The 71,259-nt window shown below is 41.8% G+C and overlaps 4 protein-coding genes across 4 annotated transcripts; 1 reads left to right on the plus strand and 3 right to left on the minus strand.

Annotated features, from left to right (window-relative positions):
• Positions 1–216: 216 nt before the first annotated feature.
• On the minus strand, positions 217–29,361 carry med30 (mediator complex subunit 30). Its single transcript, XM_028398315.1, has 5 exons — positions 29,260–29,361; positions 28,456–28,761; positions 26,464–26,622; positions 21,974–22,081; positions 217–327 (listed from the first exon to the last, which is right to left on the minus strand). The coding sequence occupies exons 2-5, from the start codon at positions 28,669–28,671 to the stop codon at positions 232–234; spliced, it is 579 nt and encodes a 192-aa protein (XP_028254116.1). The 5' UTR covers positions 28,672–28,761; positions 29,260–29,361; the 3' UTR covers positions 217–231.
• Positions 29,362–32,023: 2,662 nt separating this feature from the next.
• Positions 32,024–37,544, minus strand: slc30a8 (solute carrier family 30 member 8). The gene is made up of 9 exons (XM_028398379.1): positions 37,158–37,544; positions 34,365–34,531; positions 34,076–34,222; positions 33,774–33,927; positions 33,436–33,590; positions 33,232–33,344; positions 32,807–32,912; positions 32,582–32,716; positions 32,024–32,480 (listed from the first exon to the last, which is right to left on the minus strand). Exons 1-9 carry the CDS (start codon positions 37,229–37,231, stop codon positions 32,335–32,337), a joined length of 1,197 nt encoding a protein of 398 aa, XP_028254180.1. The 5' UTR covers positions 37,232–37,544; the 3' UTR covers positions 32,024–32,334.
• Positions 37,545–42,766: 5,222 nt separating this feature from the next.
• Positions 42,767–52,004, minus strand: dgat1a (diacylglycerol O-acyltransferase 1a). Its single transcript, XM_028400078.1, has 17 exons — positions 51,560–52,004; positions 50,447–50,534; positions 47,762–47,802; positions 47,581–47,666; positions 47,064–47,116; positions 46,732–46,837; positions 46,436–46,564; positions 46,157–46,231; positions 45,879–45,982; positions 45,755–45,793; positions 45,608–45,649; positions 45,387–45,431; positions 45,133–45,245; positions 44,898–44,963; positions 44,723–44,810; positions 44,560–44,622; positions 42,767–44,481 (listed from the first exon to the last, which is right to left on the minus strand). Exons 1-17 carry the CDS (start codon positions 51,808–51,810, stop codon positions 44,335–44,337), a joined length of 1,536 nt encoding a protein of 511 aa, XP_028255879.1. The 5' UTR covers positions 51,811–52,004; the 3' UTR covers positions 42,767–44,334.
• Positions 52,005–52,836: 832 nt separating this feature from the next.
• LOC114432166 (TBC1 domain family member 20) lies at positions 52,837–62,061 on the plus strand. Its single transcript, XM_028400004.1, has 10 exons — positions 52,837–53,057; positions 53,583–53,637; positions 54,372–54,502; positions 54,577–54,657; positions 54,755–54,941; positions 55,045–55,146; positions 56,089–56,230; positions 56,710–56,894; positions 57,690–57,799; positions 58,750–62,061. Exons 1-10 carry the CDS (start codon positions 52,988–52,990, stop codon positions 58,929–58,931), a joined length of 1,245 nt encoding a protein of 414 aa, XP_028255805.1. The 5' UTR covers positions 52,837–52,987; the 3' UTR covers positions 58,932–62,061.
• The last annotated feature ends 9,198 nt before the right edge of the window (positions 62,062–71,259 follow it).

The following is a 71,259-nucleotide window of genomic DNA, read 5'->3' on the forward strand; positions in this document are numbered from 1 at the left end:
ACAGCCCTTTATCTTCATTTGTCTCCTCTGCTTTTCCTGCTGTTGTTTCACGTCTTCTTCTAAAAGTGGGTTAATATTGCTAAAGTCCCCGCTTCTTCTGTAAAGTGCAGCCTGAGCCAGTCTGTAGTACCCTGTAGTCACACGTCCATTCAACAACCCTGCCTCTTTTTTTCTGTCCATTACTTGTAGTAGAAATGTGTGTGGATGTGTGTTTGTATGCGTGTGTGTGGCTCAGCTCCTGACAGCCAGCATGGAGTTGATTTCCCAGATAAGGTTGCGGAGTTGGTCCATGATCTGCTTCAGCTGCTGGTTCTTCTGCTTGAGCTTCTGCGGGAAATAAAACACACAAAGAGGAGAAAAAAGTCTGAGATTGCTTATTAATAACAGCAGCACATCATTCTAGCATCACAGCATAACATTCACACTTTCTAAACACTGTAAATCCTCATAAAATATAATTTACTTAACTATGTGAGTGAAAAAACAGATTCCAGATGTGATCATGTTCTCAATCACTGAGCTGCCATGAGAAAATAAACATGAGGGGCTTGCCAAGTGGATTCTGTTCCCTTTCCTCAAACATATGATTCAATTATTCTGAAATCAAACAATAAGTTTAAATAATCATAATTAAAAACAGATTTTTTTTATTGTGACATCACTGCTGGAAAGTGATTGGCACTGACTTGAAACTGAGGCTGTATGTACTTGGGTTGGTATCAGAGTCACTGCCGAGCTTGGGTGTGGTTTAGAGACGCCTTGAAGGAAAAGGCTGGTGATCACAGAGCATATTTCTTTGAGCATTGAACAGAGCTCCACTGTTACTACAAAAAATGACTAAAAAGTGAGTCACACACAGCAGCAATGAGTGGCAATGAGTGGCACGTTCCTTCATCCGGATTAACAAAGGGCACTGCAGCTAGCCCTGCAGGGTCATGGCCACTGATCTCATTTAACTTACTATTTTAAAAGTATTTTTCTGGTTCAGTCTGCTTCTGTAGTCTCACATGGTAATATAAATATACATTTTACATCTACAATATTTGAATCATTTTCAAACTAAATAAAACCACTGTGCTGTGTTGGGTTTCCTTAAACTGTAAAGTACGGTGGCTAAGAAGGACAATGCAAATGCAAAAGGGTTGCATCGATTATTCGAGTACTCAAGTAATATTCGAGGGCAAAATGCATCGACAACTAATTTAGTATTCGATGACTCATTAGTGACGTCATCAAGAATGGTTCTCTGGCTCGTGGCGCAGCGGGATGATAAGCGCAAGAGGCCCTGGGCCTGAAGCAATGACAAAGCAGTGGTCCAAAGCAGGCACCCACTAGCGAAGTTTTCCCATATTTATGGGAAAACTATGACATTTACGCATGATCTGATTACTCGAATAATCAAATACTCGTTTGTTGCAGCCCTAAAATGCAAAACTACTCAAACAAATTCAAAGCCCACAACACAAAGGCACAGAGCTGCAACACTAATTCATTCAAAAGCCTGACAACCAAAGTTAGTCACAATGGAAGACATTAAAGTAACTGGTGTGAGCATGAAGTACTGTCTTTCCATACTTATGTTAGCGAATGCTATCGTTGCTATGAAGTTAGCTTAACAGTAGGCCAACATTAGACATGACATTGCGAAGTGCATAGTTTGTGGGTTCTGCATTGCGTGGCCCTTCTCAGCCACCGTATGAAAGGCCTTTTCTGACATCATATGACCATCATATGATGGATCCACCAAGAGAGTACAGCGTGATGATGGCAGAGCCCTTCGGGTTGAGCTCCAGTGATTTTTAGCAAATGGCATTTTGTTGTATATCTCCAAAATAAGAAATGCAGCAGCAATTAGCATAAATTAGAATGCGTATCTCAGGTTGACGGGGATGCCAGATGAAAAAGCTGCCAAAGTACTCAAGGAGAGATAAACTCAAATAGCATGAGACTGATCTGGAGTCATGCCTACTTTTTCCTTTACTGGTAAATTCAGGGTTCTGTAGGAGGAGGAAAAGTTTTTAAAAAGCCTCATTTAGCTCCGGGTATTCCTCCTACAGCCGTAGCCTTCCCACCTGCCTGTTGACATCTCTCCAAGATACTGACTACTTGAGTTGACTTCATCAATCCTCGCCCACGCTAATCGCTAAACTAACACACACATCTGGCCTTCTTCTGGAGGGTACAGGTACATCAGAGAGGAGCAAACAGCCCAATCACCCAGTCAGTCACTCAGGGCTTTGTCCGCTGATTGCCTCTGAATGTGGTACCAAGATCTCTAAGTCAACAGCTGCCACAGCCTGAAATACCTCTTTGCCCAAGCGTTATACATAAACAAATAATGACTCCTGAGCTGCTGCTGCTGCTGCTGCTGCCAGAAAGTGGGAAGAATAAAAGTAAGGGCAGCTGCCAAACGTGTGCCTCCTTTGAAAAAAAATAACTTGGACAAAACATCTACTTTTGAAGGTTCGGGGGGAAATTTTGCAACAGCAGTGCATCACAGCGACTTGCTCAGCTGCTTTTATTCTGATAGATAGCCAGAGAGTGAGTGAGCGAGAAAGAAAGAAAGAAAGAGAGAGAGAGAGAGAGAGAGCTCCTCCACTCAGGAGCTACTGTATCTGCAGTGCAGTGAAATCTATTAAGATTAAATCCATCTCACTCTCTCGGTAACACTCCTTTAGCCATGACTAATTACCAGCCATTTTTGCAGCGCAGATAACACCTTGAGCAATCGATTTCACACAGCTCTCTTAATATCAACTGTTTAGCTGATTGTCCTTGAAGATATTCCAGAGTGGAAAATTTGGAAGCCTTCTAGTCTCTCCCTGCCTCTCTAGGGGGCTCTAAATGCCTCTCAAGCTCTCTCATCCTTTTCTTTTCCCCCTTTCTATCTCCTCGACTTTGATTCTGAGATTGTTCGTGTGTGTGTGTGTGGATGGCGGTTAATGTGTGTTACATGGGCTATGCCTCATTACTTTGACAAGCCAGTCTTTTAATAACTCTGTCATTTACCACTGTATTAATGAGATGATGCCCTGAATCTTTGTGATTTCAGTCAATGCATTGTAAACTAAGAATAAACCACTTGCTCTTTAAATAAAGTTTTCATCCTGGCTCGTCCATGTAGAACAGGCAGCTCCAGTTTCAAAGATAACTTCTTTTTTTAACTTCTGAATAAAGATTCTTCCACAAAAAAAATGTACTTTCTTTGAAGCCTGACGTAAAATCGCACATTTTTCACAGTGGAACTCAAACTATGGTGGCAGCAAAGCCCTTACAGCACATTCATTATAAAAGCTGTATCTTGATATATATAAATAACAACACAGCTATTATCACACAAATGATTCTGCTACCTCAGGGAGATATAATTCCATTCATAACCTCATAATTAGCGTAACTCTAATCCTTCACACCTATAATATGATATTTGGAAAAAGGCTGCACTGCAGGGAACAAAGCAGTGGAGCTCTAAATTGTGTAGCTTTTACACTCACACACACCTACACACACAAAAAAACACCTCCACAATCATGTTTTGATGCCTTTTTTCGATCCACAGTAGGCCTCTCCTGACATGCACCGACACCGCATCAGGCCGCGGCAGGGTGGCCAGTCAACAACTCATGAAAGTAAACAAGAAGCCGCTGTCTGAGCTCCTGTCTCTGAAGGCCTCCTGCAGACTGGCAGACTGCCTAACCTGCTCCACATAACCTGGAAATGCTGGCAGAGGATGGGAGATTGGAAGAGGAGAGAGTGGAAAAAGCAAAGTCACCCAAGATGGAAAGGGAGCGGTGATTGACACGCACCGAGGAGATGCCGAGAGAGAGAGAATGTGTGTATGTGAGCTCATGCAGGAGTGTTTATGTGCTTGTGTTGACTTGTAGGTGTGTGTGTGTGTGTATGAGAAGAAAGGCCTAGCTGCACTTAAGAAGTGTGTTGCAGAACTTTTGAGTGCACTTGGCTAAAATGAGCAAACATTACTGAAGCTTGGAGACCATCTGGATGATTTGGTAGGTGATTGGACAAAGTGCGTGTCGATTTATCACAAATAAACTTCAACTATTCACATCAGCGTCTCGCTGTCCTCACTGAACCACAAACACGCCTTTAACTGCCAGCAGTAAAGGAGATGAATACAAAACCATGCAGAAACACCGCCTCGAGCCAGCCCCGACGTCCTACAGCCTAAACACACATTTACCATTACCAAACAGTGATGTCTTTCACTTTATCTGCTGTGTGGACAAACAAGCCACTGCAGCTCAGTTTATCACATCAGCTCAGTGCTGTTTGCAAGTTCAGTATTTGAGCACAATAACCCTACAGCTCAAGCCGTGTACCCATCATGTCGCCTTACACACAGGGGACTGGCAGAGAGATTATAAATTTGGAAAAAGAGCACTGGTATTGGATCAGCGCTCAGTATGTGCCAAATAAATAGGATTTTTATAGAGAGGATAAAGTCAGATCACTGCATCTCTAGTCTGTGTATTCAACTGAGTAAGCCGGTGAGTAAGTGTGTGTACCTAATGTGTATGTGCAGGAAGCTCTCAGGTGCACTTACAGAACATCTGGACAGAGGACAAGTCAGGGATGAGACCAGTTTTTTTTTTCTTACAGCACACCAGACCTTGTAAACAAGTCACATGGAGGAGTTGTTTATTGGAACCTGTCATCTCAAGAGATTAAGCATTTTGGCAGCAGTGGGAGTGAAAAAGAAATCCGGTTCCTGTCCCTGTGGCTTCAGCTAAGCATGACTGACATGTCAGAGTACCTTCCTTTGCTGCAATTTACCTCTGACTTTACCACAGTCACAGATGATTTTTTGCAACGATTTTCAGACGGACAAAACCATTAGATTTACGTTTGAAAAACGTTGGAAAAAAATCCAGAAATTTGCCAATTTTTGTCAATATGTTTCTGTGTTGCAATTGCCATCATCACAAAGAATGCACAGCAAGGCATCAGCTGGGCTCTACATGTGTATGATGTTATACTCTCATATAGAACTGGCACTGTTAAAGTCACACTTGTGCCTTTGCTCCTATACATCCTCTGAATCACAGATCCATTACAGGACTACTCATTAGTATCTGCGACTTTTATCTTGACTGATCTGCCATCTTTAAAACTACCTTATCAGACTGGATCTCAGAGATAAAACAGCTATAGTTTAAACAGAGGTGGGCTGAGTGCATCTGAGAAATAATTAGCTGTTTAATTAAAGGCTGAGGCTCCGTCATTATCTGAAGCATTTTTGAAGAAAGAACGACTGAAAAATGGACGGAGAGCTCTTTGTAGCCAGATGACAGTTTGTTTAAATGACATGGATGAAGGGCTGTTCCTCTGTGTTTTCCAACCCTCTCCTCTTCCTTTTTTCCTTTCTTCCTTTCTGCTTTTTTTTCTGATTTCCTTCATCCCGCTCCCTTTCTCCACTACTCGTCCAAATCAGATCAAAGGAGGCTGTCCTCGACAGAAGGGTGGAAGACAGAAGTAAAAGGGGGAAAAAAAGCTGAATTTTTCATCGAAATCGCTGCATTAAAATTCAGCTCCTCTTAAACTATGCCACAAGAGAAGCTCTAACTTGCTGTCATGTCAAGACAGATTGTGGCTCGGGCCACCAAAAGACATTCCCTGACCTGAAATCCATTAGCCACAAATATATTAATGCATTTGCATCTTTGATTTCTGCAAAATTGCTCCACAAAAATATGTGAACACTTGGGATAAAAAAAGTGCATCTCTAGCTTTATCAAGATTGATAATTGCCATCCCTATATTAAATAATTCCACTGCATTAACTGCATGTTAACGCTGATTGAGGAGGGGTTTTGATCCATTACACATTATAGAAAAATCACGCTAATCTTGTAATTATATTACTATATGAACAAGATGAAGTATTCATCTCCTTTTTAGCTATTTAACCCGTTTTATCTAAAACATGAACAGCACGCCACCCAAGCACCCCAGTGTTGCTTTTTGATGAGGAGCTTTGAGATAATGGCAGAGAAGAAACGAATTAGATTCAAATATTCACACACACACACTGAAGAGGAGGGAGGGGGAGAATATAGCAAGTGGAGCGAGAACGTGCCTTCACTCAGGATTCCTCTGCTAATCCGCCCTGTCGCTGGCGACTCAAATCGCAGCTTTGACTCCGACGGATCTGGCTGGGAATTACAAGTGTAAGTGTCTGTGAGTGAGGAGAAGGGATTAGGGAGAGGAGAGGAGAGGAGAGGAGAGGAGAGGAGAGGAGAGGAGAGGAGAGGAGAGGAGAGGAGAGGAGAGGAGAGGAGAGGAGAGGGACAAGGATGAAGAAGAGGGGGACAGAGGTGAGGCAGAGGAGTAGAGATAGAATTGGACAGAGACGACGGGGCAGAGGAAGAGAAGATGATAATGGAATGGAGTGATGAGATGGATAAGACAAGGAGGAAAAGAAGGAGGTGGATGAGAGAAGTGAATCACTGAGAGAAGAGGAGGAGGAAGGTGAGGCAGTGGGTGAGAAGAGGGAAGGAGGCAAAGAAAGCAAGACCATGTCACCCTGCTGCTTGGCATGAGGCAATGGTGAGTCAAACGCTGTCACAAGTATGGCTACATTTTTCAAAAGTTTTCTAAAAAGCTCGGCGCAATAGTTGAAATGCAAAATGCAAAGTTCAATGTGAACTCATGACTGCTTCTAGTCACACATGAACCTCCATTCACAGCTATCAGCATCCACACACACATCCAGTCCCACATCACCACGGACACAAACTGCTTTTGTCGTTTCCACATGGTTCAGGAACAATAGAGCAAAACCCTCGGCTGTCCTCAGACAGAAAGATCAACTGTCTCTTCACAAACTTAATTAAAATCTCTTTTATTACCACAAAAACTCACAGAGGAGGCTCAGCTACAGTATGCAGAAAGGTGTTTCTTTCCAGAAACCAGCGATTCCCTAAATTATTCAGAAATGACAAATGTCCTCAAGGAAATGTAACTCCCTATTTAGGAGGAAGAATTAGGACAAACCAAACTCAAGGGGCCAACAGTTTTAGCATCGAGTGTGGCTACAGTAAAAGCTGGCAGACTCAATTTTTTAATAGAGTACTATAATCTCTGCTCATGTAGTCATTATGTTGATGTTGTTGGATCCTGTGACCGAACTACAAGCAAAATAATTATTAAAAACTGTGTGATTTAATGTCATATATATGTAGGTTAAAATTCATTGTGTTTTAACACAAGTTACTCAACAACAGGATACATTATCAGATTTATAGGACTATAACATATACATATACATAACATATACATGCTCTTTCTGAGCAAATAATAACTTATTTGTGCATCTGAGGATCCTCCTAGTGATTAAAAAAAGATTCAAAGGACAATTTTGTTTAAAATTAGCCCCAGAATCTGTATAACTTTGCAGTGAGTGCACCTCCTACTCCTAAGGACTACTCCAGAAAGTTGGCAGTGTATTCATGATGCACCCCCGCAGGGACAGACAAAACTTTACCGTAAAACAATGAGAATATCTTAAATCAACCAGACACATAAACCTGTGGCCTGAAAGGAGTCTAAATGTTGTCATGGACTGCGCTGAATCTGAGTGTAATCACTGAAATATTTAAATTTCTACTTTAGGCTACAAATTTATCAATCACTGTTTGAATTGCCATACTGAACACATGCGGCCAACAGGGCAGGAAATTAAACAACTCATTGTGCTTTAAAAAGTCTGCTGCAGTGAATTCATCTGCATTGATTAATGTATATGATTTTCATTGAACTATTTAATAATGAATGCTCCCAGACTGTGCTTGATAATGTGAGTGCATGCATGATAAACATGTTTCACCAAAGTGAAATGTCACTGGAAGAGAAAAACAAACTGGCACTCTGAGGAAACTTGTAAAAAGCAGGAGTGAGCTGGGGGTGAGTAAGCCGCTTACTGCTCTCTGCCCTGCCTGGGGAACCCTGCGACGCTAAATGGACCCTGGTTTACCATCTGACAGTATATCCACAGGGAGCTGGGCCAGGCAGCTTTAATTTGCCTGACATCAGTTAAAAAAGCCCTAATTGACTTTATAAACTTTATGGCTTTTTTCTCTCTCAATAGGAAGGTTTAAGTGCCAGTGTGTTCTGTGTTTGGTGTGGGCTATCCCAGGGGAATGAGGCCCTTTAAAGGGATTTTGAAGGCAGATAAAAGCCTTCTCTTCCAGCAGTGGCAGAAATACAATAGCCATGTTGTCATCCTTGCATACCCCTACCAACTGGGCTCTTTTCAATACATCCTCGGCACTGAGGTGGAAAGCCTGCAGTGTCAGCCGACTGTTGCAGAATGGTTGCAATCGATTTAGTATCTGAGGCTAGTCGCCCCCTCGCTCTCTCCTAAGCACTTGAGTCTCTGCCAGGTAGCCCCATTGATTGGGCTTTCCTCTGTGATTTGGTTCCCAGTGATAATAAATGAGGACCAGGAAGGTTGGACCATTGTTGCTTTAAAACCAGTGATGGGCAGCCATGCACGCAGTGTAGCCATCAGCAAAACTGCACAGCAGAGCAAAAATCTAATGCACAAAGATATGTTTAAAGGGCAAGGGGCTAAGTGACACGTTAAACTAAGATGGAATCCATTTCACTGTAAAAGTCACATAATTACTATTTTATTAATTTTTTTTTGCAAACATGCGATAAGCTGAGTACATGCCTAAGTTCATACTTAGTTCATGTGAGCTGGGGGTTAATCTGTACACAGCAGCAGATTAGCTACAGCAGGACAGCAAACTGATAAGGAAATTGAAATTCAAATCACAACCCTGTGGGTTTAAAAATATATTGACTGCACTGGCAACATCCCCCAACATCCTGGAAGAATGCAGAAGCAGTGACTCACAGGTAAACAGTACCAACAATTACTGTACAGGAAAATAGCAGTACATGATTTATTTTTAAACATGATGCCAAGATTTTGCAGCGACCTTGCTAATTCGGCGTTATTATTTGATCACCGAGTATACTGAGTCAATACAGACAAACAATAAACACTACCAAAAAAGATTATGCAAAACTGAAATATACAAAAAGAAAATCTTTAAGGATATTATAAATAAAACACAACTGATGAGAAGAGAAAACTAAATGTTAATAATTTAAAATAGATTAAATTTCATGACACACAATAGATACAGAGAGAGATTTGTTTATGAGACATTTACCTTTTAAGTATGTCATAAGAGCTGATACTTGAGCAGCAGGTCAGTTCCAAATTTCCGATAAAAGTGTTGCCACTTGTTTAGTTTGTATTCTAAGTTCACCAGAACTGACCAGAGCTTCAATATAACACAGAAGACGGAGGTGGAAAAGCTAACATAACAACATGTGGAATGGCATGTGAAGCTACAGGTCCACTGTGGGGAAGAAAACACTGCAAAAATTATGAAACAGATGATATGATGGACAGCAAGATACCCAGCTACTACCAGGTTTGTTGTTTATTGTCTTATAAATTCCCACAAAAATCCTAAAATGTAGCCAAACCATGGGTTTAGTTTGCAGTGGTTACAATAACCAAAGGTACTGTTATAGCAGTATGATCAATAATCCCAGCCTCAGGTTTCACCAGTGAGTGTGACACGCAGGTGAAGCTTCCTGCTCCCTCTGGTAATTAGGTCCTTTCTTTCTGACATCTGTGCCACTAACTAGCTCGCTTATGGCAGGGGCTGAAGAGGAGAGTGGAGTTCAGTGTGGAAGTAACTGCAGTTAGCTGAAGGCTGAGCAGCACCATGTTTACTTGTTGTTTATGTGTTCTGTTAGCTGAATGTAAATGTGTGTGAACACACACACAAACACATACACACACACGTGAGCACTGAGGGCTTGAAGCCAGCATTTCCAGAGTGATATCCTGCCGCCTCAATCACAGAGCAGACAGGGGCGTCCTTCTTTCATCTCTCTCAGATGTCTGTCAGGAGCTCATCTGAGGCCGAGCTGAACACCTCCTCTTACTCTCTGAGTAAACAAGGTACTTCAAGACTTTTTTAATGGGTAGTGGAGAGCTCCTATGAGGCTGAAAAAAACTTTGATTTGAATGTTTTTTAGGTGTCAACAGCAGTTCTTCAGACGAAGAAGAAACGTCTTGTGACTCAGTGATGTGTTAAATTGGTACAATCACTCACACACACTTAAGATCAGCTCTCCTGCAGGCTTGTCTCCATTGAAGTTATATTGGTTCTAATTACCTCTATCGTTTTCAAGAGTGAAGGCAGCATTGGGAGGGGGAGAGGGAAAGAGCCAGGCAGGCAGATTTCTAGAAAGATAAAGAGAAGTAATTCCAATTTAAAGCCTCCAATCCGCTCGCAGGATTGTGTTTTGTTGAGCGCAGGGAAGAGCTGAGGTTAAAAGGAGAACGAGCCTGTTACCAGTGCTTCACCCTCATCAAAAGTCTTAATAGACCCTTCACATTTACACAAAGCGACTTCTCAAGTTCAAATGTAAACATTTCTGCCAGCACCTGAGCAAGCAGCTTTCCCTTTGCTTAATAAAAAAAAGTAGAATGGAAAGTGATGACAGGGTTTGAAGCAAAGCAAAACAGAGCAGCCTTTCAGGTGATGTAACATGCCCTTTGGCAGTCACAGCGCAGATCCTCAATCAGCTCTCGACAACAAACTCTGACTACAGCTAAATCTGGAAACAAATGCAACGTATCGGGCCATTCACATCCCTTACACAGCACTCCAGAGAGGCTGTGCAGGTGTTTGTGGTTCATTGTTTTCATGGTTCCAATATTAGCTGCTATATTTTTTGCTGAACGCTGGATCATAATCCCACATGATCTGAACTGGGAACTGTGTTCACCAGTTCTGCTAAACATAAAGCCCAAAAACATTCTGTAGTCAAACTGTCCTAAACGTTTGCACTCCTGAAAGTGTTCTTTCACACTAATAAGAAACTAAGAAAATCTTCTTCCCTCTGGCCATCAGGCTGTTGCACTCTGTCCTTGAACATCTGTATATCATCAACCTTGTCCGGTATCCTTGCCTTTAGCGACTGCTTTGCACCGTGTGCTGCATATCTGCAGTCCTGACATATGTGTGTTTTACCTTCTAGACATATTTCTTATTTTGAGGTTTATTAATACACGATCAGATTAACACTACAGTTCAATACACATATAATTTACAAAATGACATAAATCTTTAGATTCTTGGGCATTTCGGGCACATTATTAAGCATACAGTGTCTACTGTAAATGACCTAAAGGCTGGGGACACACAGACTGTCTTCAGCAGATTTATGTATGAAGATGGGGGTCATACACCTAACAACGGCGCCTGATCAGGGATCACAGACTACATGATTTGTCAAACCAACTAAAGCCAAATTAAAAAATCGTGTAGTGTGTAGCGCTTATGCAAAATAGTGATCTTGCATCTGAATGTTTGCAATTTCGACACACAAAGGGAGAGGTTGACAGTAAGACTACATTACACAGGTAAGTGCCTACATGTAATGGGAACAAGGTCATTGAAAAAAATGATAGAATTTCTTTACAAATGTGTGAGGTGACGTGTAATTTAGTCTGATTAGCAGTGAAAAGGTGTATGAGACGTGTTGCTTTTGTGAAATGATGCCAAATAAAGTGCTATATACTGTCTATACACCAGAGACTAGGTGTCATTCTACATTCTATAGTTACAAGAGTTAATGTGCAATGAGATGTTTTTCTACAGTATTTTCTGAAGAAAGGTTATGCTCAAGATATGGCCAATGGCTGAAAACCAATGAAGATCAATGAACATCAGTACGCCTCGCTATTGTATGGATAGGATTTGCTACATCTATAAATCTATATAAAAATCGACAGCAATATATAGACAGTCACCTTGCCTTCCATCCATCCATCATCCATTAACCCGCTTTGTCCTGCAGTGCAGGGTCACGGGGGGCCTGGAGAGGGGGGGTACACCCTGGACAGGTCAGCAGTCCATCGCAGGGCCACCTTTCCTTCCTTGTCATTTAAATTGCCTGATGACCTGAAAGTGCCCCAGACCTGGACGCCTTAAAAACTAAATTAAAAACATCTCTCTTTACTGGAACCTTTGGTCTTTCACACAAACTAACCTGTTTGATGTCTGAAAACTTCAAAGCAGTCTCAAAAAGCAGCAGAAAAATATAAAAGCGTACCTTAAATGTACCTCTTACTTTGTTACAGGAGCTTTGCAGTATGTGCACAATGCTGCCTGAACAAATAGGCTCTCCAAATATCACATCTTTTTTCTATGTATACAATAGTTTTCAAAGCTGTAGCACAGTCAGACGATTGTTTAAAAAAAAAAAACTCTGTACTACTAATTGCTTACACAGCCCTTAAACCCTGCAACACAAAGCAGAAATAATTGGGGTTGCACTTGACACTAAAGGCAACAAAATGCTAGGAAAACAAGTATTCTCCCCCTCACCCAAAAAAAAAAAACAGCTCTAATGCCTCCCCCGCAAGAGCTTTGCGGCTACACTGCCCCTCTGACCCTAGCAAAACAATTAAAAAGCTCTTGGCATACGAAGAGCCTCTAATGGGCCACATATGAGGCTGCTAATAAGACAGAGGTACGGGCACATGCTGTGCACAGCCTACTAATTCTGGACACTGAACATAGTGGTGGAAGATGGGAATGGACTGACACAGGGCAGGAGAGGAAGAAAGGTATGGGGTGAACGAGAGAGGGAGCGGAGAAGTCTCAGCAGGGGGGGGAGACAGGAAGGACAGAGAACCAAACCAGAGAGCAAAGCGTTAGGGAGATGGAAAAAAACATCTGCCAACCAAGCAGCATCCCTCTCTCCTGGTCTTATTACAGTTAGAAGGTTGCGTTTGTTTATCATCAGGCCTCAGTGGACTTCCTGCCTGCTCTTCAGATAAAACTAACCGCCAGCACCACTGGAATTCATTATACATGCCGAGCCAGCAGCCAGCTCGCACAGGTTTGGAGAGGAGAGAAGGAGAGCAGCAAAGCCAGACAGTGGATGGCTGTTCGATTTGAAATTACAAACATCCCCTTGCTTTTAATTTCTCCTTTTCTCATTTGAATAAAGAGGACAGACACGGTAATTAACGGGGTATTAAAAAAGCAAGCCAGTGTGCAATGGGAGAGGGGGAGGAAGAGGAGGCGGCGGTGGAGGAGGAGGAGGAGGGGGATAAGGAGGGTGGGGGTGGGGGGCATGAAAGACAGAAGTAGCAACAGCAGCAGCAAAGTGGGAGAGATAGTAACTAAAAGAGGGGAGAGAAAGGAGAGAGGAGCTGTGGAGAATTAATAACAGGCCAGATCTCTCCAAGGCCTCCTTAATGGGCTGTGACAGGAATTTATTCACACTTAGGCTGGTATTAAATCAAACGCCAGGCGAGTGGCAGTGGCAGGCTGCAGCAGAGGGGTGGGGCATGGAAAAGAGGTTGGGGGGGAGGGCAGGTGGAGCAGGAAAAAAAACGCCGGGGTTCTGCCATGTCGTGCAGGTCCGACATTACAACCCTCCCTCAAGGGGTGGAGGGTCATCTCCAAGGCCCCCCGAGACAGATAGAAGGATGGAGAAATGGAGCAGAGCGAGGGTCGTATGAAGAGAACAAACGATGAGTGATGTGCCAGTGACAAGACAGCCTGTCCCACGCCCCAGATGGAATGATTATCAAGTAGTCCAGAGAGGCGCTATGAATCATCCTTCCTCCATCCTGCAAAATGCACAGTCACTCAGCCAGACAGCCAGCCAGCCAGCCAGCCAGCCAGTCAATCAGTCAGTCAGGCAGGCAGGCAGGCAGGCAGGCAGAAAGGAGGCCGATTCCCACAGACTTGGACGGCACTTGCTATAGACAGCTGGCAGAAATGGAAGCTGCTCAAAACACAAAGCTCCGTCCAATTTAGCACTCTGTGAAAAATCCTGCCAGCTAATTTATTTGTCATATTCTTAGTTTTGCTTCATTAACTGGCGTGTGACCAGTAATGTAGGGCTGTAATTTGTGGTCACTTGGGTACCCCAGAATTTGGTATTTTCTTTATTGGAGCAGAAACATGTGGGGGAGTGGGGACCCTGAATTGATATGCACAATCACATTCTACGGCACCAAAGGTCTGCAGCACAGAGAGTGAGCAATCACAACCCATTAGGCACCAATGAATTATGGGTAAGGCATCTTAAACATTTATGCAAACAGTGTTGACTGGCTCAAACAAACGTCACCTCTTCATACACACGCTCAAATTTGCATTAACGACATTAAACATGTGTAAAAGACATGACATGCCATATATTATGGCTGCATGCAACCAATGTGGACAAAGAGGCACACAATCACATCCACAGGGGAATAAACACATTCAAACTTAATTAAAATACATACTGTCACACTGTGTGCTTCCTGGTAAAGACCAGTGTGGAGAGTAATGAGTGCGATGCCTCCTGCCTCCTCCCTTTCCAACTCTGGGCAGATTGCATCACCATCCGTCAGCCAGACTCCGACAAACAGCAATTACCCCAATCGACAGATAACGAGAGTGAGGCTATCACTCACAGCCAGGACGCCCCATAAAGCAGCCAGACATTACCATGGAGGAGTCATTTATCTGCCTCTCCTCTAGCCATCCTCCTTTCTGCTAATACTACTCCACCATATACTCTGATCTACTACCTGTTCACACCGAGTGCTGGAGAGGTGGGCTTCAGGTGTCACATAAAAAGACACAGGAAGTACGCTTTAGGTTACTGGGATTGGTAAGAGATTGGGCAGTTTGAAACTTGAAAATGAACTGGGATGTGAGCTCATAAATTTCATGACAATCCAGATGTCTCGGACAGTCCAATTTTTTGAGGCATCTGTTATGAGGAAATTGTTTCTGTCTCACAGATGATTAAACGACCAAAACCAGAACATTTTGACAGACTTGTTTCTATTTTCTAGCGACCAGACACTCACCTGAGTCCCAACTAGCCTGGACAACCATTCACCCATTCTCTCAATGAAAGTGAAATTGGTCTGGATTCCCTAGTTCCACTCTGTAGAAACCTTATTACACCAATCATATGCATTTATCTGAAATGTGGTGATGATTTGCTGCTTGCCTCACTCATATTCACAGAATTGCTAATAACACTGTCAGACTTTCACATTTTTAAAGACAAAAATGACAAAAATCCTTTACCTGCTCCACTGAACGCCATTTTGGATGTATTATGTCCACGCTAGGCTGGTTGTTGCTCTGCTTATGTCTCATGACCTCTCTGATTGGTTGTATGTCTATTCAAATGTGTCTATAGGTAGTTTATTCTGTGCATTAAGGGATGCACTGAAATGAAAATTCTTGGTCGAAACCGAAAATGAGGAATCCAAGGCCGAAAGCTGAAAGCCGAAACACCAAAAAAAAAAAGTACATTGCATTTATGGCTATAACTGTGTACTAACCTCACAAAAATCAAGGCACTGCAAATGCACAACTTAATATTAATGTTTCAAAGAATAAAGTAATTACAATTATGAACATATTTATTTAGGACATTCCAACAATATAAAACAAAATAACTTAGCTTGACCCCACTCATGTGTACACTATGTGTACATTTTATTTAAATAGGGCCCGTGCATAAATAAATATTTTGTCAAATTAAAAAAATGTCCAAATAAATCTGATAGTCACACATATAGTGCTGCAGGATCTGACTGAACACATCAGTGCGCTTCTCTGACTCCAAGCGGGTTCTATGCACCCAAGCGGCCTGGATCATTTCTCGTGCGCGCTGCTTCATTCCCACATCCAAGTATGATCTTTATAATGCGGTCAATACCGTCGCAATGAAGTGCAGAGAATCCGGGTAGATCTCTGACGGACTACGAGTGTACTTTTCAATGTCTTCACTCCATGGTCCGTCTCAACCTCTTTGCTTAGAAGATGCTCTAGTGCTGCGTTTAAAGGAATTACTGCTGTAGATGCATCAGAGGAGCTGATCTCTTTAGTTAGCTGCTCAAATGTAGCAAGAAAAGACACCTCAGACATGCCGGAGCTTCCGGACAAGCCCGTGCTGGTTGCATCATCACAATATCCTGTTTTTAGGGTCGGCCGAAAACCGAAAATCCATTTTTGGATGGCCGAAAATTCGGTGCATCCTAGAAATTCTGCTTGAATCTGTAAAAACCAGACTACTTCTTTGTATAGTATATAAAAATAGATTAGGATGGCCAGGATTAGGAGGTCGGGCCTGATCTATCTATGTATTATTGCAGAGGGTGCTACGTTATGCATTTGTAGCACGTGCCGCATGCAGGTAGACTTGACAACAAAAACACACAGCAGCCACAAGGAAGCCAACAAGTTTGATGGTTACTTGCAACAACTCTGCCAAGGAACTGCTATTGTGATAGTGACTGCAATGCCAGTCAGTGCCTCCTTTTATTAAGAGAATACTAATGCTGAAAGACGAGAATGTTTTCAGTCATATTTGCATAAACTGTCATGTCTCTCAGGATATCAGCAGCAGTTGTTGCTTGTTCTGCATTCAATAAGTGAAAAACTTGGTAACAAGCTTTTAAACCTCACATGAATCTCCAGCACATCCCCTGGGGTAATGCTCCAGATGCCCTGTCAATATTTTTCCGCTGTCTAAAGCAGAAGCTGGACTTCCAGGACAGAACTGTTGCGCAGACAAGGATTAGGTAGGGATTGGACAAAATCTCGGGCTGGGCATAAATTACCACTTTACATTACTCCCTCTTGTGAGAGCACACACTTCAATGGCTCGTTTCTGATCCTTCACTTCTGTCAAATGGTAACAAGGGTAGTGTGTGTTCCAAGGTTATTTCACTGAGAACACAGCGTGCAAAAATGCCCCAGCCGTGGATCCAGAATCCTATTATGCTGCCTTCCTATCACTCTGTATATCATCCTTTCCCATGAAGGTGCATCATCATTGTTCATTATTTATAGCAGTAGGTGAATTTAAATTTTGATAGAAGTCATCTTTTATAAAATATATGTATACTTTTGGTATTTCTAGGAAGAAATATGAAGCTAAACCAGTGTGACATATCAGCTGGAGAGTTTGCAGCACGCTTGGACTTATCTTTTCACTTATGCATCAATCTTCTCTTCTCTGTCAGCATCCTGTTACAGAAGGCATCCTATTTTCAATGCTGCTGCTGAATTTCATCAGTTTTCTGTTATTCCATTTGAAGGCGCTATCTGAACTGGAACGGCTTAGCTCTGACAATCCACAGCTGTCTACACATCTATCAATCCATTCTTTCATCAATCTTTTACCTGTCTCTTCTCTCCTGTACATCAAGAGGGCCCTGATTCTCTGCCACTGCTGTATGCCGTTTCATTCACTGCAAATGCACCACACTGATGTTGTTTTTTAACTTTTATTACGTATTTTATTACGTATTTTTCTACATGTTTTGTTTTTTCTTCGTCCTTTACCCTCGACTTCACACATCTACCCTCTCTCTCTCTCTCTCTCAACACAGCTATCCGTCTGGTCATCCATCCATCTTCCCCACCCCAACGGTCCGTTTCTGTCTCTTCAAATACTGTTTTTTTATTCCATCCCTCTATAACAAACCTTCAACCTTTTCATCGTAACATCTCTTTGCCGTTTAGCTGTCCCCTTGTTTTCCTCTCTTTCTGTGGCCACCTCACCCTCCTCCCAGTAGAATCTGGCTGCAGTGACTGCAGCAGATGTAGCAGGGCCACAAACATCTGCTTCCCCTGTCCCGCTGTATCTCTACTCTGCTGATCACACTAACCGCTTTAACTCCCTAAAGCTTGCTGTCCTTACTGCTGCCTTAATGTGCAGCTGGGCAGCCCAGGCAAAATCACAGCTAAATATGTTGTAAACACATGAGGCGTACCACTGGAAATCTGAGAGCCAGACTGGACATGTGCTTCTAATAAGTTCGACTTTTCACTTCTAAGCAAACGACATGAACACTAATCAAGATATAAAGTGTACTGACTTAGAAATCCATGCAGATTGGAAAGAAAACTGCAGCTCTTTGGCCACAGAGATGTTGCTTTTAGTTGGAGTAAGAAAGTATAAATCGTATAACACAAAGAACATGGATGAAGAACTTGGATCTTGTCCAAACTATGTCTTGGTTATCATTTTCTCTTCTTACATGATTAATGAACCAAAGCATACGTCTCTTCTAGTAAAAACCTACGTCAGGGAGAGCAAAGTAAATGTTACGGACTGGTCTACACAAAGTCCTGATGTTTCTAAAGACCAGGGTCCATGCCAGGAAACTGTCTCATCTGGAGGAGCTTGAGAGATTCACCAAAGAAGAATGACCTAGGATTCCTCAGGAGATGTGCCTCAAACTTCATATTATCATTTTCTGTGTACAAGGGAAAATAATGTATACTTCCAAAATAAAACCAGTAAAAATGTGTTAACATTTCTTTGCTCCCTTAAACAGAACATACATTTTCATAGGGCAGCTAATCATAATCAACTGTATGTTGCAAGAACATTTGATTATTCTGGTGCACAGTCACATGCATGAAGATAAGATCATATTCAACTAAACAGCAGGCAGGAGGATGGGGGAGATAATAAACCTGCATGTAAATGATGTAAGATTCAATCATTGGAGAAAATCAACACAAACATTAAAGGACAATGTGAGTGCAGTCAACAAGCCTGTAATGGCTGAAGGTTACTCACAATGTGACTTAGTGAGAACGAAAAAAGTAAACAAAACTTGTGTTTGTTTACAAGAACACTCCGCAACTCACTTTTTTAGAGAACATTGACTAGAGTCAAAACCTGAAAATCAATATCAATGTGCCCTTTATTTTTCATGCATCTTTCCATGATGTCTTTAAAAAAGTTCTGCTGTATTTATATTTTACTACATAATGCGCTGGTATTACTGATATTTCATAATAAAGCTTGTAGTTAGAGTTGCAGATCGAGGGAAGAGCTTGCCCTCGGTGTATTTCTGTTGTCTTCTCAATCACTATATACTTGGATCATTTGACAGAAATCAATTTGCATGCTAATGCATTGCATAGGGGGAAGGTCACATGACAAACAAGGTTATTTATCACTGCGATACAAAGGTCTCTAATAGGGTGAAATCACTCTCCCTTTCTGCTCTAGTATTTCATGTGCTGTCATGTGCTGCTGAAACTCGCCCTGAAACAAATGTCTGTATTTCAGCCCATACTGCAGTGAGCACTTTGTTATTAATCTACCACAGTTCTCTCTGCAGGTGCGGCAGCTTTGTGTGAAAAGGAGAAGCCGTTTGTTTGAGTGCGGCTGAGTGCAGGGTTCACTGCAATGTTTCACTGTAGTGTTAACATTTAAAAGCGGCCAGGGGAGCTGTGCTGAGCTCTTAAAAATAACCAATTCCCATCTCTACTGCTGACACTCTTGACCTTGGACCATTATCATTGCAGCACACACAGGCGGCTTGGCATGCGCAATCTGTACACAGCCCAGCACAAGGCACACACAAAGGGAAGGAGCCGACATGGGTTTCAGCCAATACACACATACACTGATGACATGTGTGAAGACAAACACAAAATGAAAAGAACAAAAGCTTATTGTCTCACTCGCTTAATATATACACACTCACATAGAATATACTGTACACAAACGAAAGAAAATCCATGACAGGCAAGGAGAACCAAAAAGTCCTCCTAAATAATGCATGATGTGGTTTTCCTGCCACGCTCCGATGTTCATGACTACAGTACACAGGTGAGATATAGAAACTGCTGCTGCTGCTGGGAGGTATTTTGTGCAGCTACTGGCTGTTTACTACACCTGAATTTATGCAGGATCGAGGCTTCCACCGACCCAAAGCTGATATTTGCACACAGCGCTTTAATGTCATCTTGATGGGACCGTTTCCCAGAGAGAGATTAAACCTAATCCTGGAATCAGAAATAATCTATCACGACAAATGCCAAAACATCAAGGGGCAGGGTCTGTCAGTGTTAGCAGAGCCTGTGTCATGTCCCAGCGGCTAGTTCAGCAGCACTATGGGCCAATTTTATTTCTTCAAATCAAGAAGTCATCTATCCTGCCTGGAGTGGGTTTTTTTTCCTTTCTTTCTGCTTAAAAAATGTGAAAATAATTTTCACAGAAAAATGTTCAACCTTATCGTAAACACATTTTAGAAAGCAGCCCTTCAGCTGCTCAGTAATTTTCTGACCTTGAAGTTTTTATGCATGTGTGCAGTATTGTCATACAAAGAAGAGCTGCAAGTTGGAGGAAAGGTTGATACCTAGGCTCGTTCAAAAGATACAGCAGTGGTAGCTGAGAATAGATTTAAATTCATGTCAACAAAAGCAAAACAAAAATAGTAGAAATGTTCTAATTAGCATAAAAACGAATGTTTATTATGTTCTAATGTCTGTAATTGAGACCACATAAGTGATTCTTACAGCAACTGTTGTCCACAGCTGCTCTTAACAAAGCTCCAAATCGCTACAGCCACTGAAGTCAGCAGCAGCAGCAGCAATATGTTGATGTGTCTGCAGCCTCTAATTTGAAAAATGTCACACGAAAGCACCATTATGCACTAATATGACACCAGGCTGCTACCAAATTAACCCCACTCTGGACTACACATGCTTTATTTGTTAGTGTTAGAGTTGTTCAGACATGATTAACACATCTAACAGTCTTAAGAAAAAGCTTCCTGCTCTGCACAGAGTGATATAAAAACTGGTCTGAGCAAAAACATATCTGACAGCGACTGAATTTGAAAAAAGCTCTTTGCTGCGTTTGATGTCCAACACTCAAAATCACTCCAAAAGTGAGCACCTCACTCACAAGATAGAGACAGAAAAAGAAGCCATCTCTTCTCTCTTTGTGTTATTATTTAAAACATCACCAGGCGGGTTTTATCCTCAACTCTTTGTAGCAGATGGTCATCTCATCTTTCTTTGAATTTTAAAATATATTTATTCAGTACAGATGATACAAATACGACCAGAGACAGAATAACTGACAACACAAACATCTGTAGCTAATTAGCCTGCATCTGCAGTGCATAGTTCAACAACTGCAAAACATAGTATTCCTGTTCCTCAGGGTGACTGAGCAGCAAACCCCTTAACAGCAGCTCATCCTCTAACCATCCAAATATGAACATCTCCTAGTCACAGACAGGTACATGTTCAAATATACCCCTCACATGATGGTAGAATCAAAAATTTGTGCTTAAAATGTACCAGGCATTTGCATGGTTTACCAGAATCCAGGTCAAGAATTTTCACTTGAAACCACAACACAATAAGCAGCAGCTAACCGCCAACCAGCAGGTACATTCTAAATGTGAGAGGAAATAACTTTCTGGGATCCAACTAGTGCCAACAACGTGAGACGCACCTCAAAAACAAAGGCCTTGGGCTTGTGGAAAGCCAACAACAAGGAGAGCACACCTCATTGTTCCTCCATGCAGCTACACAGAAAGACTGAGGCAGCACCAGAGATGCCCCCACTGACACAGAACAGAGTAGGCATCAGTGTCAGCAGATAACAGATTAATAGGTGAACCACTGCTGTGATCACTTAGAAAGTGACAGAGTAGTTAAAAGTGCTCGACTAAAAGAAAATGTTTTGGTACGCATTAGTGTTTAACAGCCTTTTCCAGCAGCATCACGACCTCCTTCAAACACACAAACTCTATCAGCAGACAATAAACTTTATCAAGTGTAGCCTCTTTAAAATTGTTTTGTGCAAACCTGGATGGTGTTAACCAAATAAAAGAAGGTCAGCAATTAAAACATTTTAATGATAATGAGAAAAATTAATTGCTTCATGCCTAATTATTATATCTTATCGTACAGATGATAAATTGCAATAAAACCTCAAACCATGAATGAGCGGATTTATTATTTTTCTTTCTTTCTGCCCCTCCCTTCCCCATGTTTTTGCCTCTGGCTGGGAATCAAACCCTGACAGCGTTATGCTATTGAGAAACAGAACTCAATACCTTGTTGACCTCCAGGATTTCTCTCCTCTCTTCACTGGCGGGGCGGCTCTGCCCGCCTGAGCGGTCCTCGTGTTTGGAGCCGTCATCCTCCACAAAGGGTATCAGTTGCTGGAAGGGAGAGCAAAACAAAAAAATCTGGCTATATTACTTACTGTAAGCAAGACAAGTGTAAGAGGATCACTCCCAAAATGCTGACTTGTTCGAGTGAACTGAACTGTGTTATCGCTTACAGTAGTACAGTAAAGTATACACTGTGAAAGTATCGTGCTGCTTTACTTTTGTGACTCAGCTGGATTAAAACTCTCTCTTCCCTTTGTGATTTTATGTACATATTTTTATTTATTTAATCTCAGTGATTCCAGTTATAGGTCAGATTTACATGAACTCTAAGCTATAAGATATGTGCTGTCTGATACTCTTGTTCCCATGAAGTGGTGAAAAGGGGCATTCTGTGTAAGCTCTCCTTAACACAGCCTGACTCTTCAGTGAAGAGAGAGACAGGACAGTGAGAGAGTGGGAGAGAAAGCGAGTGGGAGATTAATTCATTTTTAAACGCTCTGTGTGCTTGACCTTGTCTGCCTGACAGGCGAGAAGGCAGCATTCCGGTGAACCACAGGGTCACTGCCTGCTGCTTTACATCGTCACACTGCCCCCTAGTGGCTGCATCAAGTGATGAGAACAGGAGGGCTGCTGCAGTCACACACATCAAGTAATCTATGAATGTCTAGAGAACACACTGTTCCTCATATAACACACAGCGAGGATATAAAGCACCTATAGTGAGGATGTGTGATTGATGTCGTGCTAGATAATCTTTGCAGCGCCGGCGCACAGAATTGAATTTTGAGAGCATAAAGCACACATGGTGTTAAAGTAGTCAAATATAGTCCTGTAGACCACAGGGTTTCAATAAAGGCTGCGAGGACACTGCAGTCGTTTTTGAAACAAGAAGTTTCCTTTCCAAAACAAAAACCGTCATACCAGACAAGATCACAAACACAGATTAGGCAGGAGGAGAGTCTCCAAACAAGTTACAAGCCAATAAAAAAGGCCTAAAAAAGACTAAAAAAAAAAACACACCTTGGACCAATAATGACTTGGCATGATTCTAATCTAAATTGTGCAAAGTTCTTCAGAATATTATGACTAAATAGAGCATTTTTGGCTTGAGGTTGTGCAGCTGCATCCGAGGCCCTGCAAGACACGAGACAATGATTTACCAGATTCGTCTGGAAGCAATGATTCACCGAGTGCCGAGGCGGTCAACATAAAGACTAACACAAAGGAAGTTAGACAGCAATGTATACAGTATGAGCAGATGAAACGAGAGGCGGCTGCGAGAAAGTCAGATTGAGGAAAACAAATGAAGAGGACAGGGAGAGAAAAGAAAAGAAAAACAGAAAAAGGGCAGAAATGATTCAAGAAATGCAAATAAATAACAAAGACACAGAGAGGAGGGGAAGAAAAAAGTGACACAAAGACATAAAAATCTCTCAAACATTTGTTCCTCCTGTCAGTTTTCAGGCTGAGCTCCATGCCAAACTGTACAGTCTGACTCTTGGAGGGAGAACAGACAGCAGTGGACATGTGCAGGATATTATTCCAGACAAACTATGAGCTTGCCTCCAACTTTAAGTAGGAAAAGATGAAAGTTTTTTCATTAAATAATTTCAAGCTGGAGCCAATGACATATTGAATTTTAAAGGTAGCGGGCTGATTTTGGCAGCTTGTGTAGGGAAAAATGAAATGTGCTGAGTAGGGTGGGAAAGATGGATGGAGAGTGGATTGTGTGTGTGTGTGTGTGTGTGTGTAGCTGTGCGGCATGTGTGTGAATGTGCCTGTATGAGTCATAACCCCTGCCTCGTCCACAGGAAGATGGATGTGGTTTCCAGCCTGACAGAGAGGAATAGGCAAATGAAGTTCTCCAAGTTGCCTCACGGTGACGAAAAGGAAAAAGGACCGTAAAAAAGACACAACCAGACAAGAATCACAAAACAATAAGAAAATAGCATGTAAAAGGAGAGGGAAGTGAAAGAGCATGGTCGCTCACTGCAGGTAATGACAAGGAAGAAGGGACGTAAAGTAGAAGAGAGTGAAATAAAGCAAAGAGATCGACTGAGAGAGAAAAGGAAATGGAGCGGGAGCCAATATCGAGCAAAAAGGCGATAAAAGGTGGAAAAAACGAGTGAAAAGAGTGTGTGAAGGAGCAAAAAGCTGCAACCAACCGACAGCTGGACAGAAAATGGGGGAGGAAAGCGCTGACGTGTGCACTTGGTCCAGCTGTTCATTAAACGGGTCTGTTGCTAATTAGGCTGCGATGAGGTCACGCTGCCCAAGTCATTGATTCCACTTCCTGTTTCAGGCAGCCAATAGTGAGCAGCTGTCAGGCAGGCACCTGAATTCTCCGAGATGATAAATGGCATGGACACCGGGGCCAAAATCAACAACCCCTCAGCCCCAGACAAACGTGGTGAGCTGAGCTATTGGCTGGTCAGCAGTGGACTGGGTCTCAAACCTCAAGGGGAAAATGAATAAACATTTAAATAAGAAAGTGGAAAGAGCAGGGAGGGAGGGAGACCGAGATGGCGTAATGACTCAATAACGGCAAAGGAAAATGTCAAAGAAAGACCGTCATAGATTTTGATTTAGGGTTTGTGCATAGATCATTTGAAACGCTTCAGTGCGACTGTATTATTCAATGTAGAAAATGTACACGGTGGCAGCCATCACAAATTTGTTCCAATTTAAGACTGGTCTCCTCCCACACCCTCCTTTATCCTCTGTAGGAGTCTGGAGAGAGAGATTAGCTTCAAGCCAATCTGTAGAAATTGGGAAGGGACTGTCGCAGTCATAAATCCAATCAAACAGTGGCGGATAGCCCGGCTGTAGCCCCGCATGGTGCCTCGCACAGTGCATACCCAGCTTCCTCTATGTGTGTGTCCGTGTATGTGGCACCATGCCTTTGTGCCACGCTACACTGCACCGCACTGTATATATAGTTGTGTGTATGTGTGAAGGAGCAAGGCTGAGCTAAAGTGTTGTTCCTGAAGGTGGATGGTGACGGTAACCAGCAGTAAAGAGACTCTAGAGACTCCCCTGAAGCGACCAATGAATCTGCTGCAAGAAGAGAAAAGACAGACCTAGGGGGAGTAGGTGAGATAAGAGTCCCCCAGGGTAAAGATGTGTGCAGCTTTGTGACTGTGTGTGTGTGTGCGTGAGGAAGTGAAGATGTGGCAGTAAAATGGCCTACTTCCTTTAAACTAACAGCTCCCTAATTTAGCAGACAGTTTGTGTGTGAAAAGCTGGGCTATATAAGGCAGCAGCTGAAAGCACAAAAAAAAAATCTTGACAAGAAGATAAAGCATGGGTTGATGTTTGAATATAAGGTATCAATCAGTCATATTAAATTAAAACTTTAGCACTACAACATGCTGTAAAATATAACTGTAGCAGTAGGTGTCACAGTAGAACTCATGCAACTCTAAAGTTCTGCATAAATATGACCCAAAACATTATTTTATTTTCAAGTCCTGAAAGTAGAAAAGGAGAGCTGAAAATAAACTGAAATATCACACTTAGTCATTTATGTATTATCATCATTATTTATTAAAAATTATAGAAAAACCATAGACAGAAAAATGTTGCACAAATGGAGGTAAGTTCACTGATACTCTGCCTAGGAGTGGTCTATCAACAAGTCATGTAACAGGCTGCAAGGTCACAAAGGTACCCAAGGTGACCTCTAAGCAGCTGAAGGTATCTCTCACATCATCAGTCACTGCTCGCCGTAAAGAATACCACTGCTGTTTGCTACAGCTCACGTGGACAAACCACAGGGCCACAGAGACAGGTGAGACAGAACCTGAATAATATAGCTTAAATGAGAAGCCTAACGTTGGGAGACAGAATCAGGGTGCCGCATCTCAGTATGTGAGCCTATCCCATCTGTAAAACATGGTGGTGGTAGTATCATGGTTTTGCTGCACCTAAACCAGGATGACTTTCCAGCAATTGATGGAACTAGGAATTCTAAATTATACCAGTGAATATGGGTCTGGGAGCTCAAGCAGACAACGTGGGTCATGCAGCAAGACAACAACAACCGCAACCACACAAGTCTCTTTTTTTAACAAAAGGATGCTCAAATCTTTGAATTTTCTGAATTACATTTTTTTCAAGTCAAAATTAGGATTATTTTGATTTGAGATTATTCCAACTACAATGTTGTTAAAGAACCTGAAATAAGCAGTTAATGTGAGTTAACCCCCTGATGTTTTAGGTCATATTTATGCAGAAATGCAGAAAAGAGTTCACAAACATTTGAGAAGCACTGTATATGTAATAGACAGGGATGATGATCCTTCTTTGTGTTTGAACAGCCAACATTTGTTTGCCCTAATAGGACCATATATTGATTTTAACCTTCAGCCATGCACGTACTTTCCCTTAAATTAATATGACAAAAATCAGTTAGTGTTGTCGTGCCTCACCTCTGGTGGTATGGGGTCCAGCCCGGCACAGTTTTCGATGCATTTATCGTAGACGAGGCGCAGCTTTCGGAAGAGCACAGAAAGCATCCGAAGGTGCTCCTGGAGTTTCCCCAACCTGTCCTGATGGGTGTTGGGGTGGTAAGTGACTCCATTAGGCAGCTGAGGGGAACCACAGAGGAAACATTGTGTTAAGCAAAGAACAAGTCTAGAATTTTGTTAGTGCTAATAAAAAGCAACAGCCATTGATCTCCGCTGACTGCCAAAAGCACTTCAAAGCCTCTGCTGTTCCCTAACTGGTAAGAGACTGGTAGAAACCTTCCACTAATGCACAGATGATGTGATTGTATTTATACTTAAGAAAAACGTGATCTTATCTACTTAAGAACATGAGAAATTGGATTATACAAACACTTGAAAAAGTATCTAGCATCTTTAACAAAGTTCCTCAGTCGTTCATACATCTAATAGTACAGAAGGTGATGATATCATTTGATCATGCAACAATATGACAGCTGGTCCTGACAATATGATGAAAAAAAATCACATTTAAACTCAACAAACTGAGTGAGTTCAAAGGATCAACAACTTCAACTTGCTGCACTTTGAATGTTGTCTTATTCTGAGGCATTACTGCCTTTTAACTACAATGAGTGTTAAAGAGTAACAACACATGTTTTTATTGAGAGGATCGACAAGCCTCTGGGGCCACACTGTCTGATTATAAACATCCTACATAGCATGAAACAAGTCTGCCTTCGGGGCAAGCAAAGTCAGACACACACACAGAGAAACAGAGCAGAGACAGACAGAAAGAAAGGAAAGGAAAGGGAAGCTCCACGAAGAATTTTTATGATATTAAAGGCAGCCTGTGATCTGAAAAAACAAGTCACAACAATGCTGTTTGTGCATTCTGAGGCTGAGGCGTGCTTGTTGAGCCCATCTCTGGCAGTGATTTTAATAAGGTGTAGAAGGAGCATCTCAGAGGAGGAGGCAGACATCCATGATAAACTTGTGTTGACCTCGTCTTCAGGACACAACCAAAGCTGAACTACACACGAACTGCAGAGCAAACCATGTCCAAATGAACTAAGGAATCCACAAGCTTATTTTTAATCTATCTAAAACCATTTTATACAAATACAGGATGAATTTGAGGTATTAGTATAAACTGGTAAACCTGATTTATGACAGTAAGTGTGACTATATAAGCTGAGACAAGGCCTGAGAAGACCCAAGACTCACTGCAAGGACTATATCTCAAAGTCAGATAGAGACGCAGGGATGACTGTATGCTTCTTCCCCCTCTTTCAACCACATCCCCAAGGGACTAAGGCAGCCGTTACATGCAAAAGTGTTACACTACCTCTGCAGTGACACCACATATCCACCAATTTGCTTTGACTACCTGGGCAATGCACAGGTTCCAAACTGGCGAGGAGAAGAAAGTGCTTGTCACCGGGGAATATACTATCTTGTAGATACCTCCTCCAAGCAGACTTGAAAGCAACAGAACATCCTCTGCCAGTATGTCCTGACACAAATCGTCCCATGTTTGCTGAACTCTGGGATCAAAATAGAATGTAAATGTGTAATTTTTTGCCAGCTCACATGACTAGATTTTAAACTCTCCTCTGTCTCTGCTGGATTCTAATATCTGCCGGTTTGGTCCTTTTAGCTTTGCCAGAAATTAAGTTAAAATTTAAGCGCTGCTTATAATTATTTCTGCCAGCTGCATTCAGCGTGCCTATTGGCATCAGTTCTCCTGGCATCAAACCCATTCATGTCCTGACTGACACTGATTTTGTTATTTGCATAACAGCTCTCTGTCATCAGACCTATTATTACCATTTTTACCTAATAACAGACTCTCTTGTGGTGATGTGTTTGGTGTCAGCGCAGTTTTTATCTGTCTAGTCTAGTGACGTTATTCTTCGAGCATTAATGGTCTGAGACAGACATGTGATGACAGGAAATCAGCGGAGAGACACAAACCTGCATGTTTCTGAGGAGCTGGAAGATCTCCATGGTCCTGAGGACAATGTCTTGGACTGTCTCTTGGCCTATGCGACACAGCGAAGCTGTGTTGACGTCTCGTGCAGCCTGGGCCTGCTGCTGCTGCTGCTGCTGCTGTTGCTGCTGCTGCTGTTGCTGTTGCTGCTGTGGCGGCGGCTGTGCGCCAAAAGGGGACACCATAGGAGGGGTCGTCATAGTAACAGCAAGTGAGGATGCTGGTGGAGGAGGAGGAAGAGGTGGGTGTGAGACCAGGTGGCTATTCCACACCAAAAGACCTTTACATGCCTTGAGAGAGAGAGAGAGAGAGAGAAGATGACAGTTAATAGAAGTATTGAGTGGCTCAGCAACAGCCACATTAATAAATAAAATATTGGGATGAGAATTTATCATCTCTTTATTTATTTAACAGCTTCTTAACTGTTACAAATCCACTCACACCAGCTAAAAGATTTAATACACACAAAGTCTCAGGGCTAACGCTACATGACACTTAAAATAAGTTGTATAGAGTTGTCTCAAACACAATTAAACCTCTGTTTACATTATTAAAAGTCTTTTAAATGCTAATTTGAACTTCAAATGTCACACACCGGTACATTCAGTGGAGTAACACGTCATAGTGCCGTGGTTGTCACCAAAGCTAAGTAAACAGTCACACGCCACACGACACTTTGTCGCCTTTCTCCGCCTCGATTTCTGATCTTTGTTTGCCCACAATAAGCGTAACACAACAGTGACTGCTGATGTTTACTTAACAGCACACCAGACGACGTGTAATGGTACCTGTGTGGTGATAAATTATCTCTTTAGTGGGCATGTTAAATCCTCCCTGCTCTGCTCCTAGGATCTCAGCTGCTACTGCTGCAAGTATCGCGAGATTTCCGTCTTTGACACCGTGACTACAGCGGCCGTAAAGAACAATACAAAGGCGCAACTTTAAAAATAAAAGCGTTATTTTTCAGCTAATTTGGCGGATTTTTTACCAAAAGAAACTGAATTAAGAACTATATAGACATTTAAAAATATTAGTAATACCTGTAGCTGGTGTTTTTATATTCCCTTCTTCACTTTTAAAGTCTGTTTTAAAGTCTTTGCAAACTTTACGGTAAAGCAAGACACCCTGAAAATTTGTTGGGGGTATTTAAGGTAACAGCGACATTTGCTGGTTTATTCTTATATAACATTTAGTTTTATTAACACCCCCCACGCCAATTTAAAGCACGTGATCACAGCTTCTCACTGGTCATTCTTTTGTGTGTATGTGTGTACTTTGTGCTACATTAAATCCCCTTGCACCCATTCATCCATTATTTATACTGTACAGCTGTGCTTGGATAATTCTGTCAGCCATCAGTGCAAATTAATTTGAAATACAAGAGGTGTCACAGGCAATAAAAGCTGCTCTCTCAGCGTGTGCGCTGCCATGCAGCAGAATTACTGCTTTGATTTACACACACTAGAAATAAGACCTTTATTGGAGAAAAAAAAGCAATGGGTTCGCCTTCAGGCTTGAGTGGGGCTGAAAAAGTAGATTAGGATGCCATTACTTAATTTACATCATTCATTCCAATTTGGGGTTACAGGCTGGATTTTAATTTTCCTTTATCTGAAACACATTTTGTGTAATAATAACCTCAATTTTCATTTCTTTTTCACTTATTCCCTCTTTCTAGCTGCAACATGCAAAACTGATAGGCTTTGAAAAACACACGCACACACACAGTGCCAAGTTCACTTGACTGCCCACAACTTCTTAATTGCAGACAGAGTGCTGGTTAGCTTGCCAGGATGAATGAGCGTTACTCTTACAATTCCCCATCTGCTGTACGGCTGGACCAACTGAGGCATGCTACTTGGAAATGAGCTCCTCTATAATCATGCAGACTGTCTTCTCGGTGTGTTTAATTGGGAGGCAGAGGCGGTGATGGTGAGTGGGTGGAGGCAGGTAAGAAGATGAATATGCTGGAGTATACATTATATGATGGAATTTTAAAAATAACTCTCTCTCTCTCTCTCTCTCTGTGCATGTGTGTGTACAGACAGGCTTTCTGCAGACCCTTAGCGGTATTGATCAAATCAAAACCAACTAATAGAAAATGTATTTTTTTGTGTTGATGTAATCGAACTGCGTTGAGACAGAATATACAGCTTCATTTGGGAACAACTTGGAGAGCAGCAGGAAGCAAATTCAAATCGAATCCTCTCATTACTTCACATCATGTGCTGTTACATGCAGCTGAGGCCGATTACATGAGACAGCACGTGGTTAGGAAACACAGATTACCTTGAAAGTCATGACAGGTTCATAGTTTTGTGTCATGTCAGTGCTGCAGGGGCTCTAACCTTGAGAAAGAGTGATGGATGGGAAAGAGAGGAAGAAAGAAAAGGAAGCAGAAACCTGCAAGAGATACTGACAGAAGACCCCTTGTGAGGAAACACAAACCGTGTAACGATTATTAGCTGAGGGGGTATCAGAACTGCAACGGATTATCTAGCCACCTAGCACATTACTCATGCTTTAATTAAATACACACTGATCTGGTGCCTCCAGGGCTAAGTTCAAGGCAGAAAGAAAGGGGAGTACAACGGCTTGCTCTGAAGGCAGCAGGATGAAAAGTCCACTCAGTTGATCACAGCAAATTCACTTCCAGAATAAGATTAGTACAGCTAAAGGTAGGGGACAGGGAAGAGCTGTGGGCTACAGCCTGTAGGCCTATGTCAATGTGGTCAAAGCTGTACAAGAAGTGATTGACCAATCTGGTAGTTGCCACATTTGTGGCTTTGGGTTTCAAGATGTGGGTTTTCCTGCAGGTTATCTCCACCATTTCTTCACCATACGTTAAGAAGGAGCTCCACTTGTGTTGCAACCATGTCCTCTGTAGGGGCTTGGGTGATAAAACCCTGACACTGACCTTATTGACCTTTTGCCAGATATCAAACATATTGAAAAAATATTTTTAAGATCATCATGAAGTTTAATTAGAACTGTTTCTAGACATATTTAAAATAAATGACTAGTTCTGTGCTGGCCAGCCATCTGTCAGTTGTTATTAATGATGTCCTTGACCGCGCCACTGAAGCTCGGGACACCTACAGCTCCTCTCACACTGCAGGATATTGAAACGGTAGAAGAAGGTCAGACTCATACAAGCAGTAAACAGCTGTCAGCAGCAGGCCAGAGTCCTCTGGTTCCCCAAAGAGGCAATCCAAGAAAATAGAAAAAAAAAAGAGTCACTCAACAGGCTCAAGGTCAAGGAGGTGGGTGATAACAGGTATCAACCTGCTGCCTCAAGGGTGCATTCATTTTTGCTCTTGTTGCCCAGCAACAGAGCTGGCAGCAAAGGGTTAAACTGACATAGCACTTTGTCACAAACAATTTAATAAGACAATAAATCAGTCTTTGAAAGCAAGACTCATAAGAGAGAGGGGTTTGAAAAAAAGAATGTTTTATTGAATAATTTATTTCAGCTCGTACCTGACGACAGTACAAAGTCAGATGAAATATTTATATCATGATAAAAGTACACTCAATGATTTCCAAATACAGTACATATTTCTGGTGTGATAGTTAAGGCATAGAAAAAGAAGTTAGTGTGTGTGCAAAGGCGGTCTGTAACAAAGTTTAAAGAACAGGAAATAACATCATCAGATGTCATTTAAATGTCATAAATATATTTAAAAATCTCATGAACGTCACATATTAATACTCATTTCTTTAGGACCATCCACACTAGAGGTACTCATTGTCACACAAGCTTGCCATCAGCAAATTTAAAAGACGTCAGTACAGTGCAGGAATCTCCGTCACTGCATGTCTGTTGTTATACTGGGATCGGCTAAAGTCTTAAAAGCAGGTTCCTACTTCTTTGGAGTTTCACAGAGCGTACATCCAGGCTTCAGGTCAGCCTGCCGCTCCATCTGAATGGTAACGGAGTGGAAGTTGTAGGAGGAGAAACAAGCCTGTGTCATTTCTCTGAGGACAGTCTGAGCATCCACTGACTCATCTGTGGAGGAAGACAATGGAAATGAGACACGGCCATAGAGAGTGGAAGCCATATTTTAGGGTTAAATCAAGTGAATGCAATTCATGGTCATTTCTTCTCACCTATGGCTACATGTGCAGTCAACACAGCCTGGTTCATGGTGAGGGCCCAGATGTGAAGGTTATGGACTGCAGTGACGCCCTTTACTTTCAACAAGTGATCCCGCACGTCACTGTAACTCACCCCTGATGGAGTACCTGAGGTGCACATGACGGAAATAATATGACAAATAATGAGCGTGGTGAGAGAAGGTAATTATTATTGTAATAAATTGTAAGCAGCCTCACCTTCCATCAGGACAAGAAGGATGTCTCTCATGATGGTGAATGTGGTACATAAGACCAATATGGAGAACAGGAAGGTGCAGATGGGGTCAGCGATCTTATATTCAGGCTGAAATTAAAGCACAATGTAGAAAATGAGCATTAACAGACATGCAGATTATCTATGCAATTCCATTTGTTAGGTTTCTTTCACCCCAATCTCATTTAAATGCATCTCATACTTGCCCACATACCCTGTGTACATGCAAACCTTACTACGACCTCAGCTAACAGACCAGTGGTCATCCATGATCGAATATTCTGAAGGATTCTTGACAAGCGATGCCTGCCTTCATGCCCGTCATACCTACATGACATATCTTATCTCCCACCTGGGGTTTTTTAAACTTCACTCTCAGACTTCTCACACAGTGTGCAACATACTTCACCTTGAAATAAATGATGATGGCACTGATGAGCACGCTGATGCTCTGGAGAAGATCTCCCAGTACGTGCACAAAAGCTGCTCGCACACTTGCATTGGCCTGCTGAGCCCTCTGCCCTGAAAATAAATTCCACAACAATGTCATTGAAATTGATTATAATGTCATTATATCACATATTCTGTTTAAAAAAAAGACATGACAGCATACCGTGATCTGTGTGATTTTGTTCCAGGTCCTTTGAGTGAGGACCGTTTGAGATCAGTTTGTTGACTTTTCCTTTCTTGTGGCTGTGTCCATGCCCGTGTGAGCTGAGCCCACCGTGACTGTGGCCATGGCCGGACTGGTGAAGTGTGAGTGCCATTCTGTTGAGAGAGGGAACATTTTTGTTTACTATTCACTTAAATTCAAAAAAGTGCCTTTAAGAACCCATGAAACATCAGCTTCTTTGAAGCTAAACACAACTGCCCTCCTGTCTGTAATGGCTTTAAGTAAATATCTATGAGAAAAGCTGTATAAAATTGGAAATAAGTGTGTATTTAACTCACACAATATTAGCCAATACTGCACAACCAGAGGTAATGAGCATGATGGTGCCCTCGATGGTGTAATCATCACTGATGAGGCGTTCCACGGCCAAGTAAACCAACACTCCAGTTACCAGCCAGATGGTAAAAACGGACAGCAGGGCTCCAAGGATCTCTACAGGGAGGACATAAAACAGGGGCTTTGGTCAAACCCTGACTAGAAGCAGCTTTGGATAACTACAACTCCAAAGTACAAGAGGTGATTGATAATATATGGCTGTGGCTGACTATGTCAGTGACACTGTAAAGGCATCATACTGTACCTGCTCGGTGCCAGCCATAGCTGAGCTTATGTGTGGCAGGTCTGGAGGACAGCCACAGGGACAAAAGGCTGATAACAAAGCTGGTTAAGTCTGTCAACAGGTGGGCAGCGTCTGTCATCACCGCAAGACTGCCCGCAAAATACCCACCTGTGGAACAAGGAAGTTATTTAAATATTCCACATGAGTTTATAGAACTGATAGAAGAGCAAAGGGAAAATTGGAGCACAGAGTATGTTAAAGAAAGAAAAAAGTCAATGAAAGAAACCAGGCATTAAAGTGAAAGACTTACCCAGGATTTCACCAACCATGAAAATCAGGCAGATGACTGACACCACATAGAGCCTTTTCCTGGCATTCTTCTTCTCTCTCTCTCGATCCTCCTGTGCATGGCTGTTGTCATGGCAATGATTGATGCCACCGTTGCCATCGTTCTGTAATGCCAACTGGAATGGCTGACTGGATAAACATGAAAAAAAAATTAAGTACATGCAGTGAAGTTACAGACTGTGAGGGAGAGAGCAAGAGATACATGTTTAACTGCAGCTCTACTGGTTTTCAGAGTCAATACACCTGCTCGTGTATGTAGAATGGACAGAAATTGCTGTAAACAAGGAAAGTGGATTTTAAAGTGTGATTGGATTCACTGTGGGATACAAATAAACAAAAAATGTTCAAAATCACTAATGGGCTAAACGGATTTTTAAAGCGACCTGTAACACAGGCAGACCCAGCTGAAATGATTATGTGGAATATCCATGTGACCAACTAAAAGCAAATATATGACAACTGAACACTACTTTAGGCAAATAGCTGCAGGCAAGTGTATGACCACTTAGCACATAGGCCGTCTAAAAATAGAAAAAGGTCATTTTTCCTTAAACACAAATATTTACATGATTTGTGTGAATATTTGTGTTATTTGAAGTGTTATTTGACTGTAACAGACATTCTGTTGGACTTGTCCGAACTGGTTTCTTAGTGAAATGTGACAGCTGGACACCTCTGCTAACCAGCTAACACCAGCAGGTCAATGACAGTCATGATTGTTAAGGCAATTACTATACAACACTACAACAGTTTTAATTAAAGATTACCATGAATCTAACTATTTAGCAGAGCACATGATGGCAGGAAGCATGGCAATGTGTAAGCAGCCCAAAACCCAGTTTTCTTTGTAATATTTTGGTGATGCGGAAGAGCACAATTTATTATTTATTTAATCTAGACTAAATTCCTTTATCACAATTCAAGATTCTAAAAACACTCCTTTAGCTTCATTACATACATCTATTTGTTACAACTGCAAAAGTTATTGAAGTGCCACTCTGTTCATAAACAAATCAATCAATGAATTAGAAATTTAGAACCTGATTGGGTGGGTGTTTGCTAGCAAAGACAGCTAGCAAAACAGCCAGCTTGATGTTTGCGATGCTTTTCTGTATGTTTTGTTTGTTTTTAGTTTTTGTTGTAGTTTTACACCTGTGTGTTTTAAGCTAGCTATAGCATTTATGACGAATATTAATATTTTTTTCGCATTAAAATAAACAAAAAGGTGAAATCTTCTTCTGCTAATTATTATTATTATTATTGTTGTTGTTGTTGTTGTTGTTATATGCCGGCAGTGAGTCATGTGCCGCTGTATTCTGTGCACACCTCCCTGTGTTTTTCTCCTACATCATGACACTGAACTGAATGGAAACCACGTTTGTGCTCAGCTAATCCCTGCAGACCAGGGCTGGGCAATTATTTTTTTGCGAGGGCCACATAGACTTCCATTAGAAAGGCAAAGGGCCACGTTTCTTTCATAAATAATAATATGAATTGAATTGGAGATCACTGGCACAGTATCTACCTTTATAAATATGCTCTTGTTACATTTTCATCACTGTAAGCAGTGTTTCCCACAGACCAGTTAGCAATGTGTGTCGGTGTCACATCGGTTGGAGAGTTGGTCATTGGGGTTTATAAAGGTTAAATATACACCTGCATGCTTATCCATGACAGTTTTAAAGCTACAAGAAGCATTTTGAATCGATTCAGTTAAATCTTAATTCCCTCAGTTAGTTCTGAGTGATAAGACGAATAAATACATGCTTACTTGAACCCTGCCAGGACCTTCCCCCACCTCAACTCCATACATTACAGGCCAGTAGAATGAGTTTGCTCGCACAGACCTGTCCTTTTTCATGTTTCCAGAATGACTCACCAAATTGAAATTAAAGTTCTTACTTTAATTTGTGACTAGTTTAGTTCTAATCTTTAGATTGTGTGTCATCTAAGGAATGGATTACAAAAACATCTGAAGCTGAAGGTTTTTATTTCACTATATGAACTCAACACTGACCTCAAATGTCAGCCTGTTCTTGTTTTGTAAAATGACATTTTCTGGTCAAATAAAGGTTAAAAATCAATATGGAACTACTAAAGTTACAACAAGGCAACTAACTGATTAATAAAACAGCTTTTGGTGTTATTATTCATATGTGAATATGGGCATATAACTCTGTGTGTGTGTCCAGGTCTACTCTGAGTGTGTGCTGGTTGTATGTTGAAAAACACTCCCGCACAGAGCAGAGCAGCACAGATGATGTAAAGATATTTTTACAGAAGAAAAACATTAGAGTTAAAACTAGTTTTAAAAACGATCAAATCCCAAAGTTCTGAAATTTGGACAAGATCTGTGCTTTTTAAGAGCAGATGATGATGAAATATTTCATCTGAATGCGCCGTGGAGTTTCTTCACGCTTTACCGTACATTTCAGCATAGTCGCGCAGCATTTTTAAAGTGTACACAGCGCGACGGTGTCTCTCCAGAGAGTAGATGGGATTACGCAGTACAACAGTTTAGAAGAGACAAGGAGGGTCTTTCTTCTCTTCTATTGTGCGCACGGTCCGCGGGCCGCATTGAAGTCTGCTGCAGACAGTCCCGGGTGGAAAACCAGCAGGTCACAAGCAAAGCACGACTCACATGAGGGGTGGGCTACTAATTATGAAGCACTGTTTTAAGCCACTAAAGCTCACCGATTGATTTAGTTACACATGATACAGTATGGTCATTCAGATTGAATCAAGAAATATTTACCTCTGGGGTTGGCTGTACAAGTTCCTCGGCTCTGTCACCAGTTGAAACTTTTCTGGATCCTCGTTTCTAAACATGATGACACAGTATCAGACACACACACAAATATCTTTCAAGCTAAAAAAGTCTTCAGACTAAAACAAAAACCATGCTAATGTGGCTAATGTAACTTTAAAAAAAATACTATTATTATTATTATTATTTCTCCAAACTCCAAATCCGCGTCTGTGTCTCCTCTTTGAAAGTCTCTGAACAATGCCCACATGCACACAGACCTCAAACTGCTAAATATGTGATGCAGCCTTGTGACTAAACACTGTTTGCACCGTGTGCAAATACATCGCTGCCCGTGTGGGGTGTACCACGCATCCGAGGCGGGTTAAGCTGGATCCATACTCCGCGAGACAAAGACATTTTTCCCCCCTGCAGACGTTACGCCCACAAAATGACGTCATTTTTTGTCTCTGACCGCCCGCTGATCCGCACTCCTGTGCACAGGGTCCGGGCCGAACTTTGTCTTTCAAGGCTGTGCGGCAACCATGCTGTGATTGGTCGGAATTTATTGTGGGCGTGATGAAGTGGAGAAGCGCAAGAGCCTCTCCAGGTATATAGGTAGGTGTATAAACAGCGCTGATTCAACAGATTTAGATAAGACCATACCGGTTTTGCATGATGAGCAATAAAAGAAAGAAAGAAAGAAAGAAAGAAAGAAAGAAAGAAAGAAAGAAAGAAAGGCAAGTCAGGGTGATTTGTCACCAATAACTCCAGACAGCCATTCACACATACCAGATGGTGACTGTTATTACCATTCTATATACTCCTACATACCCGGGCTATAGGCTCGTTAACAATGTCTGTATATCTTTGCTATTGTTACTTTTAATTGCCGCATCTTCACAGCTCATCACCGGACAGTTTGAAGTATCGCAGGCACATTGGAACACAGTAGATGTGCAAATGTGGTCATAAAGGCACAAACACTGAATCTTTGCTATTGTTACTTTTAATGTCGCATTTTCACAACTCATCGCCGGACATCTCACGCTGTTGCAGGCACCCTCTCTGTATAATGCCCTCTTGCCATGGCACACGTCCTTGTGGTGTGTAAAAAAACTCAGTAAAGTCTTTCCTTATAGTTTAGTGGGCGGGCCGTATGAGGACTTCTGCACACACGCGTCTCGCGGAGTATGGTACCTCAGTGCGGAAAAGACCTTTTTTTTGTATCTCTTACCACCCGTGGAGCGCGTTCTCCGCTCTTTGTCTCGCGGAGTATGGTGTGCTGCGGCTGAAGCCTCGCAGGGTCAGGAGGAGTCCAACAAAAAAAGAAGGGATTTCCTGCTAAATAGAGTTTAATGTTGTAATCTGCTTCTGCATTTAGGTGGAGTTAAATGGTGAAAATAATGAAATCACATAATTTCTTTTAACATTTTTTACCATATAAATGACCCCAGGTAAATAATTGGGGGGGGGGGGGGGGGTGCATCACAGCAACAGACTTGCTTCAGCCTCTTGGAGCTGCTGGAGGATGCGCATACGTTTAAATAAACACCACAAAAGGGGAAAATCTCTGCACAAAATGAGGATATTTCATCATGTTCTGACCACAAATTCACATCTGTGTTTAGTCGGTTAGGGGGATCCGCCCACCTCCTGTTGGGCAGCCGGCACTCTTTGATTACACAATCAAACTAGAAGGGCCGTGCGCTCACTATCACATGGCCCCTTATTGCCCAATCAATCACACTTCCCCCTGTGTTTAAAATACTTTTCAGTGACATCGAGTTTGAGCATTTTTTTAAAATTTTTTATTTTTTTCAGAATTTACTCTGAGAATATGTTGGAACACATACATTTAGATATAGGTACGTAACAGCCAATGTAAAGTTGTCTAAAGAGCAAAACTTCAACTTACAACATCCTTTATTTTTTAGATATTGGATCATTTTAACATTTAGATGTGAATGTTTAGAGAAAAAAACGCTATTTGGTGAAGCTGTTAATAACTCGTCAAGACATCTGTGAACTTTACTACATTTACAAAAATCTATTCTAAAAATAACTGTCAGATAAATGTGTTTGAAGTGAATAAACATCCTTCTCTTCAGTTTTACCACTAGGTGGCGACATAGAACCATCAACAATGAGTATTCTACGGGTATTAAATACACAAATTAAGTGTTTTCAAATAGGATAAAAGCACTGAAATTCACAGTTCTAATGTTTATGTTGTGCAACATATATATAATACAAAGTCTAGAGTATAATTTGGACAATGACTGACAACTGTGTGGAAACAAATCCAGACTTTGACAAACTGTCAGATTGTGCCTGTATTGCAATTATATTAAGATTTATGTAAGTTCATTAGACCCCTGTGTGAATACTGGATTTAATTAGCTCTAATGTTATTCATTAAATCCAATGCTTTAAAATAAACTGCTCAAAAATGCCATCACCAAGTTGCAGTTTTACATCCATGTCTGTCCACACGAATGTAAACAACATGTAGAAACATGTGTTTTTGACATTGCAGTGATCCCTGTGACCTTTCAGATAAAAAATGTCATCATTTCATCACTCGTGTGGAGTTTCATCATAAAGGAATTCCTAATTTGCTGAAAAATAATAAACATGAACTTTGAGCCCCAGATTCTCAGCCATTCATCCTTGAATCCTGACAAAGTAAAACCTAAATGCAGACTGATATATCACTCAGAATATGTCTCGGCGTATACTGCTGCATTAAAGGAGGATTTGTGTTATAAATGTGAGCCTGCTGATGTCATAAAACCAGGAGAATGTAGGCAGCCTACATTGTGTGATGTTACATCAGCTCTTTTCAGAAAATGTTTTTAAAAACATGGCACAATCACACATTAGGTCCTGCTGGCAGCGTCCTTTGTAAGTAGTGACGTTTGTTTTTTCTGATCTAAAAGTGGGTTTGACTCTAAAAATAGAAGGCATGGAGGCTATTTTTGGTCAATACTGTCTGAGGACTTCTGTGTTTGGTTTAACCAAAAACATTTGTGAATAGATGAGTTGCCAGGGGCAGCGTGGTGAGAGGAGAACGGCACGAGGAAGGTTCATTTACACATGGCTGTTCTCACTGTTCTGTGTGGGCCACTCAACGCAAAGAACCATGAGAGCTTCACTTCACGCCACATTTGTGTGTACACATGCATGCTGGCGCTCAGTCCGCCCTGAACGAAACACACAACACTCACTGAAGCCTGAGCATTTTTCAAAGATACACAAGTGCTGTAGTCATGGCAACCACTAGCCCCCTCCCCACGTCTCCATCCTTAATTATCTGTATATGTGTGTGTGTGTTTGGTAAAAGACCTGAAAAGGGGGTAAACAAGTCCAGGTCAGGCATCTGGACAATGCACTGACGTCATGCAGGCTCCAGCACATTCACACTGTGGTGACGCCAGCTCACTTTGCCAAGGAGTTTTGAGGGGGGGGGGTATGTTTGCAAGAAAAGGAAAAGAGCAGAGGAGGGGCAGTGTGTGTGTGTGTTAGAAAAGAAAAGAAAGAGAGAATGAGAGAATGAGTCCCTCATAAAGTCCTCAGGACCGCCACAGATCTCATAGCAGAGGAGATCAGACGAGGCTGCACTCAGCAGCTGCACCACAGCTGAGAGAGGGAGACACGGTACAGGCTGTACAGTTAGACAGAATTAGAGGACAGCATTTAACCTGACATGATGGAAGTGGTCCTAACCAGACTGCGGGACTTCTCCTGCAAAACATCCACCTTTGATGACCCTAAACTAGCAGAGCAGAGCTCCTGCAGGGACCCTCGGAGGAGGACTGACCACCTGGAGGAAGGCTGCACAGCTGGAGGAGGAGGAGGCAGCAAGCTGGACATAGAGAGCTCATTAGCCTGGCTGAGAAGAGAACTGGTAAGACAGGAAATAGACAGGTGTTTATTATTGACTTTATATTGTATGCTACATTTACACGCAAAACATATGATTACTTTGTAAAATTTTAAATAATGATTAGAAGTATTTACATCAGACTTTGACTCTTTGTTAGTAACTTGCATGCATAATGTAGTATGCATGATTCAGACTGGTTTTATTGTCTACTTTGCTGAAGGTCGAGACATTTGCCACAGCAACAGAAGGACCTCCAGGGGTCACTGATTTTTTTTGTGTGTGTGTGTTCCTATGGGTGCAAGTCATGTTGTTACAATGTCAGCCCCTTATAAACCAACGTCCCCATGCAAAGAAGCTGAGAGTGTGTTTGTCTTTGTGTCCAAGTGTGTTTGCACCTCTGTGGGCAACTGTGTAAGGCTCATTGTCACAAGCTAATATATCACTTGGCATTTAGGGCCAGACAGTTTGTCATGGTAACAGAGTGTCCTGGGCACTCAGAGGAGGAGGAGGAGGAGGAGGAGGAAGAGGAGAAGAAATGATCTTTCTTACTATTGTCTGATGGTGGTTAGTGACTATGTATTGATGCAAGAGAGGGTTCCTTTACCTGGAGCCACAAGACACACACACAAAGGTTACTCCTGTTCTGACAGCATCACATTCTTAGGAACAGAACTGGGCTTTGGCTTAAGGAGGCGGAGCCCAGCGTGCCCCCGTCTCCAAAGGAAGGAAAAGTTCAGGGTCTCCTCTCTCAGTCCTCCCGATGTTGACAAAGGCTGAAATAAAACCAGTCTCAGTCTGGTGCTGTAATTAACCAAGAAAAGAAATGCAGATTGTGTGTGTGTGTGTGTGTGTGTGTGTGTGTGTGTGTGCAGGCCGACATTCCTCAATTCTCCAAGGAGAGACTTGGACCAAGAAATTGGTAGAAATCTGAATATCTTATTTCTCAATGCAATTAGACAGACAGCCACTCATAAAAAGGAGAAAGGCAGAACGGCAGAAAGATGGATTTGCATTTGAAAGAAGAGCATTGAAATGGCTGCAGTTTCACACTGCGCAGAACCACTTAGCCTCAGGAGCAGAGGAAAAGGAAGGAGCTCTGAAAGATTTATGGTCCTGATCTAAACAGATGTGTCCTCTGTGTGCAGATGGAGATGCGTTCCCAGGACCAAGCCCTGGTCCGGCAGCTGATGGAGCTCCACTCCGGCATCCAGGAGCTTAAGCAGGAGCTCTCCGAGGAGGAGCAAGAGGAAGAAACAGACGAGGAGGAAGAGGAGGGCAGCTGCTGGGACTCCGAGAGCGAACAAGGAAGCGGCAGCGTCTACTCCAGCTCAGGGGAAATGGGCTTTTCCATTTCCTGCCTAAAGACACCTGCTCGCTTTAATTACTCAGCAGGTCTACGGAAGAGGGCGTTCTGCAGGAGAAGCTCAGTACCTTAAAATGTATTAGACAAGGTGGAGCACGAAGAACACATTCTCCACTGTAGCCTGTAAATGAGTGTTTCTTTTTAGTCTTGTTAGCTTACAATTCATAAAATATGACTTCTGTTTTCACAGCAAAAAAATGTAATACACTATTGTGTCTGTAATATTGTTCTTAGTGGTAGATGGAGGAAATATTCCTCCTTATGATGTTTGACCTTCCATCGTCATGACGTGGAGTGTGTTCATGTACAAGCTCTGACCTGCTGCATTATATATTTGCATGCGTTACAAAAAAAAACCTCCAGGGGTCAGATGTAAACAATCTTTATATCAAACGGCACAAATATTTTCAAATGAAAGGCTATGAAAATCATTTGCAGAACATGTTTTTCATGTGTGTTTAACTTGGATTGTTTTACACAGTATGAACAAAACTAGCAATATATAGTTTCTACACATCCAAAACAAAATAAATAAAAATTAAGTCAAGCTGAAATTTTCAACTCATGTTCAAGAACTCCCTGCTCAGTGGCCACATCACCAAACTGTTACATACACAGGTTACAATCTTAATCTCCCAATATTACATGCTAACTGCTGCTCGCCGCTTATGTAATCTGACGCAGAACTAGGCAGCATATCATGACGAGAGTGGGTCATTCAGGCATTAATGAGTCACATAAATCAGTGTTCTTGCTACATGCACTTTTTCTTATACGTGTTTGGCATCAAAACTATTAGCATATCAACTTGAAGCATATTTGTACAGCAGGCACTTGTTATTTTGAATCTGGAATGCCAACACACAGTCTGTCCGTTAAACAGTGTTTTCCCTGAAATTGTATTTTTTTTTTTTTAAATAAGAATCTCAAATAATCTTCAAAACAAACCAGCTAACACAAAATGTCCTCCTAACAAATATGGCAAAATCCAAAGTAACACCACACTGTCAGCATGAAACGGCTGTTTAACCCTCCGGATTTTTACAACTCAAGCTTCAGATTTTCTACTATTAATAAAAAAAAATAATCACAAATTATTCCAACAAAACACATTTTCTTTACATTATATGGCATAACTTAAGGATTCATAGAAATATATTGCTTTTTTCAACAGCATGCATCTCTTTAAAGTGCGAAAAAAACATTCATTGGTTCGAAAGTATAAACTAAACACTGCATTAAATCACTGATTTAACACAAAATACTTTAAATAATAATTTCCAAGATGGCACGATTTAACTGCATACAGTCACACCGACAAAGAAAATTGCACAAAGTATAAAAGAAAACATGAAGACAATAAAGCCAAGGCAGGTAACACACCTATAGCATGAGCTTGCATTGATTCTGTTTGTACTAACACCCCTTGTATCCTTCACACTTCCTTGGAGAGGGATCCTTATTACCTTTAGCTTCATATAGATATTTTTTACACCATTTTACCTCTAATGTTTCAGTATTGCGTTAAATGGAGAGAGATTTGTAAAAAATGTTACTTTTCAGGATCCTGTGCTAGGCTTGGCTTGCTCGGCAGTGGTTTATATTTACGTGTACACTCTAAAACATTTACAGTTCAGAGGGAGTGCTTGGTTGAAAGCATTATTCCAGCCTCTGAAAGTATTAAAGTACCATTTAACAAACTGCAGAACTGTAATTTGCACTCAAACCTCAGCACAACACCTGAAAACTGTAGTCTGACAAAGGTAAGACGTTAAAGTGGACTACAGCCTAACACCAAGCACTTCTCAGGTTGGTTATTTTGTGACATAGTGTGGTCCGGTTCAAGTGCAAAAAGCTATATCCAGCCCCTCTCTCACCGACTCATCCCACAGCTGGTGTGTTTAGTGTGAAGGAGTCTTGTCTGACCTCTGCACTTATGTAGTGCTTCCATAATGAATGACATAGTAGTCATGGACATACATCAGCACAGCGACAGGCTGACCGATGATGAGTGAGATCCACACGGCTGCATTGCCGTAGTTTCCATTTAGGAAGCGACCCACGAACCAAGCCAGAGGAACCTGGAGGGGTGAAAACGTCAGAGGTCGTGTGTGAAAACATGAAGAGCAGAGAATACAGAAGGGTTCGATCCGTCTTACCTGAGCCATCATTCCCATAAAGGCCCACAGTCGGAACATCTTCAGAGGAACACTCACCAGGTACTAAAGAAGAAAGAGCGTGTGTTTTCTAATGTATTCAGTGTGTAAATATGAGGAGCTACAAAGACACAGAGTGAGTTTATGACATGTGGGTTTGGTTCACCTCGTGGAAGAAGGCTGACACCAGGAAGACAGCAGTTTGAGCAAGAAACTTGTTGACCCCCCTCCTCAGCATCGGCTTATAAAAGTGTCTGTAACACATTAAGATTTCAAAGTCAGTCCACTCTGATTACTGCTGTTTATTTCATACTAAATATCTGTGTCTGTTAGGTTCTCACCTCAGACACCATTTGTGCACTGGAATATTCCAGTTGGCCCAGAAATATGTGACAGTCTCAGAGTTCCTGAAATAAACAAAAATAGAACAGTATGAGAAAAAAAAAGAATTATGACACATTTAAAACAAATATTCATTCATTCCCGTTTGATAAAAAGTATTTGAATTATAAATGTACTTTTGATGAGTGTGTTTAGCTTCTTCTACTGTGTGTTGCTTGTATAATCTCTACTCACCACCAGTCCCTGTAGAACTCCCTGTCTCCAAACTGCAGCAGCTCTGCCACAAAGTTCATAGAGGAGTGGAAAAACCAATAGAAGAATATTAACCATATCAGATGGTTAGGGACCTGTGAGGAGGAGGAGGAGGAGGAGGAGGAGGAGGAGGAGACTCTGGGTTGGTTAGGGGTATATTATGATCACTGTTGGGTCATATGAGGTCATAAAACATTGCTGATCTGCATCTTGTGATGCTCAGTCACGACACTCACAGCTAGCTTCAGCAGCCGCTCCACCATCCTAGAAAAGTCCATGTCCTGTAAGACACAGCAGATGACACCAGTTACAGCCTCCGATTTCCGGCCTCTTGCATTGGAAGAAGACATTTTTGTTCATTTCCTATACTCATCGTGTGTTAGAAACACTTTCAAAGAATTTACGAATCTCTACTGTTTTTGGAGAGTGCAGTGTGTCTGTGTATTCTCTCTCTCACCTGAAAGGGTTTCATTGAGTTCTGAACAGATGGAACCATCCACTGAAAGGCACACACTTAAATTACATTTCTGTTTTGTTGTTACATTACTCGCACATTCTGCAATAATATGTGTGTGTGCAGTTTTATTATGACCCTTCTACATACCTGCTGTATCAATCCCACCAACAGCTGCATGAAGAAAAGCTGTAGGAAAGAGCATAATGTCTCAGTCTGTCTTTGTGTCTATGTGTCGTGGACACCATGTGTATGTGTAACGATGCTCGCTCACCATTTCAAAAAGTCTCCTCAACAGGAACCTTTTACGTATTCGAGGAGACCGGGGGAAGTTGAGCTGGTAGCACAGCGTTGGGACAAAGACAAAGTAGTACATGTCTACAGGCAAACGACAAAGGTAAAGAAAGACAGTGAACGCAGAGACAATACAAAGATTGTTTCTATTGGCTTCATATCAGGACGAACATCCAGGTCATTGATGGTAACATTTTTCCATAACATTCAGCATCATTTAACCAGCCCTGTCTGAAAGGGACCTAGCTGCTTTGTTACCTCTGTGTGTGAGGTTTCCTGGGTAGGAGACATGAGCATGAACTGCTGAGCCATTGGACTGTGCCACAGTTGGACCTGAAAAAAACACACCCGTTCATACAAAGGCAAGTCTCTAAACACACCACTAGATGGCAGTGGCGGTACAGTTGTAGAACACCAACCAATTAACTTCACAGATGTGTGTGTGTGTGAGGAACTACTTAGTTTAAAGCAAGCATGTATCTTCACCTTAGTCAAAGGCCCCACAGAGTGTGTGTGTGTGTGTGTGTATCTACTTACATGAATATGATCGTGTCAGTCTTTTAGCTTTGGCTTGTCTGATTTCTCTGCACCACCTGTTGGCGTCTTGGTAAGAGTACAGCTTGAGGAACAGCACTGAGTATATCCCTAGAGACAGCACACCACCCACTGACACACACAAATGCATGGTGTTAGACAAGAGCATTAATGTATGCAATAGATTAAAGGAGCAGCACCACACTTTATTATTGTCCTTTATGAAGCAGTTGACCCATATTTTTTGCACAAGTATTGCACTTGCACACATGCATGTTTATCTACGGTGCTGTTGCTACCTGGGGTGATGGAGGTCACAGTGAGTACTGTGGCTGAAGGGAAGATCAACAATGATGTCAGGTTAAAAATGTGAAGAATCCGTCCTGTTCTTTCAGAGATGGTACCCTGGGAAAAAACAAACAGAGCAGTGTCTTGTTACTGTGCCATCTGTGATCTGTGAGCAGAAGTGTTATCTAATCTGCAGTGGTGTTTTATCAAAGTTAAGAACAGGTACTGTGACGTTGAGCAAAGATCCCGGTATGATAACCTTACATTTAAGCTCACTCCTTATTATTAAGCTAAACAGGTTAGGACTTCTGGTGAACATTTGCACATTATAGTAAAAACTTACAACAGCAAGACGCCTCTCTGTGTACAAGGCTGCAAGGATGAACACATTAGACACTGAAACACAGAACAGAGGAGGAGACACGTGAGCTACAGCAGGACAATGATTACACAGAATCCAGTACAAATTCATTCAGCCCTTTCCCCCTCTAATAGCGGCACTTCGGTCGGCTTTATCAGTGCAGTAAAACATAGATGAATGCACTGGACTGCATTCATCTATGTTTTACTGCACTGATAAAGCCGGTCATCACCAAAAAGGGAATGATGCCAAAACTCAGTCTTTTTGGGTAAATAAAGGCAGATTAATCAGTAACACTTGTGCCTGAATTTTATACACAGGGAGAATCTCATTATAAAGTCTCTTTATTACAGTCAACAACCAGCGGTAAAATAACTTAAGGTACCTAAATGAAGCTCTTATCTGTTCATTTGAGCACCGACATCAAGTTTAAGGTCACAGAAGGACATTCACCAGCTGTTTACACACACATAAAGGCAGCAAAATAAAGGCTCCATACCAATGATAAGGCAAGCTGCAGGCCAGCTGTAGGGGTCCTTTAAGAAGAGAGACACTACTTGGATAGGGTCGACCAAGATGCCATACCTGCAGGAAGAGGAGTGAAACATAAAAACAAATTATTTCATTTGATGGCTATATATAAATATGGTGCACTGACAGCAGGACGTGTGTACACTCACTTTATAATGTTCTCCAAGAAGAGGCGTGCATTACTCAGGACCTGAGGAGATAATGGAGATATTAGCGTCAACCACAAAGACAGACAGACCTATTAAAGGTTGTTTTTGTATCAGCTTTCACTCTGAATCTAGCCTTTGTTTAGTAGCTAAAAAATGCTGAGCAATAAACCTGGCTTATCATTACCCTTTCCCTAAGCTCTGCTCCTGATTAGCCTGCAGATTAAAATGTGTTTGTACATGTAGAATCAGTTATTATTCAAAACAACAGAACAGTTCTGACACACACTGCTGTTCTCCTGCTGCAGGAACAGACCGAGGGGATATTAGTAACTGCCACTGCTTGCTAAGTTAAAGAGTGTCAAATCACTTTATGGTTATGTGTTCAAGGTCCAAGTTCACGTTGGGCTAAATCCTCTGATTATCTATGAGATAAAACTAAACAGCCACCAACTCAGAGAGACAACAATATGTATAGAATACATACATTTCTTAGATAACATTTATGGCAGGCTTGATCATCGTATAACACTTAAGATGGTTAAGATAATGGTCAGCAGAGGGTCATAAGGCCGAAGTGATTACACCCATTAGCTTGACAAGACCCTTCAGCAGTGTGCTAATGGTCTGGACCTGTAACCTTTGCCTCAGTAGCCTTCAGCACAGACAAGAGATGGCCATCACAGGGCAGTGGCCGGCCGGCTACACAGCATCTATTGCAAAATCTAAAATCAGCAACACACTGTGGAAAGTTTGCAGGAGTCACTTCAGCAAGGGGATATTTTAACTGCTGGTATGCTGTAATTAAGAATAAGAGTGTTGCCAGCTGCCTGCAACATCAACGACACAGCCAAAGAGAGCTGCGTAGATTTTTGTATGACTCTTAGCCTGTTGTTCCTGTTTTCCAATAAGAATTTTGAATAATATCTGTATTTAACTTGCATTCTAGTGTGGGGGCACCCACACAATTCCCTTAGCAACATAGTTTGATTCTTATTGCACTATTAAGGTCATTACAAAACAATAAAACTGGTCATCAGTGCCCTTAGCTGTGGACAAGTCAGACCTACAAACACAGAAGCAACTGAGGACAGCTGATGCTTTGCACCCGGAAACATTAGGGTGGTTGTGGCCAAAAAAGGCTGAGTGATTAAAAAAAGTCTGACAAAAAAATCCAGCTGAACTGTAGAGTTTACATGTGCTCAGCCGCCATGATAAGAAACTGCTGTTCTGTGGCGTGCTCGACATTGTGTTTCTGGTTGATTTTGTTCATGTGTGTCATCCAGACCCACTGACCAAGGCCACAGTATTTTCAGGGACTAAACTTTCCATTGGCTCCTTAATATTGTTTTATAAGGCCTGCTGCCACAATAATCTTCAGGATTATTTTGTCTAGATTCATCAGACAGAAACACCACAGTGCATCTACAATAACAAGTTCAATGTAAGCATTAACAATAACCTGGCTAAAAATGAAAGAAGCACATATCATAGCCCATCTAATCTGTCATCTCTAGAAATCAGCTATCATTTCAGGAATTTGCTTGGTTAACAAGGACATATTACACAGCTAAGCTTCTAAATGGACACAGAAACACACACTTATGACTCTGTGGATCCACTTTACATGCTTGGAGTCTAATCCCTCAGGGCTTCCTCTAGAAAGTGAGCAGTGTCAGCTGTCACTGGTGACCACAAAGTGGTTGTTATGGCTATAAAAACTTTCAAAGATGGGATTAATCCCGTCACAGAGCTGCAAAATTAGTTTTGATTTGGATGAAAAACCCACAACCACACATAACAAAGGCTCAGAAATATACATACACTCATATATGTTGTACACTGGTGCATGGGAAAGTAATCATTTTCATGCATGTATAGGCAGATATGCAAATTGTGTGTGTGTGTGACACACAGGCTTGCAAATGTGTTTAAAAAAACTATTTATAGTGTGGGTCCATTTCAATTTCATATGGATTAACGCTAACTGGATATTTGTATCCTTTCAAAATACCAGCAAAGATTGGATGTTCTGGGGCACTGCAGGGTGCCTCTGAACACACACACACTCTTAAACTGACCCAGTGGAATGGAACAGAGGAGGTCCGGCTGTCCTGAAGTGACCTCAGATTAATGTGGCACGTTTGCAGCTTTGATCAAAACAGTTTGGGTTAAATCATAATGCTAAGAGGAACAAATGTGTTTGCATTCACAGCTGCTTCATGTTCTGCACCTATAATTCATCTACTAGTCATATTCATGATGTGTCGTTGTGTTTGCTTAACATGAGAAGTCAGGAGGTACTTATCTGCAGCTAACAGCACACCTTTAATACAAACAGAGCCGATAAAATCTTCACTTCTTAAGAGAATGTTAGCTCAATTTATACAAATAAAATCACAGATTAGTCAGTCACATTAAGCTGTGACTGACTACTTTTCTCAAAATAGTAGAAAAACTGTACTAAAGCTGTTGAGTAATGATCTAGTGCACATATGCACTGAATCTGCTGCTGTTAGAGGAGATAGCATGAAAAAAATAACTTATCAGGCTTCTTGCAGACAACTCAACAAGTTAAGTCATGACACCAAACCCTGGGAGGGTGCACAAGTAACCGCTGGCACTTCTGCTTTTGGTCTTAAGAGCAACTGTCAAAAGCTAATGATGGAGGGGGGGGGTTTAACTCACCAGCATGACAACACACCAGTTGAGGATTCCCCTGTAGTTGCTGTAGCCGCTGGCGGAGCTTAAGAGAGACTCCTGCAGAACGTGACAGCTGCATAAAAAAAAAAAAACAGCAGCAGTATGATGATTTACATGTGAAGAGATTTCAGTGTTCATGCTAGTATTCATGCTTGGAAAGAGGCTGCACTGATGACTCATAGTGACTCAACCTGATAGTTTAGTTGTGGCAATGTGTATAAAAGGACCCACTATTTATTCATTTACATATGGGGTATTTAAATATGTTTATATTGCCATTAAGGGAAATTTAAACACAGGTTGAGATCAGGGGGATTAAATTAATAACTCCCACTCAATGGGCTAATATGTGCCTACAACTACACCAGGCAAAAAGAGCTGTGAAGGCAACAGAATAAAAGTAACTGGCTATTCAACAGGCAGGAATTTTAACTAGGCAGAATAATAACAGGGTAGAAAAAAAAATAAAGTATGGGGTTATAAGGGAAATTTATGAGACAAAAGAGGAAAACAGGTGAGGAAACAAGTGTAGACAGACGTGCAGACAGACTGAGAGGCAGTTGGCAAGCACAGAGTTGCAAAAGCTGATTTCACATCAAGATGACACGTACACAAATACATCATCTAGTTGGCAAGAGTTCAATAAAAAAACGAGATTTTATTTTGTCATTCTGGTCTTACGAGTCCCAAAAGATGTGGAAATTCCAGCAATTAAGTTGGAGCTGTAGAGGGGTAGGTGTGGTTCTGTTCAGGGTAAGGGTCAGGCTATTCTGTCCTGTTTAACCTGAACATTGTCTGTTGTTACTCTTTCTTTTGACAACATAACAATGACGTATAAAAGATAAAAATCTTTTTTATGTCCATCACTGGCCTGACAGGAGAGCAGACTTTCACCGGCTCAGATCATGATGTGATGTTTGGTTTATTTCTAAACTTGGGGCACATTAAAATGCCAAATGTATGCCAGTTGTGTGTAAATATGCCACAGTGCCACTATAAACAGAAGGATTCAGTGAAGCAGAGAGGTGGCTAAAATAAACATTTTTACAGTAGTAGCCACACATCATGAATGAAAATGGCAACATGTCTTCTAGTTACCTGAGCCTGTCGTTGATATCCTCCGCCGCACTCTTCTGTTTCTTCGGGCTTTCCACCTTCCCATTACTACTTGCATGTTTGCTCACATCGTCTTCCGTTTTAGCTTTGTTAGCGGTATACTGTGGAGGCTTCTCCGGAATATCTGGCCACTTGCTGCCGTTGGCTTGTTTCACTGGTCCGCCGCCAGCACCAGTGATGGTCGTCCTCCTCCGGCGGGTTCCGGGCCCTCTCGTCTCGGCTCTGTCGCTCATCTCAGCGGCTTTCGGTCACGCAGTTTCTACCTGCTCCACATTTTGCTGCTTCAACTGCTGTTACTCTTTTCACTTTACGGCTAAAGCTAATTAACCTGCGGCAGCAGCGGCTCGCCTCCGTCTGCGCGTCAGTGCTGCTTTTAAACGCGGGGTTTCACCGCTGCTGCTCAAGGTGCGTGTGGCAGCAGGGTTGCCAGGTCTGTGTGATCAGCTGACATCCCCCTATCGGAGCACCCATCAACTTCCGGATTAGCTCGACAAACGTGACTGAAACGTGGCTAAAAAGTTTCTCTCTCTCAACGAGCATTTAAAACAATAACAAGAATAATCACTGTATAAACATCGTAATAGTTACTTTACGTCCTTTAGTTTAATTTTCCCGTTTCCCGCTTAATATTTCAACTGTTAATTTAGAGTATTGCTGATTTTATCTTTATTTATTCATGAATGAACTAAACCCATATATTGCATAATGTAATAAATATTCAATATATGTGCAGTACGTTTAAATTAGAATGCAGTTAGTGATAATAAAAATGAGGCTTTTTATTCAGGGCATATAATAATGATCTAGGTCAGATTAAAACTCCTATATTATATCTTAAAATAGGAACAAAGAGATGAGGTTAGTTGATGCTATGATAACATAAATACATGATTAAACATCAGGCATTTTGGTGGTGTTGGATTTAAACAATAAAAAAAATAAAAAAAGCTAATAAGTATTAACCAAAAAAAATTACCGCATGCACCATAATAATAATAATAATAATAATAATAATAATAATAATAATAATAATAATAATAATAATGTCGTAATAAAAATAAGGATAATTGAGCTATTTGCATAACTTTACGCTAGTTAATGCATTTGAAATCCAGCGTAAAAAAAGTTTATCAAAACAACTACAAATCGACAATTAAGCTAGGTTGTAGTGCGAGTCAAATAACAGCCAATAGCTTGCGCGCTTTCGATCACGTGCTCTTACTGGCCAATTACCAAGTAGCAGTGTACTAAAACTAGGTTGCTTCTGTCAGCGACAGCTGTTAAGAGAATCGCTGCCATTGTGGCAGATATTATCAGTGTTCATACCTGCTCAGAGACACACTTTATATCCGCTGATGTGTCGATGGCACAGAACAATCTTTGTCATTCAGTAATTTGTTTTTAAAGGAGATGAAAAAACTAAAGAGGAAGAAACTAAACGGAGGCGCCGTGGTGAATGAGAATGGATCTGCCACCAGAGGTGAGTCAACCACCTGCGGCTAACGTTCATTTGTACATAAACATTCACTAAACATCCATGTAGTCACACAAAATGTATTTCTTTTAATCGTGTTTATTTACGTATTCTGGTATACTGATGATTTCTCCACCAGTTTGGACAATGTGACGATGTCCCACCGAACCTAATACTATTATACAGCAACCAGGTGACACAAACGCTAGTCTGCAGTTGTCCGCCGCTTGTCCAGCTTCCAGCGTGTTTGTTTGCTCTGTTCAGTGAGAACTTTGGCTACTTATGTCCCCATACTGCCTGCGTGGCAGCCTGTCAGCCAGACAGGAAACTTGGATAGTCTGGGAAAATGCAGCCAATGACAGCCAGACAGCCAGAGGAGAGCCGGTGCTATTATTCACTGGTTACCCTCCCAGCCATGCAGACACTCCTAACTCAGTACATAATGTTTACATAGCCTTACTGCCTTATTCCTCAAATGTGTTTCTCTTCCTCTCCCTGCCTCCTGGTTTCAGTTTGTGTCTCTTTTTACAGAGCCTGAATGTGGGAAGAAGCAGAAGCTGGCTGAGATCCAGCAGGCTTTGATCAGGTGAAGAATAATCATAGCTTTTTGGTTTTGTGTCATGCAGCACTGAGCTGCTGGTCATGGGAGTGCAGATACAGTAGTTCAAGTGTACTGTGTTATGGTGGAAAATTACACCAGACAAGGTGCGACACAAGGTTAAGCTATGACCTTATTCCTTAACAGGTTTTACTTTAATAAGCCCAGATATTTTCATGTCTGCTTCAGTAAAGGCCTACATTACCACTGCAGCTTTAGGCCAGAGAGTCTGTCTTCCCATGTGGGAATCTTTCTCCCTCTGCTCATCCTGTTCCACAATTAGATGGTATGCATTTATATAGAGACAGTGGCCTTCATTACTATGTGCTAAGATTATTTCACACATGGAGATTACTCACACGTGCTCAGAGGAATAGTGTGACAAGGATCATGAGGAGTTGGGATTCAGTACGTAATGGAACAGATGAGAGTATGCAGAAGACGCCAGGCTAATTGCATCAGTACAAAACAACAGTTTTCTTTGTCTAGTCAGATGAGGCATTTGGACACAAAGTTCTGCCATGTGTACAGGATGGTACTTTATAAAATGTATTTATGACTGAGTATAGTTGTGGCTTTTGTTTTGTTAAACTGCAGATTATCTATGTCCATATTAAAATTCTTTAGCTTTGTTTTACAATGTGAAGCTGATATTGCAGCACAAGAATAAGACAAAAAATGGACTGGTTATTGTACAAATGTGGCTTTTTTTGAATGTAAAGGGATCCAGTGGACATTGAGACCCTGCGCAGAGCTGCAGCCACTAAAGGTGGACTGCTCACAGATGAACTCAGGAGAAAAGTCTGGCCCAAACTACTGAACATAAACGTGTACGATCTCCCTCACAAACCTGGTTAGTAGAGACAAACTATGAACCTTGTTAGTTTTTGAATGACTAGTTTAATGTTGGTATTTCTTTTGTTGCAGGTCGAGATGTGAGGGAGAACCACAAGGACTATAATCAAGTAGTCCTGGATGTCAGAAGGTCCATGAAACGGTTCCCAAAAGGTGGGTGTTTATGTACGATGTACATACGTTATGGTGGTATATAATGGTTTATAGTGCCAGTGAGCATCTTTACACGTTGACATGAATCCTCTTTCAGGTATGCCAGCCACAGAGAGAGCCGCGCTTCAGGAGCAGCTGATTGACATGATCCTGGAGATTTTAAAACGTAACCCTCAGCTCCATTACTACCAAGGATACCACGACGTGGCTGTCACTCTGCTGCTGGTGGTAGGAGAGCGGATGGCCATCGCCATGTTGGACAAACTGTCCAATTATCACCTCAGGTTGGCTTTAAATTTCTCCTGCCAGTTTTTTTTTTGTTGTAGATTTTTTTATATTGTTTTATTAAGTATATGGAATTTATATTTTCTTACTACATTTGTGTAGGGATTTCATGGATCCTACCATGGACAGCACCAAACACATTTTAAACTACCTGATGCCCATATTGGAACAGGTCGACCTTGAACTACATGACTTCATGATCAGGTACATGTGCTGTCAAAGAGGTAAAGGTGCTATTTTAACCACCAGAGGGCACCATGGTGTTGATGTTTTACCTGCCAGGTGCAGCTAGGAGCTGAGCATCTTGTACTAAATCATTTCTAAAAATCAGTAGTGGTGTCACTGGGGATTTCCTGTGTCAGCTGTTTTAAAAGCCTGTCTGTCCCAGCTAGGTGCACACCACATGTATTGTATTTATACATGAGGCCCTGCTATGACATCCACCACAAACAAAGTGCAGCTTGGAATGTTTGCAAGTAAATGAACTGTCCCTTAAAAAAAGATTTTAAAATGTATCTCTAGGGGTTTCTACTGTACCTTTAGGTATTGTTGCCTGCAGCCTCCATATCTGTGATCTGTTTTCCTACACACACAAAAAGACAGTTGGACAAAGACAGCAGGATAAACAACACTTCAAAGTTCGAGTGGCTTCTGTTAGTGCTCACTTCCTCTTCTGCCTTCTTATCTTTGCCTCTTTTATTGTCTACTCTTCCTTCTGCTCCAACTTTCTTCATTTATTTTCTCTCTCCCACTTCATTTGAACTCTCCATTGCTTTAGTTGTATACATTCTCCTTTCTCTTTTCCCCATTGACTGCTTTTCATTTGTCACTCCTTTCCTCCAGCACTCACCCTTCTTCTTCTTCTTCTTTAAATGTGCCTATCCAATATTTATCAACAACCTTTACATGAGACTCAGTCAAAAATAACTACACGTTTGTCAGAACACCAAACGCCAGGGGAGAATGTAGGATGTACTGTACGTGAGGGCGGAGAGGGTAAAAAGGCCATTTACCATAACAGCCGCATGTAATTCAAAGTGCTTCCCAGAAGAGATTTAAAGTCACAGAGACAGAAACAAACACAAGTAATATATGAAAACAGACGTACATTAGAAGTTCTTTCTAAAACCTGCCTTTTCTTTTCAGAGCTGAGGTCGGAACCATCTTTGCACTTTCCTGGCTCATCACGTGGTATGGCCACGTCCTGCCAGAGTTCAAACACACTTTGAGACTGTACGACTTCTTCCTGGCCTCACATCCACTGATGCCCATCTACCTCGCTGCTACGGTAAGAGGTGCCGCCACTGCCAACAGGAAATGAGCGAGAACCAGAGACATGGTTTTTGTCAGTAATCCAAGAGGACACACGAGCATGTGCGGCCACAGACAGGGACCAGACTTGTTAATTAGACTCCTCCTAATGAACAGATGAGGAAGAGAAAAGGAGGGACAGACACTTTGGTGAGACAGACAATTAAAATATGTGTGCACGTGTTTGTTTACTTCTGTGTGTGAGGCACTTTTTTAACAGGAAAGTGTTTTAATTAGAGGAAATGGTTGCTAGTGTGCAATTGAGGATGTTTGTGTGTGGATAGGGGCTGGGCAGAGGGAGCGTTTGTTTGAAGTGCGTGAAACAACAAAGCCGAATGTAGTTCATGTTTCCTCCAAGGCTGCGTACAGCGCACAGCACGGGGGCTTAACTCCTCATCTCCTGTTCTCAATATGTAGATTCTTAAAATCATGTTTTATATATCGGTTCCTTCTCAGATTGTGTTGCACAGAGAGAAGAAGGTGAAGCAGACCGAGTGTGACATGGCCATGGTCCACCACCTCCTCTCTCAGATCCCCCAAGATCTCCCATATGAGCTGTTGATAGGCCAGGCCCAGGAACTGTTTGAGCAGTATCCTCCATCTTTACTGGCCAAGCGGGCAGCGCTACAGTCCTGCAAGAGGTGAGGTGACTTAAAAGTGCAACAGACTTAAGGCAATGGCTCAACTTAACACATTTATATTGTTAATTATACAGTTTTTAATGTGTTAATGAGGGGTTCATGTTTATTTTTGTGTTTTGTACACTTAACTGAAATGATTCAGCCTAGACAAAAGCCTTATTTAGTCCAGATATGTATGTTTGCCTCAGGTGCTCCAGTCCCATTGGACAGCTGTATATATTTCAGTTTTTTTTTCTAGTCAGATGCACAAACATTTATAATCTTACATATTAAAGAGAAAAGCAGAGGAACATTATATTTACTGGTAGTGTGGTGTAATTCTTTTAGCAGCCAAGAGGGGGTGCTCTAAAAGCACATCCTGACTCCATCAACGAGGTTCTGCTGAACACACACAGGCGGTTTAGTGTGTGTGTGTGTGTGTGTGATTGTGTGCGTGCCATTTTTCCTCATTTTGTTTTATTATTGGGGAGAAAACATTAGAGACATGACCACACACTCTCTCTCTTGTATCCCCAGCCATCAGTCTTCTTCTCCCTGTCAGTGTCCTTCAGTGGGGCTTTCAGTCATTGTTTAAGCCTGGAAGTGACACAAGGCCTTGAATGGCACACTGAAAGATACTAATGTCCCACAACACACCACTCCTGTAGCTTCCTATACAGCGGAGTTACTGAGTTAGCAGTTCCCTCAAATGGTCTTCCTCACCTGTCGCCATCCATCACTTTAACCATCAGTCCATCTTTTTACCCCTCCGTGTTGCTCCTTAGGCCTGACTCTCCTTTTGTTTTCCTTCTTCAGCCTCTCCATCAGCACCTTCCAGGCGTTTCAACGCTCCACCCTCCACCAGAGGCCAGACTGTGTTCTCCAACGACTCACCAAGGCCCAGGGCTCCACCACCTCCAGCCACGGTAAAAAATAATCATTATAATTTTATTACAGTGGACTCCACTCAGACGGCACAGGCACACTTGAAGATAAGTCGAAGAGAATTCTTGTTCAAACTCTTTGAAGTTTTGCAAAAATAAATATCGACTGAAATTACGAGAAACACATCTCTACCCGGCCGTAGTTCCTCACATTTTTGCTGCTCTACATGACAGCACAGTTCTTCAAAACAAGGCAACGGTAAATATGCCATCCCCCACAAACGCTGCCCCCCTTTGGGCCAATCAATAACAAGTAAACAAATGTTGTAGCACCCCCATCAGACCAATCAAGAGCAAATTTAAATATGCCAGAACAGAACAAAGAGATGCATCATTCCCGTAGGTTTTGTGCAAATCTGATCAGCAGCTACTGACATATTATCTGTGATGTACAGGCAATCAACAGTATGTTGTAGCGTTCCCCTCAGTGTGATATTAAAACTGATGCACGTCATTCCCTGCAGTTTCATCAAAATTCAATTAGGAGCAATATGAAGTGCATAATGGACAGGCAGAGGGCTGATCTATGGAGTCTCCTGATTTCACTCTGGCAATTAATTGGAGTCAACAAGCCTGACAGGCTCTTTTTTTAATCTGTAAAACCAAATTCTAAACCAGCATTTTCAGAAACATCATTCATATTATAGTCACTGTGTGCCTGTCATTAGAATCTCTACAAGATTTTAACCAAAGAACAAAGCATCTGTGTAATATTGTGATCTGTAGCCTGATGTTAAACATGATGGATTGTGATCTCCTGCCCATTCTTTTCCTGATGTTTTGACATCCCTTGATGCCCCTTATTGTTTTCATTCCCACATTGAAATCCAGTTGAATAATCCCTTGATTCAGCTATGTGCACTCTAAATCCCCTCCGTGCCTGTCCTCTGTCCTCTGTCCTCTGACCCCACCTCCTCGTTTTGTGCTCGTAGCCGTTCAACACACAGGCCTGGAAGCAGCTCTGCCCGGGGAGCGTGGCCAGCTGTGGGGGAAGGGGAACAGGATGGTAAAGATGGCAGTGTGGGGACTGTCCGCTACGCTCGGGGCAGCCGTGCTCGCTGTGGCTCAGACTGCCATGGAATGGGGACCCGAGGTGTTACTACAACTGTTCTGACACAGTGGTGGTGAGGACGTAGACGACACATTCGACACATGGTGAGAGCAGACATGCATCTGCTCTCATGACGGATCAACAGTATCCAAACGTAAAAACAGACTCTGAAAACTTGAAGCTCGTCTCCCCTCTCGAACAGCAGGAAGAGACGTCTTGGTGCCAAACAGGTTGTTGCTACTCAACCACAATCAACATATGTACTCTGCTAGTCAGCCTCAGGACTTGTGTGCATGGGTGTGTAGGTGGATGGATTACATCAGGCCTACTGTGGCCACATTTCACATCAATTTGGAAATATTCATTTTTTTGGCAAGTTATAAAATGACCACAAAGTGATGCAGAACAACCACAAAGAGACTCAATATGACCACAAAGAGACAAGAATATCACACAAAATGACCATAAAGTGATGCAAAATGGCCAGGCCAGTCTCTGTCTCTGACTTGCTTCACCCAGAGGCCCTGAAGCCGTCCATGCATGCAAGACGCTAACACATTGTGCTGCATCAGGCTGTTGCTCACACGTTATTATTGTTGTAAGATTTTACACGTGTCTCTGTTTCTTCTCGACTGATTATTTTTGCTGATAACTTGCTTCTCGACTGTCACGCTCGTTTCGTGCATTTCAGTTAAAAGTGTTTTGAGCGAGTTTGTTGGATCAGCAGGCATATCTAAGAGCCAAAAGTGCCCGTAGCTCGCACGATGACACATGAATACAAATTATTAAAGAGCGGTGTTTTCTGCTGAAAGCTTCCAGTTACTAGCGAATGAGGGAAGCAGCGATGAGGAAAGGAGGGAGGGAGGGAGGGAGGGATGGATGGAGTAGGGGAGACTTTGCCTTTGAGCTTTGTATTAATTGCTTTTCTTCAGGTGTCGACGAGCTACAATTACACACAAAAAGAGCTGTTGCTGTCCCCTCAAAAGTTACACACGGTTAGCACGCAACGCTCAATGCAAGCAGATGCATTTTGCAGGAGATATTAAAATCCATTATTTTATATATATATATTTTATACTTCCTGTAGCAGTTTCAAAACTGTTGTGGCCCACCACTGCTGAATGAATATGGGCAAGACACCAGTACTTTTACACTCTTCAAATATTTAGCAGGTTTGTGCCATTGTGCACCCTGAACAGACGTCAACAGAGCTGCAGCACACGGACTCCTCAACCATCATTTTCCTCTTCAGCATTTTACAGTTTCAAAATGTTTATAAAGCTTCCAGAGGTGGATAGTTGGAAAAATATGTTCTTGGTATTAGAAGCTGCATCTTCCCAATCACACAAACTGTAGATGTCCAAACACAATCACAGAGTTTCATAAATGAAAACTGAGTATTAATAATACAGGCTGTTTCCACCTGAGGCACACGTGTGTAGAAGGAGCGGCCAGTTCTCCAAACAGAAATGCATGCTCGGTGCTGTATAGACCTAGACTCTGAAATATTTATCGGCTTCTACTAGCATGTAGTGAAGCTTGCTGCTTCTGTTAACACAACTTCGGCGGAGTCACAACACTCTGCCTTCCCTCTTGTCACCAGATATAAATGTGTCGCAGCTCCTATAGTGCGTTCTGCCCTGTTGATTGCTGTTGCTTTGGAGCATGTAAAATAAACCAAGCAGAATTACAGAAATAAATGTTTTAGACACATTTCTAGCAGTAAAATGGCAGCTTTGTGTTTTGCTGCTGCGATTTAACTAAATGCGTATAACTGGGAATGAATGACAGGAGACTGAAACTGCTAGCTTGAGGCCAGTTTCTTTTTCTTTATTTTTTTTTTCAGGGCATTGCTCGTCTATTTATTTAATGTCTTAGTGCCTCATTAAAAACTGTCAGCGCTCATCTTTTTTATTTTAAGAGCAACAGTCTGATTGGCTATTTATTTAAATATGCTAAACCTAAATTGTAAATAAGTGGAACACTAAATTGTGTCATTGCAAATAGCATCAATTTGTCAGTTTGCATATAAAATAATGTGTATGGAGGGTTATTATGCATCAGACTAGAAGTTAAAGGATTTGACACTTTTGAAAAACCTGTGGAAAAAAAAAAGATACACTCCGGTGTGTGCTTTTGCTGGTTAGCTTAGCTTAGCTTAGCATAAAGACATGGACAAAGGGATACACTGGCTCTGTCTGCCCAGCAGCACCACCAGAACATGTACATTAGCTTGCTATATTTTGCTTGTTTATTCTATGTAAAGAACTGAAGTGTAGAAAACGTTGTACAGAAGGTCAGATGCATCCAAAGAATGACTGCTGGGACAGAAATAAGAGTGTCTTCTCATCTTTGCCATTTGCCAGCTTGTATTTTAGATAAAAACACATGCTGTTGCAAATTGTAACAGTTACTCTTTGTTGCTGCTGCAAAGTTGCAAAGTCTCATTAAGTCTGTTACCACTGGCTGTTCTTAATAATAGTGCATCTATGATAGGGATGTGAGAAAAACTATTTGACCAATGCCTTTGATGCTGCTGTGTTGTTGTATTTGTGCCATGTAGATGAAGACACACACACACACACACCCACACTTTCAAGGAGAGAGAAAGTGGTGGTGGTGGTGGTGCCAGATCCTAATGAGGATTTAATTCCTGCCCCTGGCTCTTGGCATGCTAAGACACTTTCTCCTTGTCTTTGTTTTTTTTTCTTTGCTTCACAATCACACTCTAACACCACCTACACCAGCACCTGCCCTGCTCTCAGTCTGGCATGTGGTTTAAAAAATGACTGAGGTTTATTACTTAAGTGAAAACTAATGTTAAACAAAGACAGGGTTTCAGGGCTGATCTAACTCAAACAAACACCCTTTAATGCTATTATTTTAAGAGAAATAATATCATATATATATCAACCAACACTCTTATTTCAAAAGGTTTGGACCAGATATGATCAGTCTTTCTGTCGATTATAAACGGAGTGATGCATTTTTGCTGCTGCTCTGTCTGAAAAGAGCTGATCACCTTTTATGCTTTAACAGTTAATGCAATACTTAGTGGTTCTCTTCTCATGACGGTTATGAAATATCTGGTACAAACTGTATCTTTGAACATATCAGTTTTTCTTGCACCTTGTTGTACGGCTGTTTTTATTCTATGAGCAGCAAGTAAATAAATGACAAATAAAACATTTCATGCAGCAGTGTGACAATTTTTCTAGAACTTTGACCGAAAAATGTCACAGAATACGTTTATATTGTAAAATCTGTTAGCAGAGGTGCTACCTGTTAGCATTGTTTTTGCAAGGAAGAGCCACAATGCTAACCCATCGTAATTCCATGATGGTAGAAAGTTGGTATTTTCTGAAATTAGCTGCTAAAATATGTGAAAAAGTGCAAAAAAAGCAGAAAATGCCACCTGTAGATGTTAACTCTAAAGAAAAAAGACAAATCTTCTCATCTTCCTCTGCTTTGCCCTGTTTGTGTTGTACAGCCGTTGTCTTCATCACAACTGTTAGACCTGCATCCTTGGAGAAATGAGGTCAGAAATGTGTTTTGATGTGTGTGTGTGTGTGTGTGTGTGGAGAGAGAATAAGGCTGCGCATCTGTCCATCTGACCCCCAGGGAGACAACCAGAGCTGGAGAGTGGGGCAGGGTGGGGGTGGGGAGGGAGAGACATGAGGTGAGTCAGAAAGGCGAGGGTTAAAGAGAAGCTGGGGATGAAGAAGAAGAAGATTCATACTTAAAAAGAAATACATCTGGTGGATGTGGGCAAACCGAGGTCCATGTATTTAAGAGCAGTCCTTTGAGGATTTCTAATGAGCTGAAGGGGAGGTGAGCATAGGTCTGAGCCAGGCTGAGAGCAGATGTGGAGAGTTTGAATTTATACACAGAGCGGTTTGGGGGTGTAAAATGATGACCAGCTCATCTCGACAAGCATGAACCTTTCTCCAAAGCATAATGTCACCATGTAGGTAGTAAATAAAACTGTTGTTTGTGCTTTAAAATGGATTGGAGGTCAGAAAGAAAAGTATACATGTGTGCAAGCAGAACTGTGTGTGTTAAACATTGGGTACACGCGGGACAACAGCTGCTCCAGGGGTCTGTCTGATGTTTCTGTTTTTTTTTTTCCCTTGGTGACACACACACACACACACACACACACACACACACACACACACACACACTGGCACTCACACAGCCTCAGTGCTGCAGATAGGAGCAGCAGCATCTCCACTTTCACTGAGCCGTAACAAAATGAGTTTTATTTTAATGCATTCATTGGATTTAGTTTGGCAAACAAAATAAGCCGAGTCCTGCCTGTTCTACCTGTATTTGTGTGTGTGTGTGTGTGTGTGTTTTTAATCGACCGAGTTGACTCTGTGTCTGTGGTTTGTAGCCATGGAACAGTGCCAGTTCTTTAATTAATAGCCTACATGGTAAGTTTTGGAAATGCATAAAAATCAATGGTAATTATCCAGAGAAAAGTGATGATCACAGTGTATTCTGAAGCTGATTAAATGAAATGTTGGTTCGCATTAATATCAACGGATCCTACTGCTGCAGACAAAAAAAAACAAGAAAAGGAACATGAACGGATAGATTGTTAAGACATATTTAGATTAACCAGGAGTTTAGGCAGAATATGACAATGCTAGCATTATCTACAGACTCACTCTGAACTTAAACACTCACAATGTTTGCAGCTTTGGGCTCAAACGTACTGTAGAATACATGAGTGAAAGAACACTACAAAGGAAGCAGATGGCATCCGAACTTTGAATCTTTCATGAAGTAATACTGTGTTTTCTAGACTTGGCAACAGAGGACAAGGTGGCAAACGAGCAAATGTGCCTATTTACGTATACAGCATATATGAACCGTCATCAATAAATTATTCAGAATTGTTTTTTGTGTGTTAGCAAGTGTTAAGCCAGACTTCACTCTCTTTATCCGCCATGTTTCATAGACTTCTGAAGGTAAATTGCAGACACAAAGGCCAAAAGGTCCAACACAAGGTGAGCTCTAATAAAAAAAAAAAAAATCTCAAAATCCCAAAAGTAAAACGCCCAAACAATCAAAAACTAAAAATAACCTAGGAGTAAAATAAGTACAAATGAAATAGTCCAAAACATAACTGAAACCAACTGGACAAAGAACACAGAGAGGACACAGGAGACACAGGCAACACAGGGTGACAACACGAGAACAAGACAGGCAGCAAAATAATGGGAGCACAGGACCTAAATACAAAGAGGGCAGGGCAAGTAATCAACAAGGTGGGGAACACAAGAGGAAGTAAAACAGCGAAAAGAGGGCAAAACAAACCAGGAAAAATATAAAGATCCTAAAATAACCAATGGAAATACAAGCATTTAAACTAACTAACTAACTAAACAAGGAATCATGACAAAAGGTTCACAATGTGTGTTTTAAGAGATTTCTTTGTTAGTGCTGTCACTTTACTCTGTATGTAGAGCTGAGAGGACATGCAGAGACAGAAAAACATTGACTATAGAAGGTGAACAGGTGGTCGCTCTTTATCTGGAATAAAAGCTTCACTCAGACTGTGAGAGTACCTTCATTTGTAAAACACTTCGACAGCGTAACATTTAATTTACAGTGAAGCTGCGTCAATCACAAAGGCTTATGAGGCTGGATTTGTCCACACGGAGGCACAGTCACACATACAAACTGTCTTTGTCTGCAGCGCTCGCCTCCTCCTCCCCCTCCTCCTCCCCTCTCTCCCACTCAGCCCTTCACTCTGTCATGGATCAGAGAACATGTCCCAAAGTGCTTTACAGGCAACACACGTGCGGCATGTCCCTGCATGCTGATGTGACTTTATAGCTCCAACCTTGTACAGTGGATGTCAGTGTGTGAACAACTACACAGACGGTGTGAAGCCCATGCTTGATGTGTGGCCCTACATGCCCTGAGATTGTGTGTGAATATTTCAAAGACTCTCATGTAACCTTGAAACAACCGCGAGAATGTGTGTCACTTGTAGTGTTAGCATAGCATTGGGCTTAAATTTAGATGCTAAAAAAAGAATAAGATGTGCATTTTTTGCACATTATGGGTAAAAGGACTGAGGAAATCTGCAAGCTTCTGTGCAAGAGGCACAACAAACCTTCTGCCTACAGTTACAACAGCTGTGGTTAGCACCTGGCAACAAGTTACTGTCAATGGGGCAACATCCCCTGTTTTCAATGCCTATCCTGAAAAACCTGAACAAGGCATTTTCTATGCTAAATCCAACTGTGATGAAAATCGTGTGAAAGTTAAACATGAGCGAGAACAAAACTTAGCACCAGACAAACAGCTTGTGGTGTCTGGGGCACTCACTTCAGATTCCAGTGACAGTCTGCCTTGTAGTATGTAGACCCCCACCATCCCTAGTCTGTCTCTGTACTGTGATGTTTGCAGATGACATTGTTCAATAAATCCATATGTTCCATTAACATCTGTCAGACCTGAATGCTTCTCTAGGTCTTCCGGTAATTTAGTGAAGATGCTTTCAGGAAAACCTTAGATTTTGTTCCTACACAAAGACACAGAATTCAAAATATTGAATAAAATATGAAAATAGTGTAGTGGAAATAAACTAAAACAAAGGACAGAGTATATAAAGACTATGTGTCTAATAATCCAGAAATACAGCAGGTGTGATCCTGCAGTGAAGTGTCACATTTCTTTCGCACAGAACAAAGTGTTATTTTACTGTGCATCACTGATAACCCTGGGGCCTCATTAGCCTAAACCCACCCCGGTCCATACAGCTCTATTAATACATAATACCCATTACTCTGTGTGTGCTTTTGGTGCGCTTCTAACCATTCATCTGTGTGGACGCTGGGGGCCGACCTCCCGTGCCTCTCACACATGACCTCTAGTCCTCTCGGCCCCTACCTCCCATTGGTCCCAACCTCTGCTGACCTCACCTCTGTTTCCATGGAGGAATCAGGAAGTGGTCTCTGAGCAGGTCCAGGTTGCTAATCATTCTTTTAGAGTTTATGGGCTTCTTTTACATGCTGAAAATCATTGAGAATCCTACATATTTTCATTACATTTGGGCTCCAAAATCCATCTGTTCCACATCTCAGTACTATGACCAACAACTTGCCCTTTAGCTTAACACATGGTGGGTATCCAGACTCACTGTATTCAAACCTACATCCATTTACTCTGCACACCTCCCTTCAGACTCACATTTGCACCTGCAGATAATTTAGAGGTGCTGGTTTCCCTGACGTGAATCTGAGAGGAAAAACTCACACTGGCACTGGGAGAACAGGCAGAGTCCACATAAAGAACCACTTGCTGTAAAGTGATGGTGCTCTCCACTGCATTGCCATTCATTTTCACACGTTTACATCCTGAATAGTACATCCAGTTTGCCGATGTTGACCCAGTCTGCATGTTCATATACTGAAAGAACATTTTTCTAGGTTTTGTACAACAATGGAGCTTGAGAGATACCCTACTGTATATAGAGAGTATTTGCAGCAGGTTGTGTGACAGTGATGTCTCAAAGAAACAGTAGGTTCCTGTCAGTGTAAAGGGTACTGCCCATCCTGAGGGTTCAGAGTAATGACTGTGTAAAAGTTGTTTTCCAGTGGGTTTTCTTGGTGTTTCACAGCAGCTTGCTGATTTCACAGTTTGGCATTTGGTTAAAAGTTTCTTCCCTTTTTCTCTGCTGACTAATTTAAGATGTGTCATAACGAAGTTGTGATGTCTTGTTAATCTTTCAAACTAGCTCTCAGTGGCCTGTGCCTGCTCAGTCCCCATCCATTATATCAACCACACATAATCTAATTTACACACACACACACACACATAGTGCAGAGAAGAGGCTAACAACAGACAGCGAGTAAATTTCACGCTCAAATTGGATCTGTCTGTGTCGAGTGCGTGCACGCCGCAGAGAAGCACGCTTTCGGAGGCGCTGAAACAAGTTTTATGGCGGGAACGGATCAATCTGTCTTAAGTTACAGGGATCTATCTCATGTCCTTCATTTTGAAAATGCCTGGCAGGAAAAATGTGTAGCGCTGGCAAATGTCAACAAGCGTTCAGTGTGTGTCGGCGGAGGGTGTTTGTGGGTGTACTTCTAGCGTAGTGAGGACCAGCATGGTGACTGAGTGTGCGTCTTTTCCTGTGTGTGTATGCGAGTGTGTGTGTGAGAAATATGAATTTGTTGGTAAATGTCAAGAAGTTGGCAGTCTAATGGCTGAGCTGACAGATGATCCATAAAGCTAAAAAGTGATTGGTTCGGAGAGTCTCATTCATTCTAATGCGACTGTAGTGAAGGTGTGTGTACAGTATGTGTGTATGTGACCCTGAGAGTGCAGCAGTGCAGTAATGTAGTTGCAGTTTAGTTACACCGACAAGACAACGCTTGTTGCATACATTAAGAAAAACAAGAATTATGGGCACCTCCCTCCAAATTGATCATTAAAACACTCCCTTTAACAACATCGGTCCTGTGAAGCTAGCTTCTTATTGACAAAAAGGGCTGACCTTGCAGGCATGCAACATTTACACTGGATAGCTAGAACATATGGACATATGGCCCAACGTCATCTGATCAGGGATCAATATAACCGCAAAAGTCCATGTAAAGGGGTTGGAGGTGTGGTTGGTGGCACTAACTACATCAGACCTTCACTCGGGGGTCTGAGGTTATAAGGTCACAGGGGGCTGCTGCTGATGCCTTTTTATTCATCAGGTGATAAGTTGTAAATCTCTTTTTTGAAAATGTGAAAGCAGCTGCTGTAAAATGACACTGGTCTGTTACCCTCTGCTGTGGTGAAGCATCATCATCCGCCTTCAGCTACTCTGACTGATTTAGCTTCTCTTCAAGGTCAAGTCCTGCTTTGTTAGTCCCAGAAAAGGTGACACGTTTACTACTGGCAGGAGATATGATCTATCTATGGCTGAACAATGTGGAGCACCTTAGGACACCACAGGCATCATCTACAAAAAAAAATAATCTCAATCAGAGGATAAGAAATGCATTACAATAAGAAAAGGAGAGCAGTCTCTTACACATGGCCAAGAAAAGCTTTTGGATGCTTCACTGCTTCCCGTTTCAGAAAACACTTTTTAAACTACATTCAGCTCAAGCACAAAACAAAAAAAAAAGTGTTTTTGTGAGACAGTAGAGATGCCTGCCTCTAAATCTAATCTCTTGGTTCAGTAGCTATGCTACACTGACCATGTAGCTGTGTGACACCAGGACACTTTGAGCCTTGTTTTTTTTCCCTGTAAACTGAAGAAACATTGCTGCAAGGACTGACTGTAACCCCCAGCTTTTGGTGTCAACAAAACAGACAGCATGTGGTAAATGATAAAAGGACGTTAAATCACCTCAAGATAGGAAGAGGCAGGGATAATGTCTGTCAAAGAATGAGCACTAGCAGCGGGCTGGTCACCAAGAGGAAAAATGCAAATGATTCCTTCCCTGGTGCAGAAAGAAGTCACTGCTATCCTTGTATTAACAGGATTGTGTATTTGTGTGTGTGTGTGTGTGAGTCTTAAGCCCATATCCATGACCATAGATTATAAATACACATCGACGTTTGATTACGCTGTCACAACTTTAGACTTGACATTACTTGAAATCCTGTTTCAATCAGAGCAGATCCTCTCAGAGCTGGAATTGACGATCAGCTTAAGTCTCCTTCTAGCATCATTTAAATGTTTCTGTTTACAGCTGCAAACACACACATATACTTAATTCCCTGTTCTCCTTCCTACTATATAGGGGACACTGTAAAGCTTTTCTATTCCATATATACACTGTCAAAATAAACAGAAACTATCCAGTAAATCACTGATATTAAATGTGTTTTGAGAGATATGTGGATTTGGACCAAACATAACAGAGAGTTTTTGCTTTTTTATTTTGAGGTACTGGCAGTGAAATACAATCCAGGACGCGCACAGATCCATGAGTTATCGGACATCAAAACCCTGCATATCAGATTAGCAATATCAGAAAGCCCCCTCTGGAGCTAGCCACGCATTAGCCTGTATATAAAATATCCACACTGGACCAAATCTTAAGGCTCTTTATCTCCTTGTTGATTTGTGGTTTGTTTTGTCAGCATTGTGTCAGTTTTTGAGTTGTTTTTTATTGTAACTTGGGAGTCTAGGGTTTTAGAGCCTGCACCTAGAGGCTGCTGGGGGAACTACAGGAGGTTAGCTTCTGTGCATGAGCTTTGATCTGCATTTTTGGAACTCTGTTGATAATTTTGGTAAAAATGTCCTGTGATGTCTAATTATCAGTTTTATCTATCACTCCCCCACACACTCACACCTCCTCTCCATCTCATTTATCGGTACTTCCTGTCTGACCCACCCCACACCCTTCTGCAGCCAGTTAGTCCTGCCTGTTGATTGATTCAAACATGCAGCTCTATCAGGAGAACAATAAAGATCTTGACATGGTGTCCTGATCAGGAAGCAGATCTGATTACATGTGACCTCCACTCCTACCCGCTGGCCGCCTCGCATTTTACATTCATTCACCTGATACTGTCTCCCCCGTACAGGGTGGGTGGGGGGGGATTCATTTGGTGTTAGTTTAGTCTGAGGAATCAGCAAACAGTGCTGAGAGATCAATTCACTCAAAGTGTAATGACTATTGATTCTGTAGGAGTAGAGAGACAGAGAGGGAGCGGAATGTATTTAGATAAAATAAAGCTTTGCTCTCTCACGCTATGCTGAGCTTCTCTGCTGCTGTTTGGTGAACCAGCAGAGGAACAGAGGTGCATTTCAAGCACACACACTTTACATACATATATGGAGGTGTAAGGGAAATATCTTTGCACACACAACATGACAAAAGTATGATGATGATGTTGTGCGTCTTCTTTGCTTTCCTGACTCTCTACACATTAGCATTCCCCCTATTGTATTTACTATGCTTCACGTACATTGTGTACATTATTGTTTGCATAGTGTGTGCATTTTGACAGCTGCTCTAACAAGGAAGCTTTAAGGGTGTTAGTGGAAATACAAAATACTTTAGGGCACCATAATATGAGAATGCATTCACAGAGTGTGTGCTGCTTTTGGCACATTCCATGCCATTCGTTAGCATCAACTTAACAGTGTAGTGATTTGAAAGGCACGTCAGTGTTTTTCCTTCACCTCTTTCCTCCCTCTGTTTATTTCTTCTGATGTGTCATCACAGCCAAAAATCCCTCATGTATTAAATGGCTGAAAGACCTCTCTACTTCATGAAGCACCTCTTTTTCCTTGGTGTCCCTTCCTTCTTATCTCCCCCTTGGTTTTCCCCCTCTTTTGTGGTTTATTTTTCCTCCTTATGAGTCTTCTACATGTTCTCTTTTTTTACATCTTAAAACCTCTCTCTCCAGCAGCAAAATCTGCAGACTCACCTGGTGTGTGTGTGTGTGTGGCCCTGACAGGCTTTGTTGGGTCATGAATCTTTTACCCTTACCAGTCAGCACAAATCTCGCCTCTGACAGACACACACACAGCTGAGAAAGAAAAACAGCTCCCGGTGGTGTTTTTCACTTTGGTGATTCCCAACATGTTAACTCGTTAAAAATGAGACAAATAAAGAATGAGCGAGCTGGGAAGATAAAATATCAGAAAAGCAGAGTGAAAAGAAAGACAGGGATGGGACGAGACAGTGAAAAATGAAACACAAAATGCTGAGGAGAGCGAGACAGGACAAGAAATGGTGTAGGCTGAGGAAAGGAACTAGGGAAGAGGAGAGCTGGACGGCAGAGAAAGGTGTGAGCTTATCTCACTGGCCAGGCTTCAGCGAGGTCACTCTGCAGACTCACAGAGAATGGAGGATATACAGAAGAAGGGAAAGTCACTTCACAGAATGAATCAGGAGTGATTGCAGAGTTTTAAATAATGCCAAACATTTCAATGCGTGTAGCTACAAGGGGTAAATAATGGACACGTTTCATGAAAAATGACTGAACTTCAAACCTGGATGTACAAAGACAGAGCCTGTTAAGTTAAATTCTAATTAGCAAACATTATCTGCAACCCATGTGTGCCTCACAGTGCATAGTTCTACACTTCTCTTTGACTGACCCCAAGATCTCAGAGATAAAATGGAATCCAAAATCGGCAAGACTGTTAGGACAGTAATGTCGTATTGGGTCTCCAAATGTGGACCAGCTCTTTACACTTATCAGGGTCTGAAAGGGGATGTGGGAGTTCACCTAAACACTTGATGTGCTTTGTGGATTTGTAAAAGGTATTTGAGCGTGTCTCTGGTGGTATGCTGTGGGGAGGTTGCTCTGGGAGTATGGGTACTTGGCTCTTTCAGGCCCTCTATACGGAGCAGGAGCCCAGTTCACTCTGCACATTGAAGTCTCCCTTACAGATAGGGTGAGAAGCTCG

The sequence above is a fragment of the Parambassis ranga genome, chromosome 2 (genome assembly GCF_900634625.1).
Source record: "Parambassis ranga chromosome 2, fParRan2.1, whole genome shotgun sequence".
Lineage (NCBI taxonomy): Eukaryota > Metazoa > Chordata > Actinopteri > Ambassidae > Parambassis > Parambassis ranga.

What these genes read in the sequence shown, in the direction of transcription:
- med30 (XM_028398315.1), bottom strand. Translation starts at nt 28,671, where the DNA reads ATGACGACCCCTCCTATGGTGTCCCCTTTTGGCGCACAGCCGCCGCCA. An exon ending in AGCTCCTCAGAAACATGCAG is followed by an intron (nt 26,623 to 28,455) that starts GTTTGTGTCTCT and finishes GGTTCCCCTCAG; the next exon opens with CTGCCTAATGGAGTCACTTA. An exon ending in TGGACCCCATACCACCAGAG is followed by an intron (nt 22,082 to 26,463) that starts GTGAGGCACGAC and finishes TCTCCCTTCCAG; the next exon opens with CAACTGATACCCTTTGTGGA.
- slc30a8 (XM_028398379.1), bottom strand. Translation starts at nt 37,231, where the DNA reads ATGTTTAGAAACGAGGATCCAGAAAAGTTTCAACTGGTGACAGAGCCG. An exon ending in ACAAAATCACACAGATCACG is followed by an intron (nt 33,345 to 33,435) that starts GTATGCTGTCAT and finishes ATTTATTTTCAG; the next exon opens with GGCAGAGGGCTCAGCAGGCC. An exon ending in GACTGCACATGTAGCCATAG is followed by an intron (nt 32,481 to 32,581) that starts GTGAGAAGAAAT and finishes CTTCCTCCACAG; the next exon opens with ATGAGTCAGTGGATGCTCAG.
- dgat1a (XM_028400078.1), bottom strand. Translation starts at nt 51,810, where the DNA reads ATGAGCGACAGAGCCGAGACGAGAGGGCCCGGAACCCGCCGGAGGAGG. An exon ending in GATATCAACGACAGGCTCAG is followed by an intron (nt 50,535 to 51,559) that starts GTAACTAGAAGA and finishes TTTTTTATGCAG; the next exon opens with CTGTCACGTTCTGCAGGAGT. An exon ending in AGCGGCTGCTGAAGCTAGCT is followed by an intron (nt 45,246 to 45,386) that starts GTGAGTGTCGTG and finishes TCCTCCTCACAG; the next exon opens with GTCCCTAACCATCTGATATG.
- LOC114432166 (XM_028400004.1), top strand. Translation starts at nt 52,988, where the DNA reads ATGAAAAAACTAAAGAGGAAGAAACTAAACGGAGGCGCCGTGGTGAAT. An exon ending in CGATCTCCCTCACAAACCTG is followed by an intron (nt 54,503 to 54,576) that starts GTTAGTAGAGAC and finishes CTTTTGTTGCAG; the next exon opens with GTCGAGATGTGAGGGAGAAC. An exon ending in GCGCTACAGTCCTGCAAGAG is followed by an intron (nt 56,895 to 57,689) that starts GTGAGGTGACTT and finishes TTCCTTCTTCAG; the next exon opens with CCTCTCCATCAGCACCTTCC.